Source organism: Arachis ipaensis, chromosome B4, assembly GCF_059453495.1.
Source record: "Arachis ipaensis isolate K30076 ecotype BB chromosome B4, ASM5945349v1, whole genome shotgun sequence".
Classification (NCBI taxonomy): domain Eukaryota; kingdom Viridiplantae; phylum Streptophyta; class Magnoliopsida; order Fabales; family Fabaceae; genus Arachis; species Arachis ipaensis.
Window position 1 is genome coordinate 146,821,530 of NC_142439.1, and position 69,313 is coordinate 146,890,842.

The window sequence follows — 69,313 nt, forward strand, 5'->3', positions numbered from 1 at the left end:
ACGCCCTAGTAGACTCTAGCTCGGGGTATCAATACTTGTCGTTCATGGACGCCTACTCAGGGTATAACCAAATCCCGATGTATGAACCAGACCAGGAAAAAACATCATTCATCACGCCCAGAGCTAACTTTTGCTACGTGGTCATGCCATTTGGATTGAAAAATGCAGGGGCCACATATCAGAGGCTGATGAATAAGGTGTTTGCCCCTCACCTAGGGAGCTTAATGGAAGTGTACGTCGACGATATGCTGGTAAAGACCAAGAAAGAAGTCGACCTCTTGTCTGACCTTTCACAAGTCTTTAACACCATAAGGTTGCACGGGATGAGACTAAATCCTGCAAAGTGCGCCTTCGCGGTGGAGGCAGGAAAATTTCTAGGATTCATGCTAACACAAAGAGGGATCGAAGCCAATCTCGACAAGTGTAGAGCTATCCTAGAAATGAAAAGCCCGACTTGTTTGAGGGAGGTCCAATAGCTGAATGGCCGACTAGCAGCTCTCTCCAGATTTTTGGCAGGATCAGCACTAAGATCCCTTCCACTGTTCTCCCTATTGAGAAAGGGACACCAATTTGAATGGAATCCCGAATGCGAGGAAGCGTTCCAGGAGTTCAAAAAGTTTTTGAGCCAACCTCCTATTTTGACCCGACCTGTAGCCGGAAAAGACCTCGTCCTATACCTATCCGTGGCAGACAAGGCTGTCTCAGCGGCCTTGATAAGAGAAGACGAGGACGGTCAACATCCGATCTATTTCATCAGTAAAGTTCTACAGGGCCCTGAGCTAAGGTATCACAAATTAGAGAAGTTCGCTTACTCCTTAGTGATAGCCTCTCGAAGGCTACGGCCTTATTTTCAAGCTCACACAATAAGAGTCCGCACGAACCAACCCATGAAGCAAATCCTCCAAAAGACGGACGTTGCAGGAAGAATGGTTCAATGGGCAATAGAGCTCTCCGAGTTCGACTTGAAGTACGAAACTCGGCCGGCGATTAAAGCCCAGTGCCTCGCCGACTTCATTGCAGAATATGCAGGGGATCAAGAGGATAAACCAACTACGTGGGAACTCTACGTAGATGGATCCTCCAACAAAACAGGAAGCGGCGCAGGCATAATATTAGTAGATGAAAGGGGAACCCAGATAGAGGTCTCCCTCAAGTTTGAATTCCCAGCTTCAAATAATCAGGCAGAATATGAAGCCTTGATTGCAGGATTGAAGCTGGCAGAAGAAGTCGGTGCAATAAAGGTAATGGTATACAGTGACTCTCAAGTGGTGACCTCCCAAATAAGTGGAGAATATCAGGCAAAAGACCCAAATATGAAGAGATACTTGGAAAAAACTCCGGAGCACCTTGGGCGTTTTGCAGAAACCGAGGTCACACACATAACTCGGGACCTAAATAGCAGAGCAGACGCCCTATCCAAGTTAGCAAGTACCAAGCCAGGAGGAAATAACAGAAGCCTGATCCAAGAAACTCTCCAGGAACCCTCAGTGGTAAAAATGGAAGACAAACAAGAAGTCTTTGAAGTGGTCGGATTAAACCTCGGATGGATGAACCCCTTGGTCGAATACCTGAAATTCGACATCCTCCCCAAGGAGGAAAAGGAGGCCAAGAAAATCCGAAGGGAAGCACAACACTATACCTTGGTGAAAAATATTCTCTATAGAAGGGGGATATCAACACCATTGTTAAAGTGTGTACCGACCTCAAGAGCCACTGATGTATTAGAGGAGGTACATAGTGGAATCTGCGGGAACCATCTCGGAGCAAGGTCATTAGCCAGAAAGGTGATCCGGGCTGGATTCTACTGGCCAACCTTGCAGAAAGATGCCACAAACTTTGTGAAAAAATGCCAACCGTGTCAAATGCATGCAAATTTCCACGTGGCCCCCCCAGAGGAGCTCATCAGTATCACCTCCCCATGGCCCTTTGCAAAATGGGGAATGGATTTGTTAGGTCCTTTTCCCCAGGCGCCAGGACAAGTCAAATACCTAATAGTGGGAATAGATTATTTCACAAAGTGGATAGAAGCAGAACCACTGGCCACCATCACTGCACAAAGAAGTCGGAGGTTCCTCTACAAAAATATAATCACAAGGTATGGGATACCTTATTCCATTACCACAGATAACGGAACCCAGTTCACCGACTCCACCTTTAGAAGCCTAGTAGCCAGTATGAACATCAAACACCAGTTCACCTCAGTGGAACACCCACAAGCCAATGGGCAAGCCGAAGCAGCCAACAAAGTCATACTGGCAGGGCTGAAGAAAAGATTACAAGATGCGAAAGGAGCTTGGGCTGAAGAGCTCCAACAAGTACTATGGGCTTACAGAACAACCCCCCAATCCGCCACTGGAGAAACACCCTTCCGACTAGTTTATGGCGTAGAAGCCATGATCCCAATAGAGGTCAATGAGCAAAGCCCAAGAGTGATTTTCCACGACGAGATCGGGAATATACAGGGGCACAAAGAGGAGCTCGACTTGCTCCCCGAAATCCGAGAAGAAGCCCAGATAAGAGAAGCAGCGTTGAAGCAAAGGATGACCGCGAGATACAACAAAAAAGTCATTCGAAGGAGTTTCACCCCAGATGACTTGGTCCTAATCAGAAACGATATTGGAGTCAACAAATCAGGGGAAGGAAAGCTCGCTGCTAATTGGAAAGGACCATATAAGATCAACGAGGTCTTAGGAAAGGGCTATTATAGGATAACCGACTTCGACGGCAACGAGTTACCAAGATCATGGCATGCTTGTAATATGAAAAGGTACTACAGCTAAAAGCGAACCCTACTCCCTGATGTACTCTTTTCCCAATTTCATGATTTTTTCCCAAAATCAAAGGGTTTTTTCTGAAAAGGGTTTTTAACGAGGCATCATAGTAGGGGCTAAGGGAAAATAAATTATCAAAAGCCCTTAGTAGCAATAAGGTACCTCCACAATTAATAAAGATCTCTTTCAATTTAAATATCTCTTTTAAATTCCCTTTTTATTCTCTTTCTACGAAACGCGCCGATTTAAGCTCGACAAAACGTGAAAATCCCATGAACCGACCTAGATGGTCGTCAGGATAAAACGACGAGGTACAAGTCGGCGTAAAGAGGCTATAGAAGTCGATCATGATAAACTCGGGAGCAGTCCGACTCATAAGTCGGAATGCGAAACCGAGTAAAATTAAAATGAATCGCAAAAGTAGCCTAAGTCACGAAAAACTCAATAAAACGAAATTGAGTACTAGGAATAACAAAAAGAGATAGGAAAAGACTAAGAAAAAGTTGTAAGGCTGCCTTGAGGATCAAAGAGATTCAGAAAAGCAGGCAAGCCCCAAAGAAAAGGTTTTTCCAGAAAAGATCAAAGAGTCAAAAGAACCACGAACAGAAAAGCATGCGCGCATAAGGTAACTCAAAACCCTTATCCAAAAAGGGCATTTATTTAAAACACTAAATTAAACCCTCATTAAAAAAAGGGTATCATAAATTGTTTTGTTTACGGCCTTAAAAGGCCAAAAATTGTTCAACATCAACAAATAAATATAAAGAGTTTAAAAAGGGGGGGGGGTCCACAGGCCGGACCCCCAATAGCCAACAAAATCACTTCTTTGCAAGAGGATTAGAAGGATCACCACCACCAGGACCAGGAGTTGGAGAGAAAGTCGGAGGAGCAGCAGAAGAACTCGGAGCGTCCTTAGAGCGAGGAGGGGACTCTATGATCCTCTGCCCCCGAGTCTTCAAATCAGACTCAGACTCCACCACGGGGACAGGAGGATCCATGATGGCACCATCAATAACAATCTTATCAGGGTCTAAAGGAGAAAGGTCCAAGTCAGGAGCAATAACTCCGACCTGCTCCTTAAAAATCCTCCAAGCCTCATCAACACCATCCACAATAGAGTCCTCCAACTCGGTATAGGCCTTCCGAGCATTCAGCAAGTCATTCTTTACAGACACAAGATCAGCAAATAAACTGTTGTAGCTGGCTTGCGCTGCTTTCCTCAAATCCACCTCCATGTTGCATTGGGCTTGCAAGTTCTTCTCCTTCTCCCGGAGGCTGTCCCTCTCCTCCTTCAGCTTGGCAACTTCCCCCTCCAACTCCCTCTCATGCGCCTGATATATGCGAAGCCTGCCTTCCAGCTCCTCGACCCTCGAGGTCGTCCCTAAAGAGCTGATAGGAGTCTTCTCAAATATATCTAAGAGTTTGCCACAAACCCCCGCCGTCTTGAGACTCTCCTCAACCACAGTGGTGAGGTAGTGCCGAACAGAAACATCATCCATACTCATACGAGCATGAGGATAAATGTTCTTTCGGACGAACGTAAGAGCGTCCGCCTCACCAGAAGCGCCAGACTCTAAGGTCTTGCGCTTCTTCGGCTCTGGCTCAGGAGCAGGTCGGACAGGAGGGGGTGGCAGAGAGGAAGCAGAGGAAGAAATTACAATAGGTTAGGAGGGAGTCCCAACGTTCCGAGGAGGAGGAGGAGGAGAGACAACCGCCTTAGCACCACCAGATCTGGCACGAGACTTTGCCTTGGCTTCCTGAACCCTCTGGTAAGACTCTTGAGCGTTTTTCTTTGCCATCTCTGCAAAAACAAATTGGTAGCTAAAAGTCAGACAAGTCGGTAGAAGAAATTGCAAGTCGGAAATAAGTGAGAAACGCAAAAAGCTACCTAGTTGTGACTGGACAAAGGCCGGCGACCCCTGGAGAAATTTTTTAGTATCCAAGTATAGGGCCCTCCCCCACACTTCTCGGAGGAACCCTACGATGGCCGCCTCCACTTCGTCCAAGTCGTCCAGACCATATTTCTCACAGGGGGAGGCCTCTAACCAGTATAGAGGAAAGCGAGGAGAAGAACTCTCATCTAAGAAAAAGGGGTGGTGACCCTCTACTGCTTGAACTTTGAAAAAATAGCTTTTAAAATCGTGAAAGGATTCATCAAAAAGGGTAAAAAGCCTCCGACCTTGTATGGCTCGGAAGGACACCCACTGTTGCTTATTATTTAGCCCACTGAAGGGCTTGGTCATATGGAAGAGATAGAAGAAAATCCTCAGAGAAGTCGGGAACTCTAAGGCCTGGCTGATAAATTGGTAAATTTTCAAAAAACCCCAAGAGTTGGGGTGAAGTTGGGTGGGAGCAACCCGACAATGACGTAACACAGACATTTCAAACTCTGAAAATGGAAGAAAAACGCCCAAACGGGTGACCATACTCTCATACATAAAAAAGAAATGAGGGGCTGCCTCGTCGGCCCTCCCGAAGCAAACCCGGTCTTCTGGACCCGGGACTACCAACTCATACTTCGGCTCATCCTCTTCAGAAGTACAAGTTCTATGGTGAGTACGAAGGTGGGTGATAAACTCGGTATCGACTGAAGGCTCCTCCCCTAGGACCGTGACATCAATCCACTGAGAAAGAACATCTACAAGGGGTGACAAGAAACCTACAAAAAGAAAAGGAAAATCAACACACGGTCTCTAAAGGGAGGGGGTACGGAACTAAAGCCTACAAACCAGTCTACCTACAAAATAAAGGCACGCAAATAGAAAGCATGTTACAGAAGGGGAAAAAAGCTAACCTTTAAGTCTGAAATCAAGACTGGGGGAAGTAAAAACCTTCGAAACGCAAGAATGCAGCACGAACGAATGCAAGAGAAATTTGAAAGATCGCAGAAACGAAACAACGAAAGAGAGGGAAAGTATTTATAAGAACGTTAGGGGCATAATGGTAAAATTGGGGCAATCATTAATGAAGATGCACCGTTACCAAGGCCATTAAATCCCTACGCACACCCCTAACGGACACGACGCTTGATTAGACGTAACTGTCAGAACCGAAAGGTCAAGAAAAATCACATCGGTTCTTAAACCATCACGTCGGTCCTCTTGCAAATCGGCTACGACCCCGAGTTGAATACTCGAACCCAAATCCTAAAAAGAAATTGGGCTCGAGTAGGGGCACTGTTCATACCCTGGCCCAATAATAAAGGTCCAGGATCCAAGCAAAAAGGCCCAACCCAAAGGGTTGGCCCTCACCCAGCACCAGCCTTCATCCCCAGAAGTCGGTGCTGAACACGACCTGCTCCAAAGAAGTCGGATACGAGGGTTAGCTGGCAGATAACACTCATTCGAATGAGTAACTGCCCCTAGAAACTCTCTAACCACTTCATAGAGCCATATCGTAACCTCCCTAAGATATGGGAACGGTTATCCGCCTAAAAAGGTGGCACTACTTCAGCGGTGATTATTGGTTCACCACTATAAATACACTGACTATTCAGGTATCACTAAGTTCCAAGACTCTCTAACCTGCTCACACTCTTGCTAACTTAGGCATCGGAGTGTCTTTGCAGGTACCACCCCCCACTCTCTCTCACATAAAAGTCAGACGGAGGAACACCGAGTACCAGGTCCACTCGAAAGCCACCTCCTTCATACGTTTGGGCCAACCAACGCCATCCGGCCCATTAATCTCCGGTTACCCACCGTAACAATTTTAAATCCAAAATTAGAAGAGGAACGATTTCGATTCTGACTCTAAACTTTAGGAACCAAAACAGTACTTACCCCTAATAAAAATATATGCAAATTAGACTGCAAAATTTCCAATGATAATAATTAGAAATTAATAGTATCTAACCAAATTTGTAATCAATATCCCTATATTTATTATATTTTACCGTTATAAACATTACAATCAATTTATAACCCCAATAATCTACTTCTACTTAATATACTAAAACTGGGTTTTCCCCCAACTAATGAAGGTGAGGTGTCGATCCTTCGTGATTCCATTTTTCCTCCAAAATGAACTTTCCTATTCTCTATTCTAAATTATTTTATAAAAAATATCTTTATTATAATTATATTATAATTAATATTTAATAAATAATACATAATTATACTAATTTAGGAACATATCTTTATTATAATTATATCAAATCAATATTTAATGCATTATTAAACTACTTATCAATTATCAATTGAAAATACTTTTAATAATAATAATAATAATAATATATGATAATGATATGATAATTGCATCGGTCGTGGTAATCATGATAAGAATATTTGAATCTAATCATAAAATGATCAAATTTTATGATATTAATAACGCACATTAATTTTAAACATTTTTAGTCATTTTAATTATATTAATTTTAAAAATATTGATATAATTCTAATTCTTATTCATTATCTAATAATAATAATAATAATAATAATAATAATAATAATAATAATAATAATAATAATAATAATAATAATAATAATAACTTGAAAAATTCGTATATAAATTATTTCAATTACCCGTGTATTATTATTAAAATTCTATTTACTTAATATCCTAAAACTGAGTTTTCCCCCAACTAATGGAAGTGAGGTGTTGATTTCTCATGAATCTATTTTCCCACCAAAATGAATGCACTATTTTCGCTTCTAAGTTTATTTTATAAAAATATCTTTATTATAGTTATATAAAATCAATATTTAATGTATTATTAAACTACTTATCAATTATCAATCAAAAATATTTTTAATCATTTTAATAATAATAATAATAATAATAATAATAATAATAATAATAATAATAATAATAATATGATAATTATATGATAATGGCATCGGTTATTAATAACCAATTTATATTTCTCTAAATAAATTTATTTTAGAAAAATATATTTATTATAATTATATTACAATTAATATTTAATGAATAATGCACAATTATACTAATTTAAGAAAATATCTTTATTATCTATCTATTATCTATTATATTATATAAAAATCAGATTTTTGCACTTAATAACAAAACTGGTGTGACATGCTCTTAATGTATTTTCTGATTTATTTCATTTAATTCGTTAATTTATATGAATTTATTTATTATAATTAATTAATTATATCAGTTAATTAATTTGATTAGACATTCAAATCTCACCATTTATTTATTTCATTTAATTTGTTAAAGTAAATCAATTATAATTAATTAATTATATCAATTAATTAATTTGATTAGACATTCAAATTTCACCATTTATTATAATTTAGTTAATTATATTAATTATTTAATTTGATTGGAGTAAATATCAAATTATTTAATAAATAATAAATATGATAACGAAATATATGAATTAATTTAATAAGTTTATTTTTCTCATTACCATCTATTTATATCAGATCAAATATTTTTTACTCATTCGTTTTCTTTTCTCTCTCTCTCTCCCTCCCTCCCTCTCCCCCTCTCTCTCTCTCGTGTTTAGGTATAATTTTTGTAATTTATTAAATTTTTGTTTCTTTTATCTTTATTTATACATTTCATTTTTTTATATTTTTTAAAATTTTTTGTTTATTTTAATTGCTTATTATTAGGCACGCACTTTTTTTTTCTTTTAACTTCTTATTAACAAAAAAAAGTGTCATTTTTATGTTGTTTTTAAATAATCTTACTGTAATTTTTATTTGTAATGGACTATTTTATCATGTGTACCTCAATTCATATATATATATATATATATATATATATATATATATATATATATATATATTGTCTTTTTTTTTGTGATTCACAATTAATATATACATTGTTCGTGTATGTGGTTTATATGTTAATGTTTTTATTGATTCTCTTTATTTATTTATTTTTTTTTTGTGTCTCTTTGTTGCTCTTTATTTTAGTTATATATATTCATTGTGCTCTTTTTATTTGAAATATTATGACAATTTAGAGTGTATGTTGTGACCCATGTGATATTCGTTAATTTGGTATATTTTTTTAGATGGTTTATGTTATAATGTGTTTAAGGAGTTGACTTAAAATTATAATATGATATATAAATTTATAATATGATTTAAAGTATGCTAAAATATTGGGACATTATCATATAGATATTTTTTTATTTGTTCGTTAGATTCAACTATATAGGATCTTGAAAATTATGCAATTATGTAATTAATTATTTTTTTTATATAATTATTGTATTCATCATTTACATTAGTAAGACTATCTTTAATATTAATATTTATAACTATACTATTATTTATATAATTGATTGAATCATATTATTTGTTTAAATTTAATTCTATTGAATTAATTATTAAAGGGGTCATCGTTATTTCTATTTTTAAAATTTTTTTAATATTATTTAACAATTCTAATAACATAATAACAATTAAAAAAAGTAAGACGGTACAAAATTGCAATGACGATAAGATTGAAATACCCAGTGATAAAAGTATATTGATAATATACACTTAGCTATTACTAACAACTATGTTAGTAATTACTTAAAATAAATAATAAAATAAGTTATAGGATATTATTTTATTTAAATTATTAATAATTAAAAGAATAAAAGGTTAGTAATTATTTTTAAAATAGACATTAAATTTAATTTTATGGTACTAATTTATTTGAATTGTTAATAAAATTTATAATTTTCAGATTTATATCTACTCAATTTATATATTTTATTTTATTTTACTTTAACAAAAAATTGATACGTACATTTTTAATTATTTATTTAGAAAGTATAGCGAAATCAGTTATATCAATTATAATTAGTTATCGATAATTGATATCAATAAATTGATTGTATTAAATTATAAGATGAATAATGTGTAATGAATGTTATGAAATTAATTATAATAAATTAATAATTACTAAAAAACTAAAAAAGGAACTTTTTTATTACTTTTTAATGGATATACATTTTTATAAGTTTACTTTCTCTTTATCTCTTCCTTTCACATTTATTTCTTTTAATTTATTGAACTAAATCAATTATATTAATTATTTATATTAACTAATTAAGTACTTTTTAATAGATTATTATAACTGTGCCTTTAGACTATAAGTTAAAAATATTATAAAAAATCTTTTATAAAAGTTGTTGAAAAATAAATATTTTTAAAATGTGTCTTTAAGACACAAATTAACTAAATTATTTTTCAATTTAATTAGTTTGATTAATTCAATTGTATTAATTATAACTAATCAATTATGTAATTTTATTTGAGTAAGATAAATATTTCATCATTTAATATTTTATTTGATTCATTAAATTACATTAATCATAACTTCAAATATTTAATTTAATTAGAGTAAATATCAAATTATTTTAAATTTTGTTTGATTCATTAAACCAAATTAATTATAACTAATTTATCATTTAATATGATATTGATAAATATTAAATTATTTAATAAATAATATATAAAACAATGAAATAAATAAACTCAATTAATTCAAATTATTATTTTATTATTTTATATATTCCTTTTCTCCCTCTTTATTTTGTACTTTATGTAAAATATTTGTAATTTTTTATTTTTTATCTTAATTTTGCTAATATTTTTCTATGATTTTGTTTTATATTAATTCTTTTTTTATTTATTTTGATTAATAATTCTTAAGGGTATTATTATTTTATTTAAAGATAATTTAAATTTTTTGTAATATATTTATAAAAGTTGATTAATAGGTTTTTTTTAAAATATTTTTTTGAAAATTTTTTAATAAGATCGTATTTTGATTTTTCTCTTTCATCCTTTGTATTAATTAATTATATCAATCTTCTATTGTAATACATTTTTTTATCTACTCCACATGTTATCTTTTCTATCTTCTTTTACTTTTTTAAATTGCTCTTTTTACTTTATTTTTAATTGGTTATTTTACTTTTACTTCTCATATATAGATTTATTATAATTCATCACAGGTTCTTTTTTAATTTAAGTAATTTTTTAGGTTATATTTTACCATTGATGCTTTTATTTTGTTTAGTGTATTTTTTTAGTCTGTGTTTAATATAATAATCTGTAAATATCTATTTTATTATGTAAAAATTAAATTTTTGCACTTAATGATAAAACTGTCGTGATGGTATTTTTCGATTTATTCTTTTAACTCATTAAATTCATTTTATTATAATAAATTAATTATATCAACTAATTGATTTGGTTAATTATTTAAATATCATACAATTTATTATAATTTTTATCAATCAATTAATTACAATTCAAATTGAATGATTATTTTGTTACGAAATTCTTATTTCCTAATCTATTTATAGGCAATACATATATTAATTATAATCGTAAATTAAGCTATTTTATATTAAATGACTTATATAATGGTCATATTATTTATTATCATAAATGCTGAATTAAATAAGTCACTGTTATTTTTTATTTAGAATTAAATGAAAATAAAACTAGATATACCATTTTATTTGGTCTTTCGGGTTTAATAGGTGTCATACTCAAATATAAATAGTGACTTCTGGATTTTAGTCTCCAACACATCAAAGCCATCTCCGTAACTCTTTATTCATAAAAGAAATTTCGATTTAACTCTATCAGGGATACAGAAGGTTTTCAAAGAACAAAGGAATGGTCTGAATTTGCACGAATTCTAATTGTTCGAACTTACGACGTTATTTCAGTTCGTTATCGTTACGAGAATGACTCTAATCTATACGTGTCTAAGGACTAGAATAGATTAAATATTATTTAAGTAATTTATTTCTAATATTGGTATTTGATTAAATTAGTTTTAGAAAAATTTAAATTGTTGGCTCAATTTATAAATTACGACTATTCTTTTTGAATATATTATTTTTATATTTTTTAATATAAAATTTCTTTCTTTTTATGATTTTTAAGTTTATTTTTTTTGGATATATATATATATATATATATATCACTTTTTTTCTCATTTTATATTTCAGATTAATAATGTAATTATTATAAATATTTTTTGTTCATATTTTAAGTTTATTTGATAAGTAAACCCTTGCACGTGAATCAAAGACAATACGATTTTATAGATTTATAAGTGCTAATAGCCTTTATATTTAATTTATTTTATAGTGTGATAATAACCAATACATTTATTAGTGAATTTAACTATTACTATATTATTTATGATCATATTCATCAGTATATATGTCTGATTTATAAAAAAAAGTAAATTATTAAAATCGATTAATAACTATTTTAGAGTTAATCCAATTAACACTAAATTAAAAAAAACAAACAATAAATAACGTTATTTTTTTATTAATCAAATTATTATAATTCAACTTAATTTAAAAAAAACAATTTAAAATTATAATTTTAATCTTATCACGTATATAACACAAATAATTATACTTGTTAATTTATTAATTTTTATAAATAACTCATTAAATGTAATCACCCGTCCGATAATCATCATAGTCTATAAACTCCAAGTTTCTACCCAAGGAACGCATTTGTTTAGTAACCTCCTTCAAGTCATGGCAGTTATAGAAGACCGCACGGCGAAGACGAGGCATCGCACCTTCTTCTGATGACAGACGTGTGATATTCACACCGTCCATGATAAACACTTGAAGCCGCAGAAAGCTCCCAGCAGTACCACAATTAAGAGTTTCTTCCTCACAATTTCCATATCTCACTTTCAAAATTTGAAGGTTGGGAATTTGTCCCAATGTATTCATATCTTTGGATTTCAAATCCTTAAAACCTGACAAGGTAATCTTGATCAGATTTGAAGGAAATGCAATTCTATCTAATGGAGTCCGACATTCTTCAAACATAAGTACCAGCTTACGTAGATTGCTTAGGCAGTGCAGTCTCCTCAAGTTTTCTTCTGTTGAATCTATTTTTAAACCCAGTTTTCTCAAGTTGGGAAAGCAACCATTGTCAAGTAAGCTCCCTAGTTGTGAATCGGCAGACACATAACCTAAGGTTTGGAGATTCTGCATTTTATCATTTACTCCAACTTCATCTGCTGATAAACTCACGCCAAATTCACTACGAAGATGTCTCAGTTTCTTGAAGCCCCCAATACTTAGGCCATTGATAACATAGGTCATATCACATGTTTCTAAACTCTGAAATTTACATAAGTCATTTGATTCAGAAAAGCCCGTTTTCAAGAACCTGAGGCTTTTGACCAACCCCTTCAAATACTCATCTGTTACTGTTCTATTTATTTTTGTGAACGATTCTGGAAAATATAGCACATTAACTTGGCAATCTTCTGGAATATGATCTGGCCACACATGTTCAACATCTTGATAAATGAACAACGAACAAGTGCATGATTCATTACATGTTACTATACTGGCATAGGATCCTACATGATTCATTACACGTTATCTTGGTAAACCCTTGCAAGTTTCAACAATTGATCTGCCAATAGATTCTAGCTCAGGAGGACAATTTCTTCTGCAGAAAACCTCCTTGTGAAACAGTTCCCAACTTCTTTCTTTATCCATAAAGGAAAGCTTGTGATGAGGTTTCTTTGACTCTGAAACATAAGCCACCTGATCATTACGAGTAGTTACTAGTATCATGCCACCATTGTTGTTTTCTGGGAAACAATTCTTTATAGTGCGCCATGCTTTACTGTCCCAAACATCATCAAGGACTACCAAGTACTTTTTTCCTTCCAGACATTTCTTCACCTTCTGCTTTAGCTCCTCTTCACTACTTGAATCTTCAAATTTAGATGCAGACGGCTTCAGACACTTGAAAAGGCTCTTAAAAACTTCCTTTCCACTGTAATCCTTGGAAACAGTTGCCCATGCACGGCAAGGGAATAACATCTTCACCTCATCGCTATTGTAGATCTTTCGAGCAAGGGTGGTCTTGCCTAACCCACCCATGCCAACAATGGAAACAACATTCCCAGGAGAATCTTCTTCCTTGAGTTGATTAATCACAATTTCAAAATCTTTCTCCAATCCCACTACATTTTCTTCCTTCACAGTAGAACTACTTCCTTCAGCGATGCAATATTTCTTAACCTCAACACAATTGTTCAAAATATGATCATCTAGCACATCTTCATATCTTGTTGTTATAATGATCCTACTACCAGGACCAAACCAATCCATTCTTCTAGCTAGTGAATCCAGTTGTTGTATATTATCAACATCATCCAAAACCAGAAGAACTCTTTTTTGGCCTAGTCTTTGTTTAATTTCAGAGGATCCTTTGAATGTGCTTCCAATCTTAGTCCTGACCTCCTCTCCCATCTCAGAAAGAAGAGTTTCTTGTAGATGTTCTAGGCCACCACCACTTTCGTTTGTTTTCTCACTGATATTGGAAAGAAAACTTGCAGTTACAAAGTGAGGCCTAATCTTGTTATAGAGCTCCGCAACAAATTTGTTTATTTCATCACCATCTCCATGAATTCCCAGCATGAAACAGGTAGCATGAGAACCAATCTCTAGAAGTGATTTTGCCTCCTCAAGTTCAGAATCACATCCAAGTGGACGGTCGATATACAGAGGCAAAGGAGGAAGTCTTTTTGTGACCTCTTCAACAATGTTGTCAATAGCCTCACCCCATGCTCTGCATCAAACATACATACACATTTTCTTTTTATTTTAATTTTTTCTTCTTTTATACAAATATATATACTACTATTAAGCAAGAGTATCACAGAAAAATAATTGAGATGATTTTACAACGGAATTAACAAAGATCAAAACATAATTAAAAAAATTGCTGTCTCGCTAACAGAGAACTTAAATAAGCACTTATGGAAGTAGAATGTTTTAATATATATATATATATATATATATATATATTAAATAGATTATTAATGCATTGAAAAACAGAAGTTTTCTTTTTTATTCCCTTCTAAACTCATTATTAACTCAGATCTCATAAACTCAGTAAAATTGGGTTAAACCAAAATTTAGTACCTTGAACATCAAAATAAGTAATTCTGTAAGAAATACTTTTAACTAAACTCTTAAAAATAAAGATCTAACATTTAGTTTTAGTCTATTGATAAATATTTTTATGTTACTTTAAAAGAAATTCGTATAAATTTAGGTAATTACAGTATATCAAACATTGATGATCATATACAATTGAAAATCAGAACTCAAAAGCATGTATAAACATTTAAAAAGCTTTGTGTACAAAGTAAATAACTAATTAACTACTCACGTTTTCTGATCACAAAGTTGACCATAAATCTTGCCTACTTCAGACAACGCTGACTTCCATGCTTCCAACTTGTGGTTGTTTCTTCCTTTTGCTTGATGAGCAGCCATGGCTGTTTCATACTTATTTTTCTGAAACTGCACATCTGATTTTGCCACACGGAAATAGACCGGTAACACCGGTCGCTTTGTTCCGTTGCCGGAACACTCCATGATCTTGACGAGTTCATCAAGGCACCACTTGGAAGTTGGATACTCATCACACAGTATAAGAATTGACATCCTTGATCTTTCAATTGCTTCTAGAAGAGCACCTTCCAGTTCCTCACCTATTCTGAGATTCTCGCTATCTCTGAAAGTCTCGATTCTTTTGTTGACCAAAGCATGATAGAGTGCGTCTGTGAATTCGCGTCTTGTGTGGCCTCTGAAGCTCAGAAAAACATCATACTTGAAATATGAAGCTGCCATGGTAATTTGCGATAATGCTAGGCTTAATCGTAGTTGGAATAATAATGACAAGAGTCAACAAAAGAAAGAGCAATGTATATAGAAACGGAGATTAGGTGATCAACGAAGTAACAACCAAATAAACGCGGAGCAAGTTTCTTTGTAGTTGCTAATTCTAAATATTTTAATTGGAATTTGCACTTACATTATGTATAAAAAGTTAAAAACATACAATATTTAATGGTTATGACTTATTATAAGCATTGCTTTCTTTATGCGTTCTTTATTTGCTGTGAAGAAGCTGCTTAGCTCTCGTGGATTGACTTGGAGAGTCCTCTAATAATTATATTAAATGTTTTTTTTTTTAAACTTGGAATAAGTGATAAAGTAATAGGTGTTTGGCAATAGCTAATTTCTTACATTATTTTTTGGAGTAATCGTTCAAATTTGTTTTCAACTAATTTTTAATTAAATTCTTTAGTCTTTAATATATTTTAATTATTTTTAAGATTTTCAAAATTTATATAAGTACAGATTAATCTTTTCAAAGATTTTAGTCACTTTTTTAACATATATGTTAAATAAATAAAGACTATATATCCATTTTGGTCCTCAAAGAATTTCATATTGGACATTTTAGTCCTCAACTAAAATTAATTACTCGATTGGTCCCCTAACAATTAACTCCGTCAGTCACTTAGGTCTTTTACTCCCTTAATTCTAACGGAGGACAAAATAGTCCCTGACAACTCTAACAGGGGACAAAATGGTCCTTGATTTTCTCTGTTCGAAAACGACACTGTTCTCTCCCAATTTTCATCATATCTCGCATAACACTAACAGTCTAACACTATAACTTCAAACTACACAATGCACACTCTATAAATTTAATGTTCACAAGAAAAAAAATTCTCAACTTATTCTCAATCAATTTATATTCAGAAAACTAATGCCTATATCCCTCAACTAGTTGTCGTCTTCGATGGATCCCATGAATCTAGACAGCAAGTCTGATTTGTTAAGACTCGTCGTCGCTGTTGCCATCTCCCTCCTCCTCTGCCCTAACATCTCCATGACCACATTCTCCACCACTCCGATCACTTCCTTCAGCTTCTTCTCCGAACCAATGTTCAGTAATCGCTTTAGTTTTCATATGAGCGGCAACGGCGACATTGCTCGTTGTAATAGCTTGGATGCGAGGTCGAAACTGTCTGCCAACTTGGACTCTAGGAAAGAAGGAAAGAAGCACTCGGTGTCTATTTCAAATGAGAATTTGCATATGATGTCGAAGGAGAATCTTCTCATGATGTTCTAATATCCAACAATCTATATTGCTTGCCGAAGAGTGGAGAAAGCCGTGCCCTTGGAGTAGTTGTGGAACTTGGTCTTAAGGATGTCGTGGACGTTGTCGGGGTTGGAGGTGATGTTATCAAAGACATGAAAGTGGATGCTTTTGGTAAGTGAAGTGCATAGAAGGTGGATGTACCAGTCACAAAGATTTAGGAAGTGTGTGGTCCATGACATGTTGAGGTAGGTGCGACACGTGTGACAATTACATCATGGCTTAATCTTGAAGCTAAAAAGGAGGAAAGAAAAGATGGAAAAGAAGAATGTGAAGGTGAAGAAGGAGAGTATAAATAGGGTTATGCGATATATGATAAACATTGGGGAAGAATAATGTCGTTTTCGAATAAAGGGGTCAAGGATCATTTTGCCCCCTGTTAGAGTTGTCAGGGATCATTTTGTCCCATGTTAGAGTTTTCAGGAACCATTTTGTCTTCTGTTAGAGTTGATGGAGCCAAGGACCTAATTGACTGACGGAATTAATTGTTAGGGACCAATCGAGTAATTAATTTTAGTTGGGGACTAAAATGTCTGGTTTGAAATTCTTTGAGGACCAAAATGAGTATATACTCATAAATAAATTTTTAACAAATGTTAAAATAAGATAATTACGTTTCTAAATAATATTATTTTAAGACAAAATAAATACTTATATTTTATTGTGATCCCAGCGTTGACCATAAATCTTGCCTACTTCAGACAAAGCTGAGCTCCATGCTTCCAACTTGTGATTTTATCTGCCTTTTTCTTCATGCGCAGCCATGGCTTTTCCGTATTCATTAAGCTGAAACTGCACGTCTGATTTTGCCACATTGAAATAGACTGGTAACACCGGTGGCTTTCTTCCGTTTTCCGAACACTCCATGATCTTGATCAGTTCATCAAGGCACCATTGCGAAGTTGGATACTTATGACAAAGTATCAGAATTGACATCATTGATCTTTCAATGGCTTCAAGAAGAGAACCTTCGAAGGTGTCGATTCTTTTGTTGATCAAAGCATGATAGAGTGTGTCTGTGAATTTGAGTCTTGTGTAGCCTCTAAAGCTCAGAAAAACATCATACCTGAAATGTGATGATAGTGCTGCACCTTTATCTGATGATGATGAACCTCCCGTGGTAACAATCTTTGCAAGTTTTTAGTTGCAATAACCAAGAGTACTCTACAAAAGTTATGAGAAAAATGGACATAGAAATGTAGATTAGGTGAAGTAGAGTCATTACAAATGTAGACTCTGTCTAAATTGTAAATATTTTAAATTTTTAATTACAATTTACGTTATTTTATATGTGTATTTTAAAACATGTAATTGATGTTATAGAACTTTGTTCAGGTGCGTGTATTTTGAGTAGTGCCACTAAGCATTAATTTTAACAATTACTTGCCCCCTGCCCTTCATCGAACGAATTAAAACACAGTAATCTATATTTCTACACCTGTTAATCTAGTTAAGATAGTAAACTCGGGTGCCCCAATAGTTTTTCATACCAAAAAAGTGCTTCCATAGAAAAAGGTAATTCTCGAGAATAAAAAACTATTAGTTCAGACTTAGATAATCTTTGGTTGATTCGTAAATCGTACTCATACTGTTAACTATCTATAGACAAACACTTTCATAATTAAAATCGAGGTCTTATTGAATATAGTAGCTAAGGAACCATGAATACCATATACAAGGGCATAAGAATGGCCCGACAATTAAACTAAAGTTCTATAGATTTTGTACTTTATTCAAAACTAAAGTGAACAAAACAATTCAATAGACTTTTCCCTTTCTTCTTTTTTAAACCTCTTTTCGGATTTAACAGTTCAATATGGAACAAACTAATAGTCTTTGAAGTTTAATCCTCATGAAGCTGAATGGAACAGCAGCTCTACAAAAATTCACTGCCCAGTCATTTCTATTCAAGACTGGCTTGGGCACAACTTATAATTGATGTCACTTAAAAAACAAAAACAGGCCTGTTTTTGTTAACTACTCGAGCGGATTTGCTGTACAACTGAATCTGTTGCACTGCGTGTTCTGGTCAGAAACGACGGTGCATAGCCGGTAAACTTCCCAAACAAGCCAGAACTGGAACTGTGGGTTTGAACATCTTTAGGAGGAATTATGTTTGAATTTGTGCGATTATTTGTGTAATTCGTCTCCTCTGAAATCTCAGCATCCTCCTGAAAAGACAGACAGAGGAGCTTAAATATGAGACCAAGGAGCAACACACAGGCAGCAAAATTCAAGAAAACAGATCGAAAAATAAAATAGGATGATAATTTCAAGCAAAAGAAAGAGAATCACCCCCCCCCCCCTTTTTTTTTTTTTCTTTTTTTCTCCCTTTTTTAAATGCAAATGAAGCACATCAGTAGAAATGCAAATGGATTAACAGTTCATGAAAATATTTTATCTCAGCTAACAATGAGGCACAAACAACTCTGTCAACCGTGCGTAACCACAAGCAGATAGGCAACCAACAATTTTCTAAAATTTCAAACAAAAAATGGAGATTAATCATTTTGGCACACAGCCAAACTTCTCTAAAGGAGGCTTGTCACGATTAGTAAGAAAAGTGCAAACCTGGTAAGATCCAGCAGAATTCGATGGAGAAGGAGGATCAATTGACAAAGCCGGAGGCATAGATCCATTCTGTTGAAAAAAGAGATAGTCGGAACAAATAATCAAGCATGCAATGGGAGGTTGCAGTAAAAACTTCCCTAAAAAGCAAAGCACCACCCTAAAAGGTGCATATATCCTTTACCATATGTTTTGATGAGGTAGGGAAAAAGAAAGGGGGCATGAAGTGTTAAATGTTAATGAGGAGTAAAAGGAATGAATAAACAAATTATAGCACTAACTACTAAGCCCCACCCTTAATTTGGACTATTAAGTTAAATTATTATTCATTTAGAACTCCTTGGTACTTCCAATTAAGGACATAGATCAAATTGATACTGACTTCTTGCTTTTAAAGTTTCATTCACCACTTTGCTTAGATACTTAACAATATGCTTCAAATTGATTTCCCAATCGCAATTAAGGTAGATATATTACCCTTGACAATGGTGTAGCAGATGGTGGCTCAAGAGATAGCCTTGAAGGACCCGGCAGCGTAGCCTGTATAAATAGGATTACAAAGTTAACAATAGAATAAGTTCTAAAGAAAAAATTGGGCTAAATATTGTTAAACTAGGAGCTGAAATTCCTAATGATTTATTGTCAAACTCCAAATGCATGATACTACTACTTTCAAATAGGGCATAATTGCAGTCATCAATAAACGTGGAGAGAAAGTGGTTACCCTAGAAGAAGGGGAAACTGGTGGTAGCTCACTTGCAGGCTTGGGAGAATTGATTAAAGATGCCTATATAATTACCAAAAAAAAGGAGGTTATTTGTTTGAGAAAAGGAAAAAAAATAGTTATTATTAATATAACAATTAAATGGAAAGAAGATAATTAAAATAATAAAACAAGGCACACTTGAGAATTAGGCTTTTAAGTCTAGACAAATAAAAGAAATCTATTCAAACGGAAGTTCAGTTCATGTTCTTGCCTGAATCTCTGTAGAAATATTGCATAACCTATATACTCCTTCAGTTGTGGCCACCTAGGCAGATAAAAACAGTAAACCATGAGTCTAAATAATATCACTCCCCACAAACAAAAACAATTTTTATCCAAACAGTAGACAATGAATTGAATTTAATTGATTATACCTGCTTCTTTTCTATTTCTTTGATTTTTGATTCCTGAGAAGCAAGAAATTATGGTTAGTTTCAAAATCCAACATTAAAACTAAAGGAAATAACATTAACTTGCAATTGATTTACCAGGACATGGACTGCAACTCGCACAGACTTGAAATCTCCGCTTATTGTATCTGCTTCCTGTTGAATTACCGAGATCTACAATAGAAGAAAACATTATTAAACAGCAAGGAAAAAACAGAAAAGAAAAAATTGCGAACTCTTTACTCACCTCCTCCCTGGTAGTTTCAGTAAGGGAAGCACATTCATCTAAACTTTTATCCAGACGGTTGATTCTAGCAGATAACTTCTTTTTGGCATCCTGAAACCATTGCATATAACCAAACATCCATTCCTAAGTCTTTTCATGGAAAGCCAAAACATAAATTGAGCATAACACAAAAGCCAAAACTATCACTACGACTAGTATAGCAGTGATCATTATTAGTGCTATTTTCAAAAATTATTTTATTTGAATTACAGGATATAACCATAGTAATTATGAGAAAAACAACGAATGCATGTTATGCAATTAAAATTATAAGAAAAATAGTTACAAAAATTATATTAATACACAATAGCTTGATAGTAATCAAGAAAGAATATCATTTTGTAATGAGAAAAAATCAAATTGATTATGAGTAAACATCATTAACGATCAACAGCAATTACACTCATAAAAGAATCTATTATAGTCATCAAAGACATGTATGCAACTATACATATATAAATATACAATACTAACTGCAACTGCTCGGGCTTTGACAAAAATAAGAAGACCAAACAATAAAAAGTACCTCAACTGATTCATATAGCTTCCCCATCTGATTACCAATAGATGTGCAAGCATCAGATAAACCACGCCTTGTCGCAAACATCAAATCAGGAAGTTTCCATCCCTGCAAAGTGCAAACATAACCAAGCCACCATACCGAACATCAACTAGGAGAACATATGTGGAGATAGGAATGAAGAGACGAAGATTAACTTCTGTTTCTTTTATCTTTAGAGTACAGTGTTTGACATTTAAACCATAAAAAAGTTAAGCAATATTTTGAAAAACTATAATAAGGTCAATGATCATCCGTTTCTAGAATAGTATATAACAGACAGGGACAGGCTTACATGTAGCGACACAAGTAGTTAGAAACAGTACTACTATCCATTAAATTTCTTCAGCTCCCCCTTTAGGTATAAAAAATTTGTGGTGTATGGATTTTACTCCCATAGACTAAAGTTTCAAGATCTATCACTTGTACAGCCCAGACAACTAAACATCATTTAATTGGAAATAATGCAAATTATTATGCTCAAAATGACATGGAAAATATTGATAGCAAGCATCAGCATGACTCAACCAAAAATCACAGTAAAAACTACTCAAACAAAACAATAGAATCAACAATTCACAGAAATGGAGGATTTGGCTTTCAAGGAATGTGTACGTCTAGAAAGACAAATCCTCCACATCCCACAATTTCATTTTCTTAGTTTTTAACTCTAGAGTTGTTTTCTAGTATGTGTTTCCTCTCCCAGTTTTAGGTTGATGTAATTTCTTGTGTTTTATAAAAATTAAATAAATAAATAAATCACAAGAAAAAACACATTACCTTCCACCAAATATAGCCATATCCTGCCACAACAATAACTACCACTGTGACATATTTCTTCCCACCTGTGTATTGCAAAAGTTAGAAAATAATGTAAATTGTAAAATAACAAAAGGACCCCAAAATGTGTAAGAGGAAGTAGATAACTAGAACCTGTTCCACTTGCATTTACAATTGTGATTGATCTATCTCTAGCAAGGAGTTGTAGTTCCTGCCGAAGGCTGTTAACCTGTTTATGTAAAGGATTAATGAACATTGTCAATTACCCTGATATTGAATATATAATTACAAAATCACCATTTCTTTTAGCCATTCAAATCGTCAACAGGGGAAAATATCAATCTTTTTTAACTATACTTTAACTCTTTGTAGCTTGTATATAAACTGTGAAACATGGTGATGTTTTTATTCAATTCTGTGAATGTGAGAGAAAAACATTCAGCCAATAGCTAGAGACTATAAATAGCTTCTTAAGTAGTGCCTATCACACCCATCCGCCCTTTACCAGATAGTACATATTGGGCATAAGGATTTTGATGTTTTAAGTTATAAATGAAACAAGATTACATCCCGTCCTCCCCTTTATGTAAAAATGCTAGAATAACATCTTATAAGATAAATCTTATTGCTAATGAAACATACAACAAAAGGTTAAGATCATAATAGTGGCAAACAGTCCCACAGGATACAAACATTCCAACAATTAACAAGCACAACATGCAAAGCTCAGACCATATTGAATAGACAAGTTTGCCAGTGTGTTTCTCTCATGGTCATAACTAGAACAAATACATATTTCCATTTAGTATAAGATTCATTAAATGTAGTAACCTTGTAGACTATAGTTAATGATACCAAATGCTGTTCACGATCAATATTATCAAATCATTGAAAATTGAAAAGACAACAGAAAGATAACCTGAGCAATCAAAGCATCATTATGTGGCTTTTTACCAGCTGGAGCAGACTCATCACTTTTACCTAGCTTCCAAAAAACCTGGAGTGCAAAATAAACATGAAACTGCATCATATACACAAAACATGAACAATTTCTGGGCCACATTGTTGAAAAACATAAGATAAATAAAAGTAAAAATAAGATAAATATACACCACAATCTTATTCATCTATCAATTTTCTACAACGAGCAAAATCATACGCATAATTACATCATTCATCAAATGCTTAAATGCACCAAAACAAAATGTGAAACCGGCATCACAACCGTAAAACTAACCTTGTAAGCACCGGAGACAACACTAGAGATATCAGGAAGACCCCCCTCCTTTGCGAGGACCGAACCAACAAGACCTACAATACACACAAGCGGATTTCCCCGAGGTCAGAAAGGTAATTTCACAGTAACACAACCCTACCAATCAAACCAACTCCGGTTTCAGATATCATCACCATAAACGCAGCTAAATTACGATAAACATTAAACATAGATGCGAAAAACACGGTGAGAAAAAAACAAAATCGAAGCTAAACACTTAATATTAAAAATTAATAAAACAGAAGAAGGAATCAGAGGAGACGAGTGTGAACCTGCACCAAGGAGGATCGTGAGCTTGCCGAGTGGAAGAGCCATGGAAGAGAGTGATACTCAGCAAAGCAGCAACTATCGGAGGATGAGTGTGTGGCGAAGCATTTAGCGTGAAACGCAGGCGTTTTGAGGGTTCGGAGATTTGTGCGATTGTGATTTGTTAGTGACGGAACGAGAAAACGAGGGTTCTTCTTCTTCTTCGCGGGTAGCAGAGTAGTTACAAAATTGGGAATTCGTGAGTTTTGCTTTGATTTGAAAAACGAGAACGAAGGACGAACCCTTGAGTCTCTCTCTCTCTCTGGTTTGGTTGCTACTCCTTATTCTTCATTCCACCCTAGTTTTCTCACTTAAGCTGAGAATAATAAATTAATAATAAATAAATAAATAAGTATATTCCCCTTTCGATTAAAAAGAATTAATAGTTTATTCGTTTATAAGCAACTTTTATCTTGTGTTGAAAAATATCGCGATTTTTTATTTTAGGTTAGATAAATATTTGTTTTGAGTCTTTATCATTGTTTTCTTGATAGATAAATTATACTTATCTCTTCTAAAATTTGGTTTAATTCAATTCAAATTCAATTTTTTATTTTTTTAAAATCATACATTATCCTTCCATGAAATTTAAATAATTTTAAACATAACCATAACCTAAAATTTAAAACCTTGAACGAATTACTCCGTTTTTCGAGGGTGGGGAAGGGGGTCCAATGAAATCAAAGCCCACAACTTGCTTCGAATTATTGGATAGGAAGGCCCAAATCAAAAGCCCAATTACATCGAACAAGAGACTCCACGGTCCACGCTACCGCAAAGCTTAATGCATTTTTAATCACTTTCTTCCACGCCACGCAACGCAAAGAGACAAAGAAAAATACCAACCAATCCATTTTTTCTTTCCGTCTTCATCATTACCCGAAAATACAAATTACGGATCAAAAGACTGAAGACTTATATTCCTTCGTCTCTTACACACAAAATTCACAAAAGAAAACAAGAAAAAACTCCAATGGATTATTCTTCTTCGTTATCTTCTCTGAGCTTTCATTTCAATAGCTTCAGAGCTTCAGCGAACTCGTTCCTCTCACAATACGAACCTCTTCTTCTGCTTCTCGCTCCTCTCTTCTCTCTCATCCTCGCACACTTGCTTCGCTCATTTTTCAATCTCATCCATGAAAGAGGCCTCAAAGCTTCGCTCCTAGGGTTTCTTATGAGCTCTGTCAAGTAAACCAAAAACTGTAGCTACATTTTAGTTCTATGTATATTTTTTATTATTTAATCAGCTGAGAAAAAATAAATAAATAAAAGAAATCAGCTCAATATTGATTAATATAGTAATAATAATTTGCAAAAATTTGACTTCTTCTGATCTGTGATCTGTGTTTTGGATTGGCAGATTGATCCCTGGAGTGAAGAGTTACATTGATAGAGAAAAGCAGAAGGTCAGGTCTAGTGTAATTTTGCTGGATTGACATTTAAACTTGAATTGAACTCTGATTTTTTCTTTTTTCATTGTGATTGGTGTGGCAATCAATTATGCAAGTTACGTGTTTGTTTCCTGGATTAGTGTCTAGTTCACGTTGAGCCATTCATTTCTTTTGGTTGTGATTTGGCATTTGAGCTGTGATTTTTGGCCATTTTTGTTTGTTTGTTATGATTAGAGAATTAGAGTGTACTGAGTTGAATCCTTAATATTAGTGATTGGGTTAGTTCACCAATTCAGTGGTTTTGAAGTTGCAAATGTTCTGAGATGGGGAGTTTCTTCCTTGCGGGAGTATGTCTATGCCGTTTTGGTTACGAGTCCCCATCAGATTGTTGTGTTATCTATTTTTGTATATTAAAAATGAATAACGGTAGGTAACATCGAGACTTGATGTTATGCAGTTTTTTTTGTTTTTTTTTCTTTGCGGTTTTTAATTATTGACAGTGACGGATGAATGAGCGAGTCAGTGCATGTCGCTAGTTTTCCATCGTATGTACTTGAAAGTTGAAACTTGTGCGTTTTTTTTTTTTTTTTTAAAAAGAAGGAATAAGTAAAAAAATCAGGGATGGGTTTTACAGATATAGGTCCCCACTAAATTTTTTGCTTTCAGTTTTTTGGGTGAGAGGAAAAACAGGGGTGGAAGAAATTTATGAACAAAATATAGAGTAAAAAATTGCAATAAAAATTTATTCATGAATTCCTGACTGCCAGTTGGTTGAGAGATCAGCTAGGTTAGTCGACTGAGGATATTTGTCAAATCCAGACACGGAAAGATTCAATCTCTTCCATAAGCACAAGATGATTACTGAGTAATTTGTTAACCTGAGTATCAAATAAGATTGGGAATGCCATTTTAGCAATTGGGGTTACACATGTTGCTCTTTCTTTATTTGTCAACAATGTGGTGTACATTTTGCTGCTTTCTTTGAGTCATGAAACATGGATTGTGATTTATTTTGTTGTTTATCTGGTCATTTTGGGTGCAGGTTGTGGATAAAATGCAGTCTGATGGTAAATCTAAAAGAGAAGGTTGGAGAACAGAGTTGCCAAGCACAGGACTAGGCACTTTAGTACTTGAGAAAATGAAAGAGGAGAAAAGAAAAGATGTGGCTTGGCAAGGCAAATGCTCTGGTACAGTGTATGTTAGTAATTTTGGTAACGTTAGATGTTAATGTCTGATTATTTTTGCTTGGTATCCATTTTGTTATTGGTCCATATGATTGTACTTACATATAGATTCTTTTCCATTTATTTGTTTCTTGCAGCTACATTGGTGGAAGTGAAATTGATGGACATTTTTCTCTGATAAATGAAGCATGCTCAATGTTAGTAACATGGAAGTCTTTCAGCAGTACTTTTTTGTTCATGTCAATGATTTTGATATATATTGATTGCCAAATATGATATTCAAGCTTCTTAAGTTACCTGTAGATGGATTTAGGCATATTTCAGTGGTTTTGAATATATTTAAAATTTCAGCATACCTTGTTCAGAGAACCTGAGTTCATTTTCTTTTCAGTCTCCGACTATTGATTTTTATTATCAGGCTCTGATTTGGCTTCTTTAATAGTCTTCCTTGGGATTTACGACTTGTAAGCTTTCTCATTGTTGGAAATTTAAAATATTCGAAACTATCATACTGTTATGCCTTCTTGATTTTATATACATAAACTTGAACCTTTGCTGGCGAGATTGTCACTTGAGTGTTTAAAAACCATATTATCTATATATTTCTGAGTCTAATGCATCTTTCAGGTTTGCACATACCAATCCCTTGCATTTGGATGTATTCCAGAGTGTTGGACGCTTTGAGGCAGAAGTGGTTGCAATGACTGCAGCACTTCTTGGAAGTCAGGAAAAAAGTTCTGGAGGACAAGTATGTGGCAATATGACATCAGGAGGGACTGAAAGTATATTATTAGCGGTCAAATCATCTCGTGATTATATGAAATCTAAGAAAGGAATTACAAGACCTGAAATGTATCATGTTCATTACTAGACTTTTGGTGAATCTCCATCTTTTTTATCTTCCTAAATTAATTTTCCTTTCAATTGTAGGATAATTCCTGTGTCTGCACACTCAGCATATGACAAGGCTGCACAGTATTTCAATATCAAACTATGGCGTGTTCCAGTTAACAAAGACTTCCAAGCGGATGTAAAAGCAATTCGACGCCATATTAACAAAAATACCATCTTGGTATGCAAAGTTATTCTTCTATGCTTCTGGTGCTAATTCCATTACAAAGATTCAAAGTTCTTGCATTCTTGACTGGAGGTTCCACTGTATGCAAACTTCAGATAACTTGTATTCTTGCTATTAAGTGCAACTGACATTCATATGATAATACAGATTGTTGGATCCGCTCCAGGGTTTCCTCATGGAATAATTGACCCTATTGAAGTAAGTTCTTTGTTACTATTTAATTTTGATCTAATTGCTGAAAAGTGAACATAACTTCAACTTTATTGGTGAATTTCACAACGTTGATAATGTGAAACTTTCTTTTGTAGGAACTTGGTCAGTTGGCATCAAGCTTTGGTATTTGTCTCCATGTAGACCTTTGCCTGGGTGGCTTTGTATTGCCTTTTGCCCGTGAGCTTGGGTATGCATAGCATAGCTTATTTCAATAAATATTCTTTCAGCGCTGCTGTCAGTATACGATCACCTTTGGTTCTTACTATGTTACTGTTAAGGTTCTATTCTAAATTTTAAACCTGCCCTTTGGATCCAAATCTGCCACTGTGGGGTTTTTTCTTCTCTAGTTGACAATAATTCCATTTTCTCATACTGAGAAGCTTTCCAAGAATTACTTGACAATATCACAAATGCACAAACCCAATTTCTTGTATCAGCATGTCTTGCCATTATGTAACTGGCAGAGTATTGTTTTCATCTTTTTGTTTGCAAACTAGGGTCTATCTATAATGTTTTCACAATTGATTTTATATTAAGCATGCTGCATATGGAATGACACAAACCATGCAAAATGGGAGAAATTGGACTGTTGTATTGGAATGATTGATAGCTCTGAGGTTGTTGATATAAGTTTAAGTAATTTGTAACTTTTTTCTACCTAGGTACCCTATACCACCTTTTGATTTTTCTGTTAAAGGAGTATCTTCAATATCAGTGGACGTGCATAAATATGGTTTAGCTCCCAAAGGAACAAGTATAGTCCTGTATAGAGACCATGAAATCAGAAAGGTAAGTCATTGGCCTGGTCATAAAGTATTAGGGTAGTGACAGGTGATGCAATTCCTTTTTTGAAAAGTTTACACTTGCATCCAAACATTGGTTACTGAATATGTTTGCACTTAACTTTTTCCAGCATTTTTGAAGCACCTACAGAATATCTTGTTGAATCAGGATTTGTTTTGTTTTGCAGAATAGCTTGTGACCCTATTGTAATCTTTTTTCTTGTCAGATTCCATGTTCTATAACGAAATGACAAATTCTTTTTATTACAACCCAGTTCTCTTCCATTTATATTCCCCTTATCACCTTTATTTTGTTCCTTCTATTTTATGGATTAAGTTCTCTGCAATTTCTCTTCCTGTTATTGGAATATTGTTTGTTGACCCATTTGCAGCTGATTACTAATGTACTTATTTTCTTTCTGCCATCTGGGTTCTGCAGCATCAATTTGTTGCGGGTAAGTCTACCATTTCTTTCTGACAAATATTGTGTCTTGAAATTATTTATACTGTAGAGTGTACACTGTGCATAGAAATACCCACGTGTGTGTGCTAGTAAATGTATGATCCTGCTTAAACAATATTATAATATGGGAAGCTTACTAGTGCTCTATATTCAAGTAATTGAAAACTTCCCAGAACGAGCAACCTGAAAAGAAGAGGAAACAATATAGGTGCTGAGATAAAATAAGAGCTAGCCTAAGTTTTAGACAATGGAGAGTGATGCATCTGTTTGCATTGCTTTGTTCGTTATTAGGATTAGTTCTTTTGGTTTTAAAAATTAATTTCCAAATTCTACATTTTCACAGTTACCGAGTGGAGTGGTGGGTTGTATGTGTCTCCAACCATAGCTGGAAGCAGGCCTGGGGGTCTAATTGCAGGGGCATGGGCAGCAATGATATCTCTAGGGAAAGAAGGTAACTGCCTATCTCAGTGGCCTTCCAATGATTTGCTTTCCTTTTCTGCCTGTTCTAGTTCTTAATTCATGGTATATGGCAAATCAATGGTCATTTTGTTCTACAGGTTACTTGGAAAACACGAAAACAATTATGGAAGCAACAAAAAGAATACAGAAAGGGTACATATACTATGTTCCTTGATCCATCTATGGCGTTTTGCCTTCACCTTACAAAAAATTTTCAAAGTAATTGTTTTGCCATGTGCAGCATAGAAGAAATTTCTGAGTTGTATGTTGTTGGAAGACCCGACATGACCATTGTGGCTTTTGGATCTAATGTCCTGGACATATTTGAAGTCAATGATTTGATGACATCCAAAGGGTGGCATTTGAATGCTTTGCAGAGACCCAACAGGTTGGACTGGGATGGGGGAGCTAGCTCACTGAGCTAGTATTAGAATTATTTCTACACATTTCATGATTATACAACTTGATAGATTATTATGGCTCATCTTTTTAAGGAACTGAAGATATTTACTCTTTTGCATTCTGGTTTTCCGTCAGCATCCATATCTGCGTGACACTGCAGCATGTGCCAGTTGTTGAAGACTTCCTCACTGATTTGAAGGAATCCGTTGAAACTGTAAGTTTTTTTACTTGATTTGGTATCATAGTTATTCTGATTGGAATATTGGATCACTAATTCTGCCATGCATGGTATCATAGTTACTATGATTGGATCGCAAATTACGTCATGCATGCAATTTGCGATAGTGTTTTTCCGGGTCACTAGCAGGGTGGTTGTAGTTGAGACAGTTGATGTGACAATTAGCTTAATTCAGAGCAATTGTCTGTATTTACTTTGTATTTTCTGTTTCGCCAACCATTCAATGTTTCTTTGTCCAATTTAAGGTGAAGGAAAATCCTGGTCCTATAAGTGGAGGCCTAGCACCGATATATGGTGCCGCAGGGAAGATGCCAGATAGAGGCATGGTCCAGGACTTGCTGGTGGATTATATGGACGGTACCTGCTAGTGGCTCTCATCAAATACTAAGACATCCTTTACCAGATTTTTCTGACATGTACTGTAATTGATACTTCTCAAATGATATTCGATTATACTCTGCATTCTTTCATGCTTTGGGGACTCGGATGGTAAACAATAAAGCCAATGTCTGTTTATTGTTTTGGGTTCCATCTATTATCTACTTAGTGTGTATTAATAGGTGCTCTAAAGTACTTGTTAATCCTTTTTTTTATAATTTAAACGTGTTATAATAATAATGTGAGGTTAATCAAGATAGTAAAACTCTTATATTCTATGTAAAGGATTTTAAGTTTAAGTCTTACAAATAACAATATATTTTATAGATTATACATAATGAATAATATTTTAAAGAGAAAAAAAAAAAGATTGCTAACCAAATCTTTCTCATATTTTTATTATATATACTTGAAAAAGATAATATACAGAAAGAGAGACTAAAGTAATAATATAATGAATCTAATAACATTTAAAATTTCAAGTTTTCTGTAAATTTGTCATGTTAAATATATTTTGTAACAATATAAAGGATAGCAGTTATCGCATGATGGAGAATAACATTTATCTAGCTAATTTTGCATTAATATCATAATTTTTTACACTAAATTATGTAATTATAAAAAAAATACGAAAATTACAGAAATCGTTAGTTCATATCAAGAGTCAAAATTATGATCTTTTATTGTTTGTTTTCGTTTTTGCTTAGTGTATTTTAATTTATTATCAATTCTAGTAGAGACTAGAGAGAGATTTATAGTCCCTTGAAACCAAATTTGTGCCTAACATTACTTGAATTTGTCTAGATGATGGTGATCTACTAATACATCAAATTGAACTCTAGTATACTAGATCCTAAACTCATGGTTCCTTAAGACACAATTTTTCATAACCATTACTAGACACACAAAAGATATTAGACAATAGACACTAAACCCATGGTCCCTTAGACTAAATTGTGCCTAACTTTACATGAATTCCTCTGGATGATAACGATTTCATTATACATTGAATTGAAGAACTTTGGTGAAGAGAAAATCGGGTTGTCCTTTAGATTCTCAATGTCATGAGGTTGCCGTTTATTTACCTCTCTTTGCTAAACCAGCAAAATGTACATGTAATAGAATATCATTTCAAAACAAAGGAAAATACATTATTTAATTGCTAAGTCCAAAATAATCAAAAATAATTTATTTGAACTAAAATTTTATAACGTCACAAATTTTATTATTATTACCATACATCTAAATATCTGGTCTTGAAATAGAATGAAGACGCTAGAATGTGAAGATAAAGTGAATTGTTTGTCTGAGGCTCTCGGATTTTCATGCTGCATGCTTCTTTCGAAAGAGCAAATAGATTGTTTCTCTGGTGAAAAATAGGCTCTCAATATGAGGGGAAGCATCACTAACGTTCCCAACTATTCCATACCATTAAAAACGTTGAAAATGATAATGTATTGATAATTCAAATCAAAATCTTACTAAACAAAAACTCCAAACTAATGTAAAAGGATAAACTTTGAAATAAAAGATACAAATTGCAAAACGCTCAGCAAATAAAGCTGTTCAACTTAATATTTTCCTTAATGCCATCTACTAATAATAACCAAATTTGATTCCTATGAGCACATGCAAATGCAGCTTTAGTTCTCAGTAAAAACCAATCAAGGAGCAATCACAATGCGGCCGGCAACTTGATCGAGATCCCTACGACCATTAGAAGTCAATCTTCTTCCCCTACAACCCATAGAAACAACATCAAGTTTATGCCATAGATATTATATTAGGTAATGGAACTTTTTTGTTTAATGTTTTGGGATTTACGGGGTTCATAACTTTCATTAAAGCCTTACCCCTTTGTATCGAGCTCAATAATGTTCACTTTTTGCAACTGTTGCAGAATGTGCCTGGCTATACCGCCACTGCTCTTGCAAAAATGCGGGGGACGGCTTCCATTTCTCTTGCTTCCACCATAGATCCTCCTAAAAGCACCAACACCAAGGCCACCTCTCAGATAAACCTTCCTTGCCATGGAGGCTACAACAATTACAGAATCCCATCAGTCTTAACAGCAAACCTTAACATTTACCAACAGAATGAATCATATAGAGAGTATGCAACCATGTTAATGTACAACAAAGTTCCACCCTAATAGTTAAAAGAATAAACTCACCAGCTCTAATATAATACCAGTCAGGATCATAAGGAGCCAATTCCTTAAACTTTGCAGTTTTCACAATGTCTGTCCACTCAGGCAACTCCATCTGTTTAGCAATTAAAGAGTCAATAAATTAGCATGTACAAACTTCATTCCCCTAATCCATCACTGAAATTTTATTACATTCTACATACAAATTTCTACATTGACTCAAAGAAGCACCAAATTTTCAGTAACAAATAAAAAGGAATGGAAGTACTGGACAACATTTCATTCAATTAAATACAGAGAGAGTTCATTGCTATCTCTTGGCAGCATTATAACTGAAATACTTTGACCAAATACTGAAACAGAAACAGAAGCATTAGCAGCTATCATTATGTGCTCTAGAGTGTGAGACCAAAGCCATTAAAGACCAACAAGTTGTCACTCTCTACTTCATCCAAATTTTCTTCCACATAGATGACCTCGTTGAACTTCAACTAAATCCAAAGCAAGAGCTTGCTTAATTTCTACTTATCCACATTAAGACTATTCATTACCATATATTTTGAACAAAAATGAAAACAAAACCTAAGAACACTCCAACCTCACATCATCAAAATAACCCAAACAATAGAGACATATAACATAACCTAAAGCAAGACGAACTACGAAGCCCCAAATGAACTTGAGCATTGAAATGAAGGAACTTGTGAAATCAGAGAAATCCAGATAGAGAATAGTGATGATTAAGGTGGAAAAATCGAACCTTTCCAGAACGCTTGAGGTGGGAGGCATAAGCCTTGACGAATTCATGAGGCGAAACATCCTTGACGGTCCTTGAAGTTGCCATGGCTGAAGTTCGAAGCACAGACAATGCTAACCTCAGCTCCGAATTTCTCGCAAGAGAGGATGGAGAATCTGCGCCTCAGATATGAAATTAGGGTTTTTGCTTCGTTCCGGGTTTTCATTTTTATATTTTTGCCCGACCCGATTCTATTGGGCCTCTCTCTTCTGTTTGAAAGAGTTGGTGGCACTACCCATAAAAAAAAAATTTCCTACAAAAAATAAGATGAATTTTTTTTTGCGACTAAAATAAGATGCATTTGATTCGCATTTTTATTTTCTGGATTTTATGAAAAAAACTTTCTATTTCTGTTTGCTGGATTTTGTGAAAAAAATAAATAAATAATAAAAATAATAAAATTCTATTTTTTATTTTCACCTCCTGTTTTATTCTTTTCTTCACAAAATCTAAAAACAGAAAACACTAAACATGAAAATAGAAAATAAAAACGTAAATCAAACGCACCTTAAATTTTCACCAAGATTTTTTATATTATTAATTTAGTTTATGATATTAGTCTCATGTAGAAACTCACATGCTGATTGTCTTCGTAGTGAAGTTAATATTTAAAAATCGTTAGATGATTTGAGAAGTTTGACTAAATTACTGTCTAACAATTCTCAACTATCAACTTCACGTATAGACAACTATATGTGAGTCTTCACTTTAGTCTCAATAATATTATTTTACAATAATTTATTGGTGAGAAAATTAAATATGAAATTAATTTGATCTTTCTAAAATAAAAAAGAGAGTTTAAATAGATGACAATGACATATATATTTTTCAAAGAAAAAATATTACATATCTCTTTTAGTATAATTAGAATTTAAGGGTTTAATTAGATTCCATATAATTAGAAATAAAAGTAATGAAATTTTCATGCTATAATGTCATAATATTTTGTTCAAAACCTATAATTACGAAAAAGGAGATAAATAATTATTACACATAAAAGCAAAAAAAATTTGACCCCCAACATTCCTAAAGAAAGAACAAAAATTTTCATAGAAGCCAAGCCACATTAGGCTACAACAAAAATATCTTCTAAGTATTCATCATTTATCTCTAATTGTTAAACTACCTTTTTCTATCTATCTATTAAATTACTATAATTAATCTAACAATAACATGACTTGATGATGGTATGCATAAAGTCTTAATTAGATTTAAACTCTACTATTGTTTTTGACACAAGTATTGGTAGTTGAATCTGATTCATTGAATGTAACATGTTTGACAAATTTGAAGGTTGGTTTATGCAAATGTAGTTATCACAAACACACATAAAGGCATATATATATCTCCGATTGTTCCAAGCGTGTGTTAGACAATAGACAGAGAAATGTCAACTTTTGCTGCCAACAAAATCTTTGACAGATGAATGTGCCAACGTGGACACTGTTCTCCTATATATAGGGTAGTGCTTCGCAATCACATCTACCATTTGCATCTTTCCCATAGGATTTGTTCAAAGGTGGTTCCTTTAAGGATCGCATCTTCGTGTGAAATGAATCAAGGATTTTTTTTTTTCTATAATAAAATAAAAAAAATTATTATTTTCTCAAACATCATTTTTAAACTTTAATTCTTTAAATACGATTTTTTTTTTTACATTTAAGCAAGTTCGCCGAATAGAAACTCACGTCAGATTCAGTGAATTTTATTTGAAGTTGATAATTAAAAATTAGGTTAAATTACACAGTTGGTCTCTATACTTTCAGTGAAATTGTAAATTGGTCCCTATACTTTAAAAGTTTGTAATTGGGTTCCTAAAGATAATTAAAATTTGTAATTTAGTCCCCGTCGTTCAAAAAGTGTTTGATTTAACAGAATATTCTTAGTATATTCTTTATTTTAACAGAATATTTTCAGCATATTCTGAGAATATTCTGTTAAATCAACACTTTTTGACCGGCAGGGACTAAATTACAAATTTTAATTCTCTTTAGAGATCCAATTACAAACTTTTAAAGTATAGGGACCAATTTGTAATTTCACTGAAAGTGTAGGGACTAACTGTGTAATTTAACCTAAAAATTATTAAATAATTTGATAGATTTAACTAAATTGTTATTTAATGATTTTTAACTATCAATTAGCCATAAAATTAAATGCAGCTGAATTTCTACTAGTGTAAATAATTAAATAGCTTAATATATTTTATTAAATATATTTTATTAAATTATTTAATACGTTATGGTATCATTTTTATATAAAAATATTTTTATGAAAGTAATTAATTTATTTAAATTATTATATTATGTGATCATATGCAAATAAAAAATATTTAGATATGATTATTTTAAAGAAAATAATAAGAATATGATATGAATTAATACTAAAATCAATTTTTACTATTAATTTACGGATTTTAATTTCCATATACGATTAGCATAACAGAATTTTATGTAGACAATTATTCATGTGTTAACACAACAATAAAAAATAACTAACTTTTAAATTCATTTTATTTAAAAAGATGTCTAAACTTATTATGAATCTATTTAAATAATCGTATAAAATTATTTATACTGCCAGTATATTAAAATTAATTTTTTATTTTAATAAATAATATATAAATATTTTTATAAATATTTAAATTATACTTTTTAATAATATTAAGTAAATTAATTTTGTAGGTAAATAATTTTATGATATATATTATCCAAACTTCTATGAAAAAAGTGTACAATTTGACTTTTTTTTTTTTTTTAACAAAGATATGGAGATTCGAACCTGCAACCTTTTAATTGAGTATGGGGAGACTATGCCATTTGAGCTATTACTCTTGGCAAATTTGTTGGAAAGATAAAAGACTCGAACCCACAACCTCTTAATTGATTATAGGTAATCTATGTCATTTGAACTATAACTCATTGGCATGTACAATTTGACTCTTATTAGCTTAAAAAAATTAAAATAAATAATTTAATGACACGTATAAAAAGAATTATTCATCTAGGCTTGATTATTTTGAAACACTGTTACTCCTATCTAAGCTAAGAAAAGATGTGTTGGCTTCATCAATAATGCATCATCACAAAAACCATTTGACATAAAGTATGAAATATGAAAGTTGGTTCACAAATACAAGTTATTGGTTCCTTTTGATAGAAAAGAGAAGAATATAATAATCCATAGTAAGTAATGAAGGTGCAAATAATTAAAGGCCACATCCCACATGGTAACAACAACATTGCTGACGTCATACATTAAGGTACACATTGCAAGTTCCATAAAGTAGGGTAGGGGTCTCCTTAAGTTGCATATGCATATGGATATGGATACATGAAGAGGCTTCGTCATAACAACAGTGCAAGAAAAAACACATTGCAATGCGCCAATGTTAGTTGATACATGTTCTTCTATTACTTGCCACACATAATGTGCTGTTCATTGATTATGAACTTGTTTTTCTTCATTTTCATCAAAGAAATAATCATATACAATAAATATAGACCTCACATTATAAGCTATCTTTGTTTTTTTGTTTTTTTTTTAACCGAAGATATGGAGACTCGAATCCCTGCAACCTCTTAATTGAGTATGGAAAGACTGTGTCATTTGAGCTATTGCTTCTTGGCATAAGCTATCTTTGTTTACAGAGATAGAAATACAAAAAGATATAAAATTATTTTTAATAGATAAAATATAAATAAAAATATTATGTCTAGTAATATTGAATTAGTATATTTTATATTTATTTTAACAAAAAAAATATTAAAATATTAAAAAATATATAACTTATTTTATTATTTTTATTAATTTTTTATGATTATAATTTTTATTATCATGTTTTTTCATAAATTTTTTAAATGAAAATAATTTTGATTTGCAGAATAAATTTTTTGGATAAATTTGTTTCCACTAAAAAGATGTTGCTTAAGAACGAAGAGAACTGTATTTTTTTTTTTAACTTAAAGATGAGATGTTGAATCTGATTATGTCATTTGAACTATAATTATTTGATAAATTGTATTTTGTTTTTATTTTTGTATATTAAAAAATACGCAATAATTTGTACCAAGATAAATTTATTTTTCTGGAAAAATTAAACTAATAAAACGATATATAAAATGTTAAGTAAATACTCAAAATATTTTTTAATAAATTAAATAATCATTTACACCAATACAACATATAATATATAAAAAAAAACCCAATTTGTAAGTAATATTATCTCTTAATTTATAATGAACTCACATTATCTCATAGTAACAACGGATCGGATAAGATCTCAAATCATGAAATAATTAATAATGTTTACAGTACAAAGAACAAATTTGGAATTTCATTCGTACGAAGATCAAATCAACTATTAGGATAAACACCATTACACCAGTACGATCCTTCTTCAATTTTAAAATAAATTTAATTTCTCTATTTTTAAATTTATTAAAAAATTAATGTATTTAAATAATATCAACATATACAGACGATAGATTATCTAAATATATTAATTTTTTAATAAACTTAAAACGTAATCAAAATAGATAATAGGATAAAAAAAATAAATAGATCTTATCTAAACCGATTAATCGATCGTTAAAAAAATTCGTTTCGGGTAAAATCCACTCATCTAATCAAATTTAAACTAAAAATCGATTAAAATTGTATTAATTTAAATTTAATTAAATTTATTTTTTTATAAACTGTTAAATCGAAATATATTTTAAATTTATCTTCGTAACCAATCAAATTCAAGCTGCACAATATGATATAATATTATTATTTTATTATTATATTTATAATTATATTTATAATATGTATAATTTATTATATATTTTTATATTATTTATGTATTATTATTATTATTCAATACATATTTTATATTTAAAATATTATTTATTTATTTATTTTAACTAACTTATAATTTTATTTTTATTATTAATTTTTTAAGATATTATTGAGATTTGTATCAGTTATTTAAAATTTAATATTAAAATTTGTTATATATATTTAATTTTTAATTTATAAAATCGTAAATCAAATTCAATTTAAATTGTTTAAAATTAGATCGAATTAACTCAAATTAAAAAAAATATATCATCCACTCTAAATTATATTATAAATAAAATTAGTATTTAGCTAATGAGTAATAGCTTAAATGGCATAGTCTCCATATACTAAATTAAGAAGTTGCGGATTCGAGTCTCATATCTTTGGTAAAAAAAAAATTAGTATTTAAATTAAATGTATTTTTTATGGATAAGTCTAGAGAGTCGACACTTTTATTGAAATTTGGCTAGTACTTAACCATCAAAAGAAAAATAATTAATCCTACACTATTAAATTTCATCTTACACCATTAAAAATATTAATAATAACTAATTGACGGCTAATATCACAAATTCTACTCACCCCTAACACTCCTATTTTTTATTATTCAAACGGCAGCGCAAACATCCCTGATCGCTACTTGTGAAAGCTTTGTTAGGAGTTAGAATACCAGATGAGAAGCACATAGCTTCAAAAGCACAAGTTGCAATGCAAATTGGGCATTGATGAATGATGAATCACTAGGAACTAGGAATTAGTGGCCTCATGCATGGTGCTATTGGATTCAACTATATGATGTTGACTACTCTGACTTCCTGCCTTCTTCATGAAAAATATGGTTCATCATATACGTACAAATAGTAATCAAATTAGATTTTAAGATAAGATATACTACTATTTAATTTACTTCAATTATTTTTTTTAAAGGTATCACTATATATTTTTAAATATGACTATATTTTTTTTTGTTTACAATCATTTAGAATTTATAGATATAGATATAAGAATGTTGTTTCTTTTTTACACACATATACATACAATTGATTATGAATTTATTATTTGAATTTTATTATGGTTTAATTATATGATAATCTCTATAATTTTATTAAATTTATATTTAAATTTTTATAATTTTTTTCTTAATTTGATTCTTACACTTATTTTAACTTTTTTAATTAAATTCTTTTTAGCATAAAAAAATATAGAGATAATTAAATATTTTTTTATAGAAAGTATTTATAATTAAGAACATAATAATTATATTTTTAACTACATATTTTTAAAAAAATATTCTGTTACTAATATTTTTGACATAAAAAATATATAATTACAACACTAAAAATAATATAAGGATCCAATTAAAAAAATATAAGAATCTAATTACAAATTTAATAAAATTATATAGACCAATAGAATAATTAAATATTTTATTATTAAGAACATAATTAATTTAGGTTAATAAAAAAGGTACGGTAATTAAAAAGTCTTTAAACAATGTTATTTTTCATTTTAATAGTATGTTTTTGCCTCCTCCTATAATGAAATTGTGAATTATATTTTAACATGTTAACATATATATATATGGAAAAGTATAGGTAGAGAATAAAAATATTAAATAATAATGTAAATAATAAATATATCATATGTTTATTTTACTATGTGTGTGAATGATTATTCTAATATTAAAATTTAAATAAATAATTTAAAAATATAGTGTATTTTAATTTAATTAGTGATTGTTTATGTTATTCAAAAAAATTATTAATTATCTAGCATTATTACCCTATATATATATATACTCCTATTGTCTCAATTATTTAATTTTTATTATCCAATCATCAATGGCTGAACATCACTAAACCCTGAACTCTCCAGCATGTTTTTAAAGGTTTGCATATATTCTACGTGGCACAACAAAGGGCATTATTGTGCTCTTATTAGATATATATACTAGATTAATCACTTAATTATTAAACACTTTATGTCTTGTAAGTTGTAAGTTATAAGTCATTTCTTGCTACCTTTAATTTAGCTTCAATAATCGAATGTTGAGAAGTTTATTAATAGAACGTCCCACGAATTCTACACACATACATGATGACATGACACCATATTAATCACTATATATAAGTCATTTCTTGTTGCTATCTTTATATAATTACTTTCAATAATGGAATAATAATAATGTTTGACAAGTTAATTAATAGAAAATGTACCACGAATTCTACGTATGATGCATGACAGCATATTATTAGATATTTTTGTCCCTAAAATTTTTAAATATTATTCCATCTTATTAAAGTTTGCTTTGATTAAATTATTGTGTTTCTCATATTTGAATCGTGTTAATTCTATTTGTTAAGTTCTTTGTTTTATAGTGAACCAATTAGCTAATTTTTTTTTTCAATTTATTTTTTCAAGACATTATTATTCTTTATTATCATGAATTCATGATTGTCAATAATACACCAGCACAACATTATATCATTATTATTATTATCACTGCTCTCCTTCTCTTTCTTGCTCCTGTTCAAATGATTTATTTTAGGAGAATCATCACAATAAAAATTAACTATTATAAATTATCACGGAAGAATAATAATTCATTATAAAATAGATTTTTCAGATGTTTATTTTATATGACTTTTTTTTAGGTATTAGTCATACGAGATTCATAATATAGCATTTTTTTTAAGAGTTAACGTTTAGACTTTATAAAAGCTATTTTTCAAATGTTATATATGTCTTTGGGATTTTTTTCAAGTATTAGTCTTACTAATTTCTTATCCATGGCACAATAGAAGAAACTAATGCAATAAGGCAATCAAGAATAGAAATACTAACCATCAAGACATTAACAGTTCTTATACCTTTTCATTATATATGAGGCTCCTAGATTATGCAGAATCACATTTGGAAAATAATTTACTTTCATGAATTAAGAGCAAAAGTATTAACTTTGTTATGTTTCCAGGTACAGGACGTTAAGACAGGAATATAGAAATACAAAATTTTATTTGACAAATGAAATATGAATAGAAATATTGTATCTAAAGATATTAAATTAGTGTATTTTATATCTATTCTGATAGAAAATGCACAGAGACACTAACAAAAAAACACAATTTATTTGTTATTTTTTTTTATTATTCTTATTAATTTTTTATAACTATATTTTTTTACTATTATATTTTTTTTCTCAAACTTTTTAGATGAAAAAAATGGAAATAAATTATCTTCTCATAATTTATTCTAGTTTATCACTAAACATAATACAAGAACATAAAATTTTATATCTCTGTCTTTTATGTCTTGTTCTCAGTGTTTTATTTTATCCTATTCTCAAAAATAAACACAGCCTATTAGTTAGAACAAACGAAGGACATTGTTGGTGAGGGGTGGTATTAGTTATATAAAAATCAGTCATCAAAATAAAATATATATTAAAATATAAAATATACATTAAAAATAAATTATATATGTATATATTTATACACAATAAATACATAATAACTGATTTTAGAGTATAAATATTATTTTAAAATTAATATTAGAACTAAAATAAAATTATATTAAATATCAAAAATTAAAATAATGATTAGAGATATTTTAAAAATTATAAAAAAAATTTAAAGAGAGAAAATATTATTAAAGCATTATAAATATTAAATTATTAACGACTTTGAAACATAGACTTTTTTTTTTCTTTTTCATATGAAAAAAAAAAAGCTTAGTCTATTACTTCATAGTACACTACATACTATGTTTTTCCAAATTGGGGATGTAATGAATATTATAAGACAGAGGGACCATTAGGACATACTATCTTTATGTTAAGGAAGAATAATAAAATTAAAATGTATGTGCATTATTAAAGAGAGATAATTGTTTATGTGTGAGATATTGTTACATATATCTAATGTTTCCTCATAATGGAAAAGAACCAAATGAGCTAGACATAAAGAGAATACCAAAGATCTGTAGTGATATCGTTTCAATGAATTAGATCTGCATTATACAGTTTTGCATACAATACATTAAAAAGTGTTGTATTTTTTGTAACACTCTAAATTAAATATGAGTTTATATCTTTATATTTGAATTATATTTTTATATTTAAAGAGGTATATTATCTTATCTAAACCTTTTTAAAAATATAAAAAATATTAACTAAATTTATCACTTTTTTTTTAGAGACAACAAATCTAAATAGAGGAATCAAGTGAGATAACATAAAATGAGAAGACATCACATCCAACTCAAAACCTTAAGACAGCAAGTTAATGGGTCTATCATCTTATAAACTCATCACTCTTTCTTGTTTTCTTTGATGTGAGACTAACTTTAACACTCCTCACATTTGTAACATTAACATGTACCTATTCTTATATATATATCTCTAATTTTAAAATTTTCAGAACTTTTTTTGACTTAAGTGTTAGAGTTTTTTTTTTTGAAGATTAATTTATTAATATATAATAACAAATAAAATAAATCTAATTAATTTATATATTTTCCCAATACTGAACAATATGCTTGCTGAAATATATATAACACATAAGATATGAGACAACTTGTGTATATGACAAATTAAAAAATAATTATTATATATGGACTCCAGAATTAACAAATAAATTAAATATAATTTCACATACAACATATGCATAAAAAAAAAATTATAAGCCTTATACTATGAATTGGACCTTTGCATGGCAATGTTTAGGACCCACTTGCTGACTTAATGTTGAGAAATAACAGCAAACAATATTTGTAAGTATCTCTATGTTTTTTTCTCAAATATAATGTATAAGACATCACCACTACTCTTCATCAATTTCTTCTTATATATTCTGATCTATTATTATAAACTACAATCATATTAAGCTTTGATAAAAAGAGTAGTTTCTTTCTTCAACTAATAATCCTCACATACAAGTTAGCGAATTGAAGCAAAGATTTTTCTCTTGAATACCATCATCACCAAAAGATGAAGGTAAGATCTATATATAATATATTATTATTCTCATCAATTTTTTGCCTATAGTAGAAGCAAATTCAAGTTTAATCTATACCCTTTTTTCTAAGTTGGTTTCTACATTATATTTCTTTGCTGTATATACAGTTACTTGGCTGGATGCATAGGAAATTTCGCCAGAATAATAGTAGTGAACCATTCAAAGACTTGGTCATAGGTAATAAGATATTATATATATATATATTTTTCTTCTAAGATGAATGTTATATGCATTTTTCTTTTTATTTTTTTCTTATACATTTTTAATTTTAGATAAGAAGTAACAAATAAGAGAAGATAAAATATTTATTTTTTATACCATAAATAATATATAAAAAAGACGTATAAAAAAATAATACAAATATCATTTTTCGTGCTAAACAGAGAAAGAAATTTAGTTTAAAATTTGGATTTCTGACGAATTTTTTTTTTCTTTAATTTTTTTATAATGGATATTTTTTTGTATTTTATGTTCTATTTTAATCTATATCTGAGTGTTTTTCTGAAAACTTAATTACTTTGCATGCATTGCAATAGTAGAAGATCTAACTCAAACAGTATGAACTATACTTCAAGCTAAATAGTTTGAATTAGAAATTAATATAAAAAAGCTAAATAGTTTCAATAAATTTAATTTAAAAAGAAAAATTTTAGGATTATTACTATAAGAAAAATAAGTCAAATTCACAAATTAAAACATTACATATCCCATGTTGTTCCCATATATACATTTGTTTTTGCTACGGAAATGTTTGGTAACAAAAAAAATCAACCAAAAACAGTCCTAATTTGCTTTATTTAGTATTAATTAATTGTCGTGACAATTAATTAATGCTAAATAAGGCAAATTCTGACTGTTTTTTTTTGTTTACCTAGCATTACCCTATTGTTATTGTGTCACAGGGAACTCTTGCAATTGTCTTTCAGGGCAATCACCACTTGATGATGAACAAAACTATCTCAAACCAAACAACCATGGTGTCAAGCTTTTCAAGAACATGAACCAAAAGGTTATGAGAAAATCCTTTGCAGGCATAGATTCAACAAAAGAACATGAAGACTATTATATTGAACCATCTTCTATGTGTGATGATGATCTCTTCCCTGGGTTCTTAGCAATTGGAACACTTGGATCTTCCTCGGATCAGGTTGTTTCCGACCCGACATCCACTCCGACTTTCGCCATTTCTGTCGAAAGTATCACGGAGAAAGAAGACGAAGTCACCGAGAACGATCTCAAGCTCATTAACGATGAGCTTGAAAAAGTTCTCGGGGCTGATGACGTTAGCATTGATTATTATTCTTCTGGAAGGAACAGCCACGTGAGCACTGGACGGAACAGCCACGTCAGCACTGGACGGAGTAGCCACGTCAGCATAATCACTCTTAGTGGAAAACCAATAACAGAAACTCACAACAACAATAATGGTGGTTCTGTTTGTCCACTCCAGGGTTATCTCTTTGGAACAGCGATTGAGTTGTCGGAGACAACAAGAACCTCTTCTTCTTCTTCTTCGACTATGACAGCAGCAGCGACGGCGACGGCGACGACAAAGAAAGAGCACAGAACTTCACTTGGGGAATTGTTTCAGAGAAGCAAGTTGGCTGAAGAGTGCGCAAAGAATAATAATGAAAATAAGGAAGAGAAAAGGGAAGGTGATAAGTCTGCCATGAATTTGGTGAAAGAGAAGCTGAAGAAAAGGATCCTTCATCATGCTTCTTCAAGGAACTCCACATCAATGAATGATTCTTCTTCCTCTGCTGCTGAGACAAAACTCAATAAGGTACATGCACATTATTATTATAGCAATTTCTTTAATGTTTATAAGATGGTGGAAACTCAGGTGCAGTAAACTTCACGTGAAGTTAATACTTGAGAGCCGTTAGATAATTTGACTGATTTGACTAAATTTTCATCTAACGGCTCTCAGATATCGACTTCACCTGAGTTTTCACCTTATAAGATTCGTGTCGAAATTGTCGAATTTATGTTTTGTAGTAAATTTTAAATATTTAAAAATTATTTATTTATATATTTTTTAAATTAAATATTAATTTTAACCTTTTTTTTAGTAAATTAAGTAAATATATATAGACATTATAGTGTGTACTTAGTCTCTTTTATTATTAGGTGAATGCTATGGTGTTTAAAAAGTGGTGTTTATTTACTAAAAAGGGTTAAAAAATAATATTTAATTTAAAAAATATAAAAATAAATTATTTTTAAAAACTCAAAACTTACTACAAAAAATAAATTATGCAAAAATTAGACAACAATTAATAGGCACCATAAAATTCTCCTTATTATTCATGTTCTATAACTTATCATATATCCTATCATATGTACTTTTATTATTATTATATTGTATTAAGATAGTAACAAATAATGATATCTTTATTATTAGAAGGAATATGTTGCATGCTTTTTGACCTTATTCTTGTATTTTGTATTATTATAATATATTATATAATTGACAATTTTATTGTATATATAATAAGTCATCAAGAGATATTATAATTATTATGTATAATATTAGTCAATTTTAAAGGAGTTTTTATTAAGGAATTTACTATTTTACAAATTTTAGTAAATTATAATAATTTTTTATGACATCTTTTTAATGTAAGAGTATATACTATTTACCTTTTATAATAGATTTTATAATTTTTTTTTAACTATAACTCTGGCATGTATATGTAGATTCTGCATATGTTTCGCAAGAAAGTTCATCCAGAAAGCTCAACAGCTGCACATAAATATTCTAAACAACACCGAAAAAATGAGAACAAGAAGAAGATTATGAGTGACATCAAAGGTAGTGAAATAGTTCATCCAGATTATGATGAAAATGAAGATTCATTCATCAACAGGGAGCACTGGATCAAAACAGATGCAGATTGTAAGTATCAAATTTAATACACTATTCTCTTCATTTCGAAATAATTATCACTCTAATTTTTTTAGTACTTTCATAAATAAATATATTTCGGTAATATTAAAGAAATAATATTTAAAATTATTTTATACATATAACATTTGATATCACATTTATTTTTAGTAATAACTAATAAATATTAAATAAGAGAATTTAAAACTGTACGGATGAAATTTTTTTATTATTTTTTAAATATTATTGATAGTTTTGGTACAAATTAATTTACAGTATTCTAATAGATGAAAACACCATAAGTTTAAGTCAATAAATTATAATTCAAATGGCCAATGAGTAATAGCTCAAATGACATAGTCTCCCCATACTCAATCAAGAGGTTGTGGGTTCGAGTCTCATATCTTTAGTAAAAAAAAATATAACTCAAATGACATAATCTTTCTATATTCATTTAGACGTCGTAAGTTTGAATTTTTTTATTTTTTGTAAAAAAAAAAGAACACCATAAGTTTAATTTGTAAGGTAGCTATTGGTTTAACCTTCTGAGTCACATGCACTCCTTAACATGATTTTACAACATGACTTTTAATTTTTTGTTGTTTCAAGTTGAAACATTATTGGATGTGCAACCATGTGGTAAAAAACCGAAACTTCATCATTGCAATCTTAAAGTCTTAAATAATTTTGTTGGTTAGTCAATTGTTCTTTTTCGATCCCCACTTTCATATCAACCACTAATATTTGGAGATCAAGTCTGGTCAAACACTAGGGTTCAAAACTCTCCCAACACTTCATTTTTCACACTATTGAAATTCGAACCTAACTCGAATATCATTCTCTATTAATTCATTTTTATTTTGCTATTAATTGTTCAGTGCAATTAAATATCATTTAAATATTGTTCTTTATTCAGTCTTTAGAAAAAATAGAAAATAAAAAAGAAGTAATTCTTCTGATATTTTAAATAATTAATACATAAAAGTAGATATTTAAATTAATTAAAACAATAATAAATCCTTAAAAATGTTGAATAAAGACTGAAAATTAAATAACAACTAGCATTTCTCTTAATTGCTTCTCTTAAATCTTTATTCATTTACTATTTTTCTAGTGAATTGTTGGTTTAAAAAATTAGAGTCTGTTTTTATTTTTAATATTTTATGCTTTTAGAAAATTTTACATAAAAAAAAAGATAAAAAAAAATAATATTTAATTTTTATTTACAAAATTTTAGAAATAAAAGATAATATAATTAAAAATAAAAAATAAAAAATAAAAACCAAACACACTCTTAATTTTTACTATAATAATAATGAATATATATGTAGCATATAATTTTTATTTTTAAATTTTTTAATTTACTTTTGTGTGCAATGCAGACTTAGTTCTAGAGCTCTGAAAGGGAAAGGTGGAATTTGAGCTGGTTTCTAAGATGTTATATATGTATGTTCTTATTACTATGATTATTTATTTATCATGATCAGTGCTTGTAATAAGTTGTAACATACATTATTGAACTTATTTATTTGTTATTGTTGTTGTTATTATCATATATAGAAGAAGAAGCTAAGCAACTTAATTGGGATGATTAAGTTAATAATTGAGGTAGTCATGATCATGCATCTTCATTGTCTACCTCATAGTGGTGGTCAATGTGAAACTGTAAGGATTTCTCTTGTAATCATGAATTTATCTATACAATCACATGATGTTTGGATACCATGAAGAAATTATTGAGTTATATATTCACTAAATATCTCAAGTTTAATTTCTTGATTTGGAACCAATTAATGATTTGGAATTTAACTTTAATTAGATTTAGAACTCAATTATAATTATATTCATTTGAGAGACGGTGATATGACATTATTTTTTATTTATTTCAATGATCTACCTAAATTAAAACATGGTTGATGATAATTTGACTTATACATACATATCTTTTTTTTTTATCTCTTTTTTTTTCACATTTTTTTATTTGTGTGGTTGTAATATTTCAAATATTTTATTTTAATCTCAAACAATTTTAAATGAGTTTAATATTTTTTTATTATTAAATCTGACACGAACATTTAACGTATTTAAGATGCGATAATATTCAATTTCAGTACGTAAGTAAAATTAAATCGATCCTCTAGCAGTTACTACAATAAATGATTTTTTATTTTATTTTGGAGTGTTGATATTTAATTATTAGGATTTGAGGTTATATACGAAAAGAAGAATGAAAAGATAAAGTATTATAAAAAAAATTTTGGTTATGTTTCTCTAACATCTAAAAAAAAATGAGTTAACTAAAATTATTGTTAATGTTCACGTCACTCAGTCATATCAAATTTAAAAGTGGAATAATAATGACTCTGTGTGAAACTTTGAAGATTAGCTAAAATAAGATGTTTAAAACATTAGCTACCAAATTAGGATTTAGCCTAAACTTCGAAGACTAAAATAATAGTTTACCCTTTTATTAATAAAAATTAAAATATAATAATGTTGTATATATAATGAGTACGAACAAATTACGTACACATAAAAAATTAACTATTAAACCAATAATTATATATTTATGTATAAATACAAAATTATTACTTAGTTTTAATATTTTATTTTTTGGTTATGCCAATAGCTAATATGATAGCTAATTTTTCGTGTACTTTAACCAAAATACTCATTATTATTAATACACGTACAATTTATTATATATTTTTGAGTTTCGCTAAACAGTCAAGTATTTTTATTAATTAAGTCTAATTAAATTGGTTTAACCCAACAAAAATTATTGACATAAAATGTGCGTGAATTACACACTTCTTTGTATTTTTTTATTTTTTTAATATTTTCTCTTTCTCGTCTTTTTTCTATTGCTGATGTTGTTGATGCATCTTTTTATTTCTGTTTCTACTCCTTTTAATATTATTGTAGTTTTTTTTTTTTTGTTTGATTTTTTTCTTGTTTTTATTTTTTTAAGAGGAGAAAACAAAAAAAAATATGAAAAAGTGAAATAAAAAGGAGAATATGAAGAAAAAAAAGAAAAAGATAACGACAATGATGAAGAATAAGAAGATGATGACAATGATGAAAAATAATATCAAAATTTTTTAAACTTAACACAAAAAATTTTTGAATTTTGATAGTTAAATTTTTTAATAGTGACACAGAAAATTTCTTAACAAATTAAAAGTTATTAAAATCAAATAGCATCGAAATTTTTTAAAAATATCATTGAAAATTTTTAACCATAGTACTGAAATTTTTCCGATCCTAACATATCTTCTTCTTTTTCATTTTTATTTTATTTCTGTGTTTTATATAAAAAAATTGTAATATTATTTTTTTTATCGCCGTCGTTATCATCATTATCATTATAATCAGGGACGGTTCTATGTACAATGGTGTGGGAGCAAGCGCCCCCACTACGATTTAAAATTTTTTTGAGTAGTATATGATAATAATATTTATTTGCCCCCATTAGATTATTAAATTTGACCCCACAATAATTTTTTACTATGTTTTTGGTACTTAATCGTCAATTTAAAAATTTTATATTAGAAATTCGTTAGAATAATTAATTCTCAAATTTAAACGAAATTAGTGTTCCATTTTAAAAATCAACTCAAAAGAATATTATTTATCTTCTTTTTAAATTAGCTTTAATTTTTGCATAGCAACTATATTAATTGAAAGAACTTTTTTAACTATAAATATCAATAAGAGTCGACTTCTAATTGCGTTGGGAAGTGGATTTCTATATAATTATTTAGTAATATATATAAAAAGAGAGAAATTTTGATAGTAGTGTTAAGAGAAAAATTATTTAATTTTTTAAAATAGAAAACCTAAAACAATAGAATTTTAAATTATATATTATTATTTAAATTACTATTTTAGTATTATAATTTATATATTAGATATTTTGAAAGCTAATTATATTTTACAATAATAAAATATAATCATAACAATAATCATGTTATATGTACATAAAAAATAATTATTTGTATAAAATATATATTAAAATATAAAATACATATTAAAAATAAGTTAAACAATACATATATTTATACACATATATATAATGGTTAATAGATAATTTAATATTTAATTTTTTATATACACATATTATTTTTATTATAAAAATTATTATGATGTTATATAAATTTTGCCCTACTACCAAAATTTTCTGAATCCGTCACTGATTATAATTTTTTGTATTTTGTTTTTATTTTTTTCCTTTGTAAAATTTTAAAAGTTATACAAATAAATAAATAAATAAATAAATAAGAATAAGAAAAAACGTATAAGAAAAAAAAACGATATTGATGATGATGACGGTGATAATAATAATGATGAAATAAGAGGAGGAAAAAAATCAATTAAAAAAGAAAAAAAAATGTATGAAGAGGAAAGAAAAAAAAAAGAAAGGATACGAAGACGAACAAAAAAATGCATATTTACTGTAACTATTAAATTTGGTTATGTAAAAGACTTTATTTTTAAAAAGAAAAATATAGACAGACAATGAAAATACTAAATAATGTGAATAATTGATATATTGAATGTTTATTTCACTAGATGTACGAATAATTATTCTAATATTAAGATTTAGATGATTAATTTAGAAGTGTAATGTATTTTGATTTTGATTCAATCTCTATTATTATTTCAATTATATCTAAAAATGATTGACCAATAAAAATAATCGTACCAATGACAATAAGAGCACTATTCTGAAAAATGTCCATAATGTGACAAACCGGTTGTTAGAAAGTTACAATTGATTTAACATCAACGCTATTTAGGGGTAAGCACTTAAATCCTTTTAATATTACATGCTTAGCTTTTACACAAGAACCAACCATTCAATACAATAATAATGCTCCTAAAAATTAAAATAAAAATCTTAAAAGACTACTTTAAACCCTAAATAGTATTTACCATCTAGTAAGTATTTTCAGAGGATCTTACAGAATTATTGAGATAAAAATAAGAAAAATTATGCTTTTCTCTGTATTTATATGTTTTTAGTACTATTTGCTAAATTTAATTTTTATACATACACTCAGTGTAAAAGAATTCTACAAATTCAAGATAACTAGTTATATATTATCATATTTGTAAAAATAATTAATTTTTAAATTCATTATTTTAAAAGTAATCCAAATAAATTTATGAGTCCAATTATTAAATTATTGTATAAATTTTTTACACTGTTAGTGTATTAAAATTAAACTCTTATTAGATTGAATAAAAAATTAGATGCATTTTACATTAAAATAAAAATGTTTTGCTTGTTTATGCTTTTGTCTTCTCATTCAAAGTTTATGTTCCATAATAATTTTCCTTCAAAGAGATATTTCTTTTTTTTAGAAAAAAAAAATCTTAATACAATTACTGTAAGGATGTGTGTGGTCGGAGAAATTATAAATAATTTTTAGAAATTTTAAGATGAGAATATCATATTCCCATATTTGGTTCAAAGTTTGAAAAATTATTCCTAAACAAGTTTGATTCCAACGAATTAGAATACCATCATTTCAATTCCCACATTTCCTTTGGGTATCTTTGATTTCCATGGGAATGGAATCTTTGTAACAAAATAATACTTGAACCACACACACCCTAAAGATACTTGATAGATTCCTAGGCATAGTGTGTTTCCCTTGACCTTTGTCACATAATAATACACACAAGTTTCCTAGGCAACCACTGACAAGAAAAAATCCTTCTAAGTTCTAAGTATAAGTGTAATGTTCGTATACTATGTAACATGTTCTTATACCTCAGGAGACACAAACATGTTAAATTATTTTGCAGATGCTTTACACAAAGGATATAATTTTGTGGTCTAAAGAATTTTATGTACTGTGTTAGATTCTGTATGCGTCTAGATATGTGTTTTCTTTTCATAAAGAGGTTTCTACATTCTAACCATACATTTTTATTTCATATTATTTTTCATATGTTTTACTTTAGTATTAGATTCTATAGTTTAGGATTATAAAAAATGATAATATTTATGGATTCTTGATATAACTATGATAATTGAACATATAAGAGTGATTGTAAGTAATTCTTAGATAGTAACTTGCAATTAGAGATACTAAATAAATGGCATATCATAGGCTTTATTTTTGTTTTTTAAATAATATGTAGTTCATTTAATTTTTTTTTAAATATGGTTAACTTGTTTAACAAGTTATCATTTTAAATCTTAACAATTTAGATAAAATATAACAAAATAGAGAGTTAAAATTTTGTCTAATAATTACTAAAGAATACAATATTCGATCTTATAAGAACTATTTAAAAAATGAACCTTATTAAAATCTTAAAGAAATTGACGAAAATAAAATGTTTAATGTTTAAGCATTAAAATGGAGGGCTACATCCAAATATAAGAATACTAGATTGTGCAACTATATTTACATTGATATAAAATATAATATTTAAGACGTTCAAGAAGTTAAATTACTAAAAGTTTTTTTAGCAATTTCTCCTACAAAGAATTATGTCCATTTTTTGTTGTTGTTGTTTTTTTCCCCTTTAATTAGCAATGTATTCATTTAATTATGTTTTACTATTTAAATACACATTTGGGCCTAATCCAAAAAGATTATTAGACTGTGAGCTAAGTTGTGGCCCAATCAACTTTTTGTAAACTTTTTTTAAGGAATTTTTTGCAAACTTATCAATACGCACATGTGATTATATCAAAACTAATTTATTTATATTTGCATACAGAAGATGAAATTTCATGTAAAAAAAATGATGGAATTTTATCCATAACTCATGGAGATACCTACATAAAATAATAACCAATCGAAACCGGGTTAAATCTTAAAGTAGTTTTTAAATTTGTACTTGAGCATTAAAGTGATTTTTGAAGTTAATAATTACTCAAATTTATTCTTAAAATTGTCCTCTAAAACTCATAGTAGTCCCCAAAATAATTTCCATTTATCATTGTCATTGGAGAGCTGAATTGGATTGAAACAACGTCATTTTGTATTTATATAAAAAAAATTCTAATTCCTAAGACGGCGTCGTTTTGTATTTATAAAAAAAAATATAATCCTCAATTATCTTCACCAATTATCTTCTCTTGATAGTGTTCTTCTTCTTCTTCAACTTCATAATAACAACATCATTATCATAACCAGCAAAAATTACAGAGTTAAAAAAATCAACCATCACAAAAAATCACACAAAAAATCAACAACAATAAAAAATATCAATTAACCTAAATAAAAAGCATCAATCAACCTAAATAGCGACAATCACAAAAAAATAGCAATAATTACAGAATAACAAATAACAAAAAAATAACCATTGTAGCTACATTAAAACAGAATCAGCAGTAGCAATAATCACCCAAAACATTAAACAATAATAATTAAATAACTAAAAAAAATTAAAAAAAAAGGGCTCACCTTGTCCGCTGAGAAAAAAAAGGATGTAGAGGAACACAGAGAGGAGACAAGAGAAGAGTGTAGACGGCTACGAGTAGAGAGGAATGGAAAGCTGCCGCTATTGTGGAGCTGTTGGTGGGCCTTGGAGTTGCCGGCAAGTGTAGCGCGCTTGAGAGCGATGACGGTGACGACAGAGGAATGGGAGCGGTTGACTGAGCGCTTGAAAACAATGAGAAAGTGCGAAATCTGGACGGCGTAGTCAGAAAGCACTTCGATCTTCGTGGTGGTGAGAAGAAGAATATTGAGGAGTGTAAAAGACTAGGTTGGGAGGCGAGCGGCACAGCATCGAGACGGAGGCCAGCGAGAAACGGCAATAGAGAGGGTTGAAGAAAGTTTGCCTCTGCCGTTGTGAGTGAGAAAGTAGTGTTGAGTGTTGAGCGTGAAATAGTAGGGTTAGAGAGGGAGGACTCAAACGAGTTTTTTTAAGTACAAAATGACATCGTTTCAATCCTTTTCAATGATAATGATGGACAAAAATTAGTTTAGAGACTATTATGAGTCTCAGAAGACAATTTCAGAGACAAATTTAAATAATTATTAACTTCAGAGATCACTTTGAACTTTGAGTATAAGTTTAGGAACTACTTTAAAATTTAACTCAATTAAAATCTTATGAATTGAAGGACCAGCTATTTTTATATGAAATTAATATTCAAAAATTATTAGATAATTTAATAAATTTGATTAAATTACCATTTAATAGTTCTTAATTATTAAATTTACGTTAAAAAAAAAAAAACAAATGAATGTAAATTTTCACGTCACAAGTAACGCCTTCCATGATAATAATAGATATGATTCAGATCTTGAGTTTGACTTATATATATATTATTTGCCTAATCATTTCCCTTTGATCAAATTGATTTATTTCGGTTCTATAGATACATTTTTCGTAAAAAATGATCACAAAGTTAAATTACACCTATTTTCAACCATCTTGTACCCCATAAAAAACGAATGACTATCTTATTCTATTATTGTAGTAATTAATAAAAATTAAATAAAATAAATTTTGACTTTTTTTGTTTTTTTAATATTATCCATTTATTAATAGCTCCTTTTCTCGTTGAGGTTGAAGGAAACAGAGTGGGAGTATGATGAAGCATGAGAAAAATGAGTTGTCGAAATGCAATATAATAAAAACATATGGGGTATGGTTGATGGTGTTGCAGCCTCCAATCATCGTTGGTCCACCAATGAAGCATTGAGAATATGCCACCCCAACAACCACGTTTCGTGGCCAATATTATAACCCAACTATTTTCAAAATATGACTACTTATTTCATATTAATATTATTCTGTATTTTTCAGCCTCATCTTTCATACCACTGTTTTGTTAACTGAACTTAATAATTTTTTAAAAAAATGTTTATGTACCAGCTATCAAATTAATTAATCACTATATATTTAATAACTAAGTTTAATATATACATAAAATAGTTTAATTTTTTTACATTTATTATAATAATAAAATATATTTAAAAAGGTATCATAATTCAAAATTAATTATTTGAATATCAGCATAATTAAGAGTTTCAACTTAATAATTTGTATCACCATTTTTAGAATTTTAAATTATTTTTCACCCATTATTTTCTTTCATAGGCAATTTATTATTTTTTTTTTTAGATTTTTCTTTTTTAGTTAGTATCATGGTCAACATTTAACTAATAATTTTAGTAAGAAAAAAAACAACTAAACATAAACTATTAAACCATTCTTTCACCTTAATTTATGACAACAATAAAAAAATTTTACAACTCATAATTTAATTTTATCTTCATAATTCAATCAATATATTTAATTTTATCTTCATAATTCAATCAATTAACGATTAATAAAATTTTTTCCTATTTTCTTTTTCTATTCTTTCACAATTTTATTATAAAGTAATAACTATAACTAATGATAATTTTTTTTTTTGGTGGAGAACTAATAATAAGTATATTTAGACAAAAACTTTTCATTAGGGATTTTATAGATTTTTTTGTAACAATAATAATAGATTTTTTGTAACAATAATAATAATAATTTATCTTATGTTATATTAATAATAATAATGGTAACGGTAATTAAGAAAAAAATATAAATAGAATATTCGGAGTGAGGAGGAACAGTCAGAAAGGACAGAATAACGTTAACGTTCAGATTTATCCACGTGTCTCATTCTCCCGCTCCGTCCATCTATCCGTTAACCCTAACTCTCTCTCTTCCTCTCTCTCTCTCTCTTCTGCAACTCTTCCCACCTTTGAAACCACACAAACCAAGAAAACCGAAAAAAATTCGAAAAAGAAAAAAAAAAAGACAAAAAGAAAAACCGTTATTCCACACACATTGAATCTCTGCAACAATGGGGAAGCTTCTCTGCGATTCCACCACCGTCGCCGCCGAACCGTTCCAAGGTTCGCCGTCAGCGGCTCTTCCTTGGCGGGATCAGAAATCTACGGCGCCGATGGACGCCATCGGAACTGTAGATCTCGTCGCTCCGACCAACGTTGCCGCCGTTGGAGGCGTCGGCGGCGGTTGGGAGGACGTTATAGGTCTGGAGGACCAGCAGCGGCGCCACTTACAGAGGCTGCACGCTAAAGGCGTACTATGGAAGCCACCGCCGGAGGATGAGGAAGACGATGACGATTCTTCTTCGTCTTCCTCCTCCTCGCCGTCGTCATCTTCTCTCAGATCCGTCGTCTTCCGCCTCTCTCACGGCGGCGAGGTCTCCTCCGACGGTAACTGCCTCTTCACGGCGTCGCGGAAAGCGATGTTAGGAGGCGACGACGACGGCGGATTCGACGTGCGGGAGCTGCGGCGGAGGACGGTAGCAAGGTTTCTGGAGGATCTTGGATCTGCGGGATTTGAGGAGAGAGAAGCGATAGACGACGCGATCCGGCACATGTACTCGCCGGATCTGAAGAACGGTTGGGGGATTCACGTCGTTCAAGAGGTGAAGTTGTTGGCCAAGAAAGAGGACAGGTTCGCCCTCGATTCGGCCATCGAAGAGCTCGTTCACCTCGGCATGCAAAGGTATCGCTTCTTTCTTTCTTAACGATTCGCTCGTTCTTGGAAATCGATTTCGAATAGCTGAAGAAAAATCTGTAGAAAAACACATTGAATAAATAAGAAAAAAAAGCCTACTCTCGATTTTGCATAGGTGAAACTACTTTGACAATCTCTGTTGTTACATTTTATTTTTTGAGCTTGAAAATAAGAAATGAAATCGTTTCCGAATATTTTGTTTTGAAGATTGTTTAATTATAAATTTCAATTGTGGTGGATTTTTTTTTTTTTTTCCATTGTGTGATTTTTATTTTGTGGTGTTTTTTGGTTTTATGATTGAAGAGAAATGGCGGCAGAGTCTATTTACAAAGAGAGGTGTATTCCGGTGAATGATGGTCCAAGTTGGGCCAAATACATGTTGATCTCTGGTTCTGCTGATGATGAATATGATATCATCACTTTGCAATATACTGAGGAAGGTTTGTTATCTGTAGATGAGAACAGAGAAGGTCATGCTGCAGCTTTCGGTGATGATATTGCTATTGAGTGCCTTGCAACTGAGTTCAAGCGTGAGATTTATGTGGTAAGAAAAATATGGGGAGCTTTTGGATTGATATTCCACAGAGATGTTGCCATGTTTTAGAGGTTCTTATGTGAATATGTGTGTTGTTTCTAACTATTTTGTTGATGCAAGTTGTTGCATTATTTTTTATAGTATTATAATTTGATGAATCACTGCATAGTTGAATTTAATAGTATGTAACTGGAGTCTTGGCCTGCTACTGTGGATATTATTGTGTTAGACCTGTGTAAAATGTAACACATCCAATTATTTGTTTCTTTTCCGGATGTTGAAGTGATGCTTTTATTTGCAAATTGTAATATCACGCATTTGTTGCTTGTTGAATTTTATACTTCTCCTCTTTACAGGTTTGATTGTGACCTGATATCATTGCTTAACGACCCTTATAATGGTGTATTTGTGGAGATCCTAATTTCTTATTTTCCCACTTTTGTCATCGTGTATTTGTTGCATGCTCCTGATATTGTAACAAATGATATAGACATATACCGAAGGATCAATTATATGAACAGGAATATAACTTTATGTACATGTTTGTGAGTGGTTATCCATCATCAAACTCTCCATCTGAATTTGTTATCATCTTCAGGTGCAAGCACATGGTTCTGATGCCATGGTTGATGAAGAAAATTGTGTTTTCTTCCTTCCCCACCGTCCAAGGAGCCAAATTACAGAGCTTCCCTTCTTCCTTTTCATGAAAGGAACAGGTAATGCAGAACAAGATTGTACATAACTATTTTTGCTCATGCTTTCCCTTTCATGTTTTTCTTCCCATGGTGTTTGTTTCCTAATGAAATTTCTAAGTAATTCCATTCCCCTTATTGCAGGTTGGTGTGGCGCTGGAGCTGACCATTATGAGCCCCTTATTGCACATCCATCTGCCTTTGTTTCGCAAGAAAAGGTTGCTGTTGTACTGTGAGGCTTCAGGGCCTGCAATTTTGTGGAGTAGACAAATGAGTTTAGAAGTAGAATTCCTTCGCCCTATTTATTATGGCGCCTCTTGAAAAATGTTTGGCCTGCCATCTCTCTGGTTCTCCTGATAGTACTATTCCTGGCCTCAAGGAGGATCTCATTTTGCCTAGGCATTCATCATTTTGTTGCTGACATTTAGAATCAATCATCTTTGACTCTTGTGACATTTGTTGAGTTAGCAGGTTTTGCCCTGCAGAGTTTGAGCTACTACCCCCTAGAGTAATTTTCCCTAGTTTTTCACCGGCTTCTGTTTTTTTGCTGTTCATGTTGTTGAGTTCAGTGGATTAGAGGTGTACCTTCTAGGTAGTGTGTTGTTCAAAACGGAAGAATTGTATCTCAGTTTTTTTTTATATTTTCACCAATTTTAATGAAGTGGCTTCTTTTCTGGCCATCATAGTCATTTTTTAACTTTTTAGTTCAAAGTTTCAATCCAGCAGAGAATGTCACATCCGAGTGGATTTCTTGAATTGAATGAAATCAAAAGCGCCAGCAATTGATGGTGATGTTTGTGTCACAAACCAAGGGAAGTGCATTTTGACAACATAGTCATTTCTTATTACTTCAGGAATAAAGGAGTTGTGCCATTGAAGCACTGATTAAGGAGTAGAAAGAATGGTTCTTAGAGTAATTCATTGAATACTCTGAAAGTCTTGGTCCTTATTGTCCAGAATAATTTCTTTCTTGATCTTTGGAAGCACTGATTGGTTAGACCCATTAAATTTAGTTCTCAGGAAAGAAAAGAACAAAATATTGTGGTACAACTCAATACCATAAAAGCCTTAATTCTTTTTTCTCCCGAATAGTGCACTATTGTCAATTGTACATATAAACCTGCGAAAAGGACTACACAAATAAATAGTAATGTTGGCGTACCTGAATGAAAACAAAAGTTGATGGCTTCATAGCTAATTGATGCAATTTAAGTTTTTGATAAAAACAACAAATAATAGGTGAAAAGTTTAAATTAAACCAATCCATTCTAAATAAGACAAGATAGTCAACTATAGTCGCTAATATGACAATATATAATTAGATAATAGTCTAAACAAAATTATGCCATGCAGTTAACTCCTAAACTAGTGTAAATATAATACTATTAGATGATAATAACAAGCATAAAACAAATATATAACTACATAAAAGATAAAAAAAAAAGGGGGGGGGGGGCAAAACCAACCTATGTAATACATAACACTTTTTTTTTTTTTTCTAATTGACCAGAAATCACTTGAAGAAAAGTTCAGGGTCAACAAAATCACAAAAGTTGAGACCATTGACAAATCAAATTGATGTTTGATCTTTGAAGGGTGGTAGAGATAGCAAATTGCAAACCTCAATAAAAATTAAAAACATCTATTTATGGTGGCTCCTTTTGGTTTGGGCCAACCTAACTACCGAATCAGAGGAACAAAAAAGCGCATTGTTCTCTTCCAACTCTGCAAAAGGGACAACGCTGAAAGCACCCTTTCGGAGATCTCAAGGGCCTTAACCTTAATCTTAACCTTCCTTAATCCTTAACCCCTTCCCTCACACACTTTCCCCTCCTTCGGTGTCCCTCGTTTTCTCCGAAGCCTTCTTATTAACTCTCTCTCTCTCTCTTAACCTTTGACGCAAACACAAACACTTCTTCGAAAGCACGCAACAGCTCAACGCTATTTCATGGCTACCATCTGTTCGACGCATTGCCGCTCATACCCTTCGCTGCAACCTGTTTCTTCGCCATCGTCTAAGCTCGGTCACGTGCCGCAGCACGTGACCCTGTCGTCTTCCGCATCGAAGCGGTTCCTTGCAGCTAAGGTGTCCCTGAAATCTCAGTCAGATTCCAACGAGGTTGCCGTTCACACCCACCAGCCACAACAAAGCGATGGTTCGTTCCTCATCGGTTTTGACGCTATCTACTGCAATTTCCTTTGACTTAGCTTGTATTCTTGAAAGTTTGTCATTTTCTGATACCCTTTTGTTTGTTGATTCCGATTTCGAATCTTTGCTGTTTGTTTCTTTTTTCAGCATGCCACAACGCTTTTCATGATCTCTCTTAGCTGAATGTTTATTTACTTAATTAGTTTTCTCCCCTGAAGTTACGTTTTTAACCTAGATGGTTAAGTTAGGAGTGTGTATTCATATCCAAATTGAACACGGTAATGCAATGATTCTAAGAAACTTAGACGAAATACTAATAGCAACAATTTCATGAGATGATACATGATAGGTTGGGAATTTGTGATTTTAGTTGTGTTATGTGGTTTGGAGAATCCTTAGTCTTAATATGCAAATAGCACATGAATGTAGGTGCTGCCACAGCTGCCGCAGTCCCTGTTGATATTGACACTACTCAGAAGCTTTTGAATTCTGAATTATTGTCATTTACCTCGGCGGAGGAGTCTCGAGCTGAAGCCAGCTCTTACAACAATGGGAACGAGTCTGTTAGTATTACTGTCGTTGGAGCCTCTGGAGACCTTGCTAAGAAGAAGATATTTCCGGCCCTCTTTGCACTTTACTATGAGGATTGTCTTCCTAAGGTTGGAATTTTTTTTATCATGGCTTCTGACGTAGTTTTTGAAATATTTGGTTCTATTTGCATGGTTGAGAAGTAAATGTTCGATTTATGGTTATGATAGCACTTCACCATCTTTGGTTATGCTCGAAGTAAGATGACTGATGCTGAACTGAGAACCATGGTTAGCAAGACTCTCACTTGTAGAATTGATAAGAGGTAGACATTATACCTACCAATTGTTTATAGTCATTTACGCTGGTATTATTTAACTTAATTTCCTTATTTGTCATGCTTAAGAAACATGTTTAATGTATGAAAATTTATTCTATTGATTTTCAGAGAGAACTGCGGTGAAAAGATGGATGAGTTTCTTAAGAGATGCTTCTACCATTCTGGTCAGTATGACTCTCAGGAAAACTTTGCAGCGCTGGACAAGAAGCTTAAGGAACATGAGGTAATTTTAATTATGGCGCATCATTTTAATTTGTGTCAAGAACTCAAGATCAACATATGAAGGATGCATGAACTTATCCTTTTCTTTGCATTCTATGTATGCTCTTCTAAGCTTTTCTTTCTGATCTTAATTTAGCCATCTGGTTTTTGCTTTTGTAGAATGGGAAAGCTTCTAATCGCCTGTTCTATCTATCAATTCCTCCAAACATATTCATAGATGCTGTAAAATGTGCCAGTTCATCAGCATCTTCTGGTAATGGTTGGACAAGAGTCATTGTTGAGAAGCCTTTTGGTCGAGATTCAGAATCTTCAGCTGCTTTAACAAAATCGCTCAAGCAGTATCTTCGTGAGGATCAAATTTTCAGGTTTTCTACCTAAACCGATTATGTAATCTACTACTTTACAGACTGTAAGTTTCACTACTTAAAATCATGGAGAATCATATACAGGATTGACCACTACCTGGGGAAAGAGCTTGTGGAAAATCTATCTGTTCTCAGATTTTCAAATCTCATTTTTGAACCATTATGGTCAAGGCAGTACATAAGAAATGTACAGTTCATATTCTCAGAAGATTTTGGCACTGAAGGGCGTGGAGGGTATTGTTTCTTCCTTAGCTTCATTCACACTTTCTAATCTATAGAAGGGATTCTCATTTGTTTACTTATCTGTGCAGGTACTTTGACAATTATGGTATCATAAGAGATATTATGCAGAATCACTTACTTCAAATACTAGCCCTCTTTGCAATGGAAACCCCTGTTAGTTTGGATGCAGAGGATATTAGAAATGAAAAGGTCTCATCGTTATACATCTTGCTTTGAGTTGTTTAAAACAATGTTAAATTTTCTCATCACCAGTGTTTCAACTGGTTAATGGATGTCAGGTTAAAGTTCTTCGTTCAATGAGACCATTGGAACTTGGGACTATGGTTATAGGGCAGTACAAGAGTCACACCAAAGGAGGTGTTACATATCCAGCATACACGGATGACAAAACTGTACCGAAGGACAGCTTAACTCCAACATTTGCTGCAGCTGCCCTTTTCATAGATAACGCAAGATGGGACGGAGTGCCTTTTCTGATGAAGGCTGGGAAAGCATTACACAAAAAGGGGTTAGTGGAAGAAATAGATCTTGTGTTTGTTCGATGCCACCTCTATTCTTTGATTATATTTTTTTTTCTTTAAAAATATTTAAGTAATTTTTTGTCTTGGGTTCAGAGCTGAGATACGGGTACAGTTCAGGCATGTGCCAGGCAACTTGTACAATCGGACTTTTGGGACTGATCTTGATCGGGCCACGAATGAACTTGTTATAAGAGTACAGCCTGATGAAGCTATTTATTTGAAGATCAACAACAAAGTTCCAGGTCTAGGAATGAAATTGGACCGCAGTCATCTGAATCTGCACTATGCAGCAAGGTATTTTCTTTTTACTTGAAAAAAAAAATTAGTTTGTGACCCCTGAAGTTCATCCGTGTTTATATTATACCTGGACACCTTATTAATGTTACCATCTTACATTGTCATGGAAAAATTTTAATGTCACATTGATCTAATGTCAACATTAATGTTTTACACACTATTCATGATTCTATGATTTCCAACTTATTTGTTGCCTCACTTGTGAAAATTCAGACTCTATTTGTAATGGTCATTTTCTTTGATCATTTAAGCCGACCTTTTCTTTTTATTTATTTCAGATATTCGAAGGAGATTCCAGATGCATATGAGAGGCTACTTCTGGATGCCATCGAAGGAGAAAGAAGACTCTTTATACGCAGCGATGAGCTCGATGCTGCATGGTCACTCTTTACACCTGTATTGAAGGAGCTAGAAGAGAAACGGGTAGTTCCAGAGTACTATCCTTATGGTAGTCGGGGTCCGGTTGGCGCTCACTATCTTGCCGCCCGATACAATGTCCGGTGGGGTGACCTTGGGATAGACATGGATCAATGATCGTGACATTTTTTTCGTCTGTCGCAGTCGCGATCAGCCTCGGATGTTAGCTATAATGCAAATGTCTGGTTTGTGGTTTCTTCTTGAAGTGCAGCTTGTCTCATACTATTATTATCATTGTTGCTTCCCTAGAAGATAGGTTTGAGGCATACATGAATTCATGTAAAGCATCAAAGCAGAAGAATAAAACGTTTAGATTTTAAATTCTTTTTTTTTTTATTATCTGTTTTTTAGGGTGCAAGAAATAGGAGTTCAAAGATGTTTCATGCAGATGTAGTTCCCAATCAATTTTAGCTATTTAATGTAGGTGCCTACTTTAGTAAAGATGTCAAAAATATTTTTTTATCAGAATATTTGTTTAACTACATTTTAAAAGCGTGATTTATGAGAGAAAATAACAGTTTAAAAGAAATAGTAACGCTTTTAAATAAAAATAACATGTTTATAACGTACTAAAATCAAACTCATTATAAAAATCTACTTAATATAATAATATTAGAGAACAAATAATGTTCAACCAAACTAATATCTTATGGCATATTATAATATTTGTTCAATAGTATAATTCACTATTTGTCCTTTTGGTTTATATACAACAACTAATTAATTAGTTTTGAATCTCCTCTTATAGACAACTTCAAAATGTGTTACATTTCAAGAGAATTTTGGTAGATTTGCAAACACAATTATTTCATACAATTAATAGCAAGTTATTTTTCATTTGAGAAATAACCGCTAATGTGAAATAATTATAAGTAATATAACATGTGATATTATGAATTACATATATTATGTAATGCTTCTTATGCATTACAAATATTATGAATTACTTGTGAGTTGTGACAGGAATTCAAGGGCACGAGAGGATTAAGAAGGACACGAGAAAATCATATCCATTCCATATTTGCATTTGCATTAATATATTTGTAATGTATGCCAACTCATCCTACGTTGTTTCATAATCTTTTGACAAAAAACATGTTAGAGAAATTGGGTTCCAACCACACATCCTAAGTTTTTTCTTCTAGAAATGTTATTAGAAATTTACCAAATATACCACAGAAATATTAAATGCCACATTGGACTATTCATAACGTCATATTCATTTTACAAGTCTTTCCTTTATTTTTTGTTGCCATAGTGTTATTATTCATTTTTTTTCAAGAAAATGAAATAAAAAAATTTTGAATTCCACTCAACTTAATTCTCATAACAAATATTTGACTGAATTAATAACTTTCTCTTTTAACATCACATCAATTTAAGATAAATATAATAATAAAATTTACTTAGGAGACAGCCACCACTTCATCATCCAACTAAATACTCTTATTTAATTATCAAATGTAATCAAATATGTTATAAAGTTATTTTATAATATCAACCAATAAAAATCATAAAAAAATTATCAACATATATAGTCTTTTTATATACATATAATTACTCATTATGATATGAACTTTTTCATAATTTCTGCTAATATATAAATAATAATCTCAAAAGCCAAACAGCAAATATAAATACACACACAAAACCAAAGAAAAAAAAAAGAAAAAGACACAAAATAAACAGAGTATATCAGTATACCTCTCTCTCTCTCTCTCTCTCTCTCTCTCTCTCTCTGTTATCGTTATCACAACACAACACACCTCGTACTGTGTTCTGTTCTGTACTTCTGTTGTGCTCTGTTCCGTAGCCATACCCCAAAATGGATTTTCGGTACTTTTCTATGCCTACGGACGATGAATTTGAGAAGCTTCTCATTCGGATGAATCCTCCAAGGTCAAAATAAAACACCATTGTTTTAAGATTTTCCTTAGTTTATATTCTTGTTCTTTAATCTGAGCTTTTCTTCTTCTTTTTTTTTTTCCAGAGTAACTGTGGACAACAGTTCTAGCAAAACAGCCACATTGATAAAGGTTTCAAATTTTGAAAGCTTGTTTGAAAATTTTGGGTTTATCCTTTTAGCATTGCAAAAGGGTCATCAAAAAACACTGAATTTAATTGAAATTCTGAATTTTTTGTAGGTTGATGGTGCAAATAGGTGTGGGATATTATTGAAGATGGTTCAAACTCTGATTGATATGAACATCATTATAAATAGAGCTTACATTTCCTCTGATGGAGAATGGTTTATGGATGGTAATAAGCTTCTAAATTCTCTCCAATTTTTTTTTATATATTTTTTGTCCTTTTTTTTTGGGCTTCAACTACCACTATGCAAAATCCAGTGTTTCATTGTACGGATCAAAATGGGAATAAGCTTCTTGAAGATAATTTAGCCGACAGAATTCAACAGGTACATTTGAATAACCAACTTTTTTGTTGAGATAGAAAACTGGGCCACACTTGACCCACCAAACTGTTAAAAGATGGTGTTTCGGGTTTGGGCAGGCTTGGGCCGTGAGCCCATCTAATTATTTTCTTATTTTGCTTATCTATAGTTTTTTGTTCTTATTTTGTTAATATCTAATTTTATTGGTTTTCTTTTATGATGAGCAAAAACTATACTATTGTGTTTTATAAGACCTTTATCAAATATATGTTACATGTTTTGTGATTTGCATATTTTTACAACTAAATAATTAGCTACTAAAATAATCAAACTTGTTTACAATAATATAATTAAAAGAAAATGATTAGATATCAAATATATATTTCTATAGTGGACGAGTTATAGCTCAAATGACATAGTCTCTCCATACTCATCTAGAGATCGCGGATTTGAGTCTTCCTATCTTTGGAAAAAGATACATATTGACTAATTGTTAGTTAATATTTGGTGTACATATAATATGTGTATCATCATCATCATCATCATGGAACATGGAACATGGATGCAATACATTGAATACCTCCTAGTCCTACCATTAAGCTCCTAATCTTTGTCTTTTATACAAAATGAGAAATGGGATACAAGGGAAAAAGGATATGGTTCTGTTTATGAACAATTTGTATCATATTAGATCACAAATATATTGAAAATGAACCCAACAATACAAGAAGCACTAATTAGTAATCAGTGAAAATTCATGTGTAGTTGTCTTCATATGAAGTTGTTAATTAAGAATCGTTAGATGATTTGATATGTTTGGCTAAATTATTATCTAACGATCTCAACTAACAACTTTACATGAAGATAATTGCATATGAGTTTCCACTTTAGTAATTAGTTCTCATACTTGAATTAGCTAAATAGTTTTAGACTGCATAAACTGTATACTATTTAGAACTCTAATCACAATTTAAAACCATAAGTCATATACTGATATCTTTGTTTCCCCTCTTGACTCATCTTAGTCACTTGGTCCAGCAGCCTTTGGTTTCCAAGCTCTTAGGAGATCCATTGGAGTTGAAGTTGAATCCGTTTTAGAACACACAACAATCGAATTAACCGGAAAAGACCGGCCGGGACTACTCTCGGAGATTTTCGCCATCCTGGCAGACCTTAAATGCAATGTGTTAGCAGCAGAAGTATGGACACACAATTCAAGAATGGCATCAGTTCTTTACATAACTGATGAGGCAACAAAGTTGCCAATCAACAATCCTGAACATCTTGCAAAGATCAAGCAGCTCTTGTTCTATGTTCTTAGAGGGGACATAGAAAACAAGAGTGGTGGTGTTGATGCCAACACTGCTGTTGTCTCTGTTGGATCAACTCACAAGGAAAGGAGGCTGCACCAGATGATGTATGCTAATCGAGATTACGACACGTGTGATGAGGATTGTAATGGATCAACAAGTGATGAGAGTAACAAGAAGAAACCAATTGTGACTGTTGATTATTGTGCTGATAAAGTTTACACGGTTGTGAACTTGAGGTGCCTTGATAGGCCAAAGTTGCTCTTTGATGCTGTTTGCACTCTCACTGATATGCAGTATGTTGTTTACCATGGAACTGCCATTGCTGAAGGACCAGAGGCATATCAGGTTTCTGAATTCATATTTATATGTAATTGATAAATACTTTTAGTAGTTTTGTCCCTGCTAATTCTATCATACCTGTTCCTGTGTGAAAATAGACTCCGAGGTATAGCATGTTTTGTTAGTGTTTGCCGTTGGGTACCTGCAAAGGGACTCCAACGCTCAAGTTAGTAAAAGTAGAAGATAAATATGAGTTATTCAGAATGAATAACGTACCTCTTTCATGTCAGGAATGGATATATTTATAGAATTGTTATGGTAGGATTACTCTGATATTGTGGAGTTGTTACTTAGTGGGTCTAATTATGTGATAACTGCTCTTTAGTGAGCTTTTTTAGAGAGATTTGCGGAGAGATTCTTGTGCCATCTGAGTTGGCACGTAGTTATTTGATTGTATAGGATAAGTTCGTTAGGAGAGCAAAGCACGTACTCCTGCACATGTGTATTTAGTTTTAACCGGATTCCGATTTATAGTTTTGCTTAGCCGAATTATAGGCAACGAACGGATCAATACCAATTACCAACATTCACTTTAGTAGTTTTTTTTCTTCCTTTGTAACAGGAATATTATATAAGGCATATAGATGGATATCCAATCAGCTCTGAAGCAGAAAGGCAAAGAGTGATTCATTGCTTGGAAGCTGCTATTAAAAGAAGAACTTCTGAAGTACTATAATGGATTCTAAATTTTCTAATATAACCTGTTTGTTATAATTGATACATATTAATTAATTAATACTTGATTAATTATTACAGGGCATACAACTAGAATTTTGTTGTGAAGATAGAGTTGGGCTTCTCTCAGATGTAACTCGAATATTCAGAGAGAATGGATTTTCAGTAATTCGTGCTGAAGTTACAACAAGAGATTGTAAAGCCATGAATGTGTTCTATGTTGCTGATGCATATGGTGCTCCTGTTAAGACTGAAACAATTGAAGCTGTTAGAAAAGAAATTGGCTTCACCATACTTCATGTCAAGAATAATGATAACAATAACAATGTAATGAATGTATTCTCATCATCAAAGGATACAACACCCCAAGAGAGTGGAAGATTTTCTTTGTCTAATCTTTTTAAAATGAGGTCTGTCAAGTTCTTCTGCAAAAGCTTTATGGGGTCTTTTTCTTGAACTATTTCATATTATTATATGTTGTAATTTCATAAGAGGTGTGTGTGTGTGTGTGTGTGATATTCACTTTTCTGGTGAGTATTTTATGTACACTTGGGGGGAAAAAAAAGAAAGAAAATAGGAAATAGTAAATTGATTCTGTTCAATTTGTTATTGTAATGATTTATGGTTGATCTCTTTGGATCTTTTTTAGTATAAAATTGTAATCAATTTGTCAGATTATAGAGCTTGGTGTATGTAGTAGGCATATTTATTTGTAGCATATTTAATAAATCTCTCATTTTCTTTTTTTTTTTAATTATTTTCGATCATGTTATATATATATTAAAAAATTAATCATAAAAATTGTCATTTATATAAATTATATATTAAAATACAGAATACATATTAAAAATAAATTAATAATATATATTTGTACAGAAATTTAGTGATTATTTTTTGTATATATATATCATATTTTAACACATATTTTATACCTAAAGAGTTAATTTTTATTACAATTAGGTAACATTTGATGGAGAGACAGAAACGGAAAGACTGAAACTGAGAGACAGAGACTAAGAGACAGAGATTGAAATAAATTTTAATATTTTGTTTGGTGCAAAATGAGAGATAGAAATTAAAACAAAAATAAAACTCTAATTTAATTTGTACAAAAGGTAAAATTAGAATTAATTAATTGAAATGAGAGTATTTTATGTATAAAATGTTATTAAAGTTTTAATTTCTATCTCTAAAAATTTTAGTCCTCTGTGTTCCTACTTCTTAGAGGTACTATAAAATACTGAAATTTTGGAGACAAAGACAAAAATTTTAATACCAATCTCTAAATCAACAAATACAATACTAAATTTCAGTCTCTCAATCTCTCTCTCTCACAGTACCTCAAAAACAAACGGTATCCTAATTTATTTAACTCATTGAAGAATTCATGCAATAAGGTTAAGAGTTTTATCTATACACGTGGCAATATTTTGGAAGCTGCACAAAGCAATAAGTCAATAACAATAAGAAATTAAAAAATAATAATAAAATAAGAAATTGCACTTGCACACGAAAATGGTGGCACTGTTGAGGCTTAACACCCTGGTTTCACTTTCAGGTTTATGTCCAACAAGACATTATTGTTATTATTCGAGGAAACCAAGGTTACCCTTCAGAATCAGAATGGCATCAATCACTGAAACTGAAGCTGAAACTGCTTCAGCTTCCAAAGTCATCTTGGATTCTCATCTCCATGTGTGGGCTTCCCCTCATGAGGTTTTTGTTAAATTTATAATTAGGAAAAATAAATAAACATCATACATGTTTTGGTGACTCTTAAATCTTAGAGGAAATTAATGCATACTTATAGAAAGGAATCAAGTTGAATTTCACTGAACTTCAGCAGAAGTCATGTAATTTTGCCCTATCT

General features: G+C 31.1%; 11 protein-coding genes across 14 annotated transcripts in view; 6 read left to right on the forward strand and 5 right to left on the reverse strand.

Moving 5' to 3' along the window:
* Positions 1 to 12,098: 12,098 nt before the first annotated feature.
* Positions 12,099 to 13,122, reverse strand: LOC148569585 (uncharacterized). Its single transcript, XM_088483851.1, has one exon. It carries the CDS (start codon positions 13,120 to 13,122, stop codon positions 12,172 to 12,174), a length of 951 nt encoding a protein of 316 aa, XP_088339977.1. The 3' UTR covers positions 12,099 to 12,171.
* On the reverse strand, positions 12,884 to 15,537 carry LOC107635618 (TMV resistance protein N-like). Its single transcript, XM_016339137.3, has 2 exons — positions 14,939 to 15,537; positions 12,884 to 14,332 (listed from the first exon to the last, which is right to left on the reverse strand). Exons 1-2 carry the CDS (start codon positions 15,400 to 15,402, stop codon positions 13,129 to 13,131), a joined length of 1,668 nt encoding a protein of 555 aa, XP_016194623.2. The 5' UTR covers positions 15,403 to 15,537; the 3' UTR covers positions 12,884 to 13,128.
* Positions 15,538 to 17,458: 1,921 nt separating this feature from the next.
* LOC148569586 (TMV resistance protein N-like) lies at positions 17,459 to 18,124 on the reverse strand. Its single transcript, XM_088485127.1, has 2 exons — positions 18,107 to 18,124; positions 17,459 to 17,851 (listed from the first exon to the last, which is right to left on the reverse strand). Exons 1-2 carry the CDS (start codon positions 18,122 to 18,124, stop codon positions 17,459 to 17,461), a joined length of 411 nt encoding a protein of 136 aa, XP_088341253.1.
* A 212-nt stretch (positions 18,125 to 18,336) lies between these two features.
* Positions 18,337 to 24,024, reverse strand: LOC148569587 (uncharacterized). Its single transcript, XM_088483850.1, has 14 exons — positions 23,620 to 24,024; positions 23,309 to 23,382; positions 22,991 to 23,068; positions 22,225 to 22,300; positions 22,072 to 22,136; positions 21,259 to 21,360; positions 20,694 to 20,783; positions 20,546 to 20,620; positions 20,432 to 20,464; positions 20,269 to 20,322; positions 20,016 to 20,078; positions 19,769 to 19,831; positions 19,295 to 19,363; positions 18,337 to 18,894 (listed from the first exon to the last, which is right to left on the reverse strand). The coding sequence occupies exons 1-14, from the start codon at positions 23,660 to 23,662 to the stop codon at positions 18,697 to 18,699; spliced, it is 1,083 nt and encodes a 360-aa protein (XP_088339976.1). The 5' UTR covers positions 23,663 to 24,024; the 3' UTR covers positions 18,337 to 18,696.
* A 457-nt stretch (positions 24,025 to 24,481) lies between these two features.
* On the forward strand, positions 24,482 to 30,394 carry LOC148569588 (sphingosine-1-phosphate lyase-like). The gene is made up of 15 exons (XM_088483847.1): positions 24,482 to 24,841; positions 25,014 to 25,059; positions 26,087 to 26,238; positions 26,366 to 26,425; positions 26,856 to 27,080; positions 27,159 to 27,300; positions 27,454 to 27,504; positions 27,615 to 27,706; positions 28,182 to 28,308; positions 28,741 to 28,756; positions 29,108 to 29,215; positions 29,322 to 29,376; positions 29,465 to 29,611; positions 29,761 to 29,839; positions 30,109 to 30,394. The coding sequence occupies exons 1-15, from the start codon at positions 24,627 to 24,629 to the stop codon at positions 30,229 to 30,231; spliced, it is 1,638 nt and encodes a 545-aa protein (XP_088339973.1). The 5' UTR covers positions 24,482 to 24,626; the 3' UTR covers positions 30,232 to 30,394.
* A 1,237-nt stretch (positions 30,395 to 31,631) lies between these two features.
* Positions 31,632 to 33,328, reverse strand: LOC148569589 (small ribosomal subunit protein eS19z). Its single transcript, XM_088483852.1, has 4 exons — positions 33,151 to 33,328; positions 32,415 to 32,505; positions 32,095 to 32,278; positions 31,632 to 31,978 (listed from the first exon to the last, which is right to left on the reverse strand). The coding sequence occupies exons 1-4, from the start codon at positions 33,232 to 33,234 to the stop codon at positions 31,906 to 31,908; spliced, it is 432 nt and encodes a 143-aa protein (XP_088339978.1). The 5' UTR covers positions 33,235 to 33,328; the 3' UTR covers positions 31,632 to 31,905.
* Positions 33,329 to 42,870: 9,542 nt separating this feature from the next.
* LOC148569590 (protein LAZY 1-like) lies at positions 42,871 to 47,456 on the forward strand. Of its 2 annotated transcripts, none has more exons than XM_088483848.1 (5): positions 42,871 to 43,003; positions 43,133 to 43,202; positions 43,928 to 44,808; positions 45,726 to 45,924; positions 47,295 to 47,456. In XM_088483848.1, exons 1-5 carry the CDS (start codon positions 42,998 to 43,000, stop codon positions 47,312 to 47,314), a joined length of 1,176 nt encoding a protein of 391 aa, XP_088339974.1. In that variant the 5' UTR covers positions 42,871 to 42,997; the 3' UTR covers positions 47,315 to 47,456. The 2 variants fall into 2 exon arrangements, with proteins under 2 accessions (XP_088339974.1, XP_088339975.1); XM_088483849.1 differs by having other exon boundaries at positions 43,952 to 44,808; positions 47,295 to 47,455.
* Positions 47,457 to 55,549: 8,093 nt separating this feature from the next.
* On the forward strand, positions 55,550 to 58,327 carry LOC107635624 (uncharacterized). Its single transcript, XM_016339145.3, has 4 exons — positions 55,550 to 56,403; positions 56,719 to 56,959; positions 57,549 to 57,666; positions 57,787 to 58,327. Exons 1-4 carry the CDS (start codon positions 55,733 to 55,735, stop codon positions 57,876 to 57,878), a joined length of 1,122 nt encoding a protein of 373 aa, XP_016194631.1. The 5' UTR covers positions 55,550 to 55,732; the 3' UTR covers positions 57,879 to 58,327.
* Positions 58,328 to 59,101: 774 nt separating this feature from the next.
* Positions 59,102 to 63,197, forward strand: LOC148569591 (glucose-6-phosphate 1-dehydrogenase 2, chloroplastic-like). The gene is made up of 10 exons (XM_088483853.1): positions 59,102 to 59,798; positions 60,221 to 60,450; positions 60,550 to 60,644; positions 60,768 to 60,882; positions 61,041 to 61,246; positions 61,331 to 61,480; positions 61,558 to 61,678; positions 61,768 to 61,997; positions 62,104 to 62,304; positions 62,586 to 63,197. Exons 1-10 carry the CDS (start codon positions 59,591 to 59,593, stop codon positions 62,839 to 62,841), a joined length of 1,812 nt encoding a protein of 603 aa, XP_088339979.1. The 5' UTR covers positions 59,102 to 59,590; the 3' UTR covers positions 62,842 to 63,197.
* Positions 63,198 to 64,387: 1,190 nt separating this feature from the next.
* LOC107635627 (ACT domain-containing protein ACR4) lies at positions 64,388 to 68,130 on the forward strand. Of its 3 annotated transcripts, XM_016339147.3 has the most exons (7): positions 64,391 to 64,623; positions 64,715 to 64,760; positions 64,869 to 64,983; positions 65,073 to 65,140; positions 66,142 to 66,774; positions 67,331 to 67,435; positions 67,525 to 68,130. In XM_016339147.3, the coding sequence occupies exons 1-7, from the start codon at positions 64,550 to 64,552 to the stop codon at positions 67,897 to 67,899; spliced, it is 1,416 nt and encodes a 471-aa protein (XP_016194633.1). In that variant the 5' UTR covers positions 64,391 to 64,549; the 3' UTR covers positions 67,900 to 68,130. The 3 variants fall into 3 exon arrangements, with proteins under 3 accessions (XP_020977885.1, XP_016194633.1, XP_020977884.1); XM_021122226.2 differs by lacking the exon at positions 65,073 to 65,140 and having other exon boundaries at positions 64,388 to 64,623; positions 66,158 to 66,774; XM_021122225.2 differs by lacking the exon at positions 65,073 to 65,140 and having other exon boundaries at positions 64,406 to 64,623; positions 66,155 to 66,774.
* Positions 68,131 to 68,938: 808 nt separating this feature from the next.
* LOC107635628 (uncharacterized) overlaps positions 68,939 to 69,313 on the forward strand; it is a 2,565-nt gene continuing 2,190 nt past the window's right edge. Inside the window, exon 1 of the mRNA XM_016339148.3 lies at positions 68,939 to 69,159. Coding sequence (XP_016194634.1) covers positions 68,959 to 69,159 — 201 coding nt within the window. The 5' untranslated portion in view covers positions 68,939 to 68,958. The remainder of the gene's footprint in view (positions 69,160 to 69,313) is intronic.

Excerpts from the sequence above, each read along its gene's own strand:
- LOC148569589 (XM_088483852.1), bottom strand. The coding sequence starts at position 33,234 with ATGGCAACTTCAAGGACCGTCAAGGATGTTTCGCCTCATGAATTCGTC. Across the intron at positions 32,506-33,150 it reads ACCTCAAGCGTTCTGGAAAG|ATGGAGTTGCCTGAGTGGAC; the intron begins GTTCGATTTTTC and ends ATTGCTAAACAG. Across the intron at positions 31,979-32,094 it reads ATTGAGCTCGATACAAAGGG|GGGAAGAAGATTGACTTCTA; the intron begins GTAAGGCTTTAA and ends TATGGGTTGTAG.
- LOC107635627 (XM_016339147.3), top strand. The coding sequence starts at position 64,550 with ATGGATTTTCGGTACTTTTCTATGCCTACGGACGATGAATTTGAGAAG. Across the intron at positions 64,761-64,868 it reads AAACAGCCACATTGATAAAG|GTTGATGGTGCAAATAGGTG; the intron begins GTTTCAAATTTT and ends AATTTTTTGTAG. Across the intron at positions 67,436-67,524 it reads TTAAAAGAAGAACTTCTGAA|GGCATACAACTAGAATTTTG; the intron begins GTACTATAATGG and ends TAATTATTACAG.
- LOC148569585 (XM_088483851.1), bottom strand. The coding sequence starts at position 13,122 with ATGAATCATGTAGGATCCTATGCCAGTATAGTAACATGTAATGAATCA.
- LOC148569587 (XM_088483850.1), bottom strand. The coding sequence starts at position 23,662 with ATGGCTCTTCCACTCGGCAAGCTCACGATCCTCCTTGGTGCAG. Across the intron at positions 19,832-20,015 it reads CAGTTTCCCCTTCTTCTAGG|GCTACGCTGCCGGGTCCTTC; the intron begins GTAACCACTTTC and ends CTATTTATACAG. Across the intron at positions 19,364-19,768 it reads CTGCTACACCATTGTCAAGG|AATGGATCTATGCCTCCGGC; the intron begins GTAATATATCTA and ends TTTTTTCAACAG.
- LOC148569591 (XM_088483853.1), top strand. The coding sequence starts at position 59,591 with ATGGCTACCATCTGTTCGACGCATTGCCGCTCATACCCTTCGCTGCAA. Across the intron at positions 60,451-60,549 it reads ATGAGGATTGTCTTCCTAAG|CACTTCACCATCTTTGGTTA; the intron begins GTTGGAATTTTT and ends TGGTTATGATAG. Across the intron at positions 61,481-61,557 it reads GGCACTGAAGGGCGTGGAGG|GTACTTTGACAATTATGGTA; the intron begins GTATTGTTTCTT and ends TTATCTGTGCAG.
- LOC107635624 (XM_016339145.3), top strand. The coding sequence starts at position 55,733 with ATGGGGAAGCTTCTCTGCGATTCCACCACCGTCGCCGCCGAACCGTTC. Across the intron at positions 56,960-57,548 it reads TCAAGCGTGAGATTTATGTG|GTGCAAGCACATGGTTCTGA; the intron begins GTAAGAAAAATA and ends TATCATCTTCAG. Across the intron at positions 57,667-57,786 it reads CCTTTTCATGAAAGGAACAG|GTTGGTGTGGCGCTGGAGCT; the intron begins GTAATGCAGAAC and ends CCCTTATTGCAG.
- LOC148569588 (XM_088483847.1), top strand. The coding sequence starts at position 24,627 with ATGGATTATTCTTCTTCGTTATCTTCTCTGAGCTTTCATTTCAATAGC. Across the intron at positions 27,301-27,453 it reads TTAACAAAAATACCATCTTG|ATTGTTGGATCCGCTCCAGG; the intron begins GTATGCAAAGTT and ends ATGATAATACAG. Across the intron at positions 27,707-28,181 it reads CCTTTTGCCCGTGAGCTTGG|GTACCCTATACCACCTTTTG; the intron begins GTATGCATAGCA and ends TTTTCTACCTAG.
- LOC148569590 (XM_088483848.1), top strand. Across the intron at positions 43,203-43,927 it reads ATTCAAAGACTTGGTCATAG|GGAACTCTTGCAATTGTCTT; the intron begins GTAATAAGATAT and ends ATTGTGTCACAG. Across the intron at positions 44,809-45,725 it reads CTGAGACAAAACTCAATAAG|ATTCTGCATATGTTTCGCAA; the intron begins GTACATGCACAT and ends ATGTATATGTAG.
- LOC107635618 (XM_016339137.3), bottom strand. The coding sequence starts at position 15,402 with ATGGCAGCTTCATATTTCAAGTATGATGTTTTTCTGAGCTTCAGAGGC. Across the intron at positions 14,333-14,938 it reads CAACTTTGTGATCAGAAAAC|AGCATGGGGTGAGGCTATTG; the intron begins GTGAGTAGTTAA and ends TGTTTGATGCAG.